Source organism: Mesoplodon bidens, assembly GCF_964165515.1.
Source record: "Mesoplodon bidens genome assembly, contig: HAP1_SCAFFOLD_452, whole genome shotgun sequence".
NCBI lineage: Eukaryota > Metazoa > Chordata > Mammalia > Artiodactyla > Ziphiidae > Mesoplodon > Mesoplodon bidens.
This window is the reverse complement of record NW_027672147.1, coordinates 146,840-218,205: the sequence shown is the minus strand read 5'-3', so window position 1 is coordinate 218,205 and position 71,366 is coordinate 146,840. Positions and strand designations below refer to the sequence as shown.

At 44.9% G+C, this 71,366-nt stretch overlaps 3 protein-coding genes and 1 pseudogene across 4 annotated transcripts in view; 3 read left to right on the top strand and 1 right to left on the bottom strand.

The window, feature by feature from the left end:
* Positions 1–17,801: 17,801 nt before the first annotated feature.
* LOC308610537 (BCL-6 corepressor-like) lies at positions 17,802–38,384 on the top strand (the record flags this gene model as incomplete). Its single annotated transcript, XM_081259631.1, has 5 exons — positions 17,802–17,805; positions 30,009–30,352; positions 31,750–31,936; positions 37,539–37,784; positions 38,239–38,384. The coding sequence occupies 5 exons, from the start codon at positions 17,802–17,804 to the stop codon at positions 38,328–38,330; spliced, it is 873 nt and encodes a 290-aa protein (XP_081115757.1). The 3' UTR covers positions 38,331–38,384.
* A 997-nt stretch (positions 38,385–39,381) lies between these two features.
* Positions 39,382–46,136, top strand: LOC308610536 (BCL-6 corepressor-like; the record flags this gene model as incomplete). Its single annotated transcript, XM_081259630.1, has 4 exons — positions 39,382–39,814; positions 44,708–44,874; positions 46,024–46,085; positions 46,120–46,136. Exons 1-4 carry the CDS (start codon positions 39,731–39,733, stop codon positions 46,134–46,136), a joined length of 330 nt encoding a protein of 109 aa, XP_081115756.1. The 5' UTR covers positions 39,382–39,730.
* A 12,104-nt stretch (positions 46,137–58,240) lies between these two features.
* Positions 58,241–59,984, bottom strand: LOC308610541 (transcription initiation factor TFIID subunit 7-like). The gene has a single exon (XM_081259635.1). It carries the CDS (start codon positions 59,811–59,813, stop codon positions 58,764–58,766), a length of 1,050 nt encoding a protein of 349 aa, XP_081115761.1. The 5' UTR covers positions 59,814–59,984; the 3' UTR covers positions 58,241–58,763.
* A 687-nt stretch (positions 59,985–60,671) lies between these two features.
* LOC308610535 (centrosomal protein of 78 kDa-like) overlaps positions 60,672–71,366 on the top strand; it is a 20,159-nt pseudogene continuing 9,464 nt past the window's right edge. Inside the window, exon 1 of the transcript in view lies at positions 60,672–60,693. The product of the transcript in view is annotated as a centrosomal protein of 78 kDa-like (transcript). The remainder of the gene's footprint in view (positions 60,694–71,366) is intronic.

Sequence of the window (71,366 nt, the reverse complement as noted above, 5' to 3'; positions counted from 1 at the left end):
TAACATTTAAGGCTGCCGGTGCATCTCAATTCATCCTCACAACAGTAAACAAATAGGCCTTGTTAATAAGCCTGATATTGGAGATGAGAAAGCTGATGCTTACTTACAAAAGCTTACACACACACTAGCAAGAGAGGAGATGGAAACCTAATTCTCTCTGATGCGACCACAGGCTTTTCCCACTAGGATCTGCCACGTGCGTGTGCTATGTGAAGAATGAGGACGCAAGGCTGAGATTCCCGCCCTTACCCTACCCCCTCATTTTCTGAAAGTATTGCAAGGGCCCTTGGTAACACATCTGTTCTGGCATTTTTCATGTTATAAAAGCAAAAACACATCCAGAGAGGTAAAGTGACTTTCCTAAATCACCCGGAGAGTCGATGTTAGAGAAAGCAGTAAAACTCAATAAAGTGTCTCAAAACTGAATTGGGGCAAATTGGGATGGAAAACTTTTAAAGGGTAAGTAACTTTTCTGTATCTGGGTCGTGGTGGTGGTTACACCTGGTATACAATTACCAAAATTAATCAAACTGTACCTTTGAAATTGGTACATTTTAATGCAAGTAAATAATAATCTCAATAAACAAAGAGGTAAAAACAGCGCAACTGGACTTAATACTCTAGAGACAGGCAGAGTGTGCAGGGATACTTAAAAACCACAGGATAGGGCTTCCCTGATGGCGCAGTGGTTGAGAGTCCACCTGCCGAAGCAGGGGACGCGGGTTCGTGCCCCAGTCCGGGAAGATCCCACATGCCGCGAAGCGGCTGGGCCCGTGAGCCATGGCCGCTGAGCCTGCGTGTCCGGAGCCTGGGCTCCGCAACGGGAGAGGCCACAACAGTGAGAGGCCCGCGTACCGAAAACAAACAAACAAACAAAACATGAAAAAGTCTCCAAAGTCTGTTGGAGGTGGGCAGCATCAGTAGCGAATCGGCTGCTCCAGGAAGGCGTCGGAAAGGAAGATTTAATGTCCTTGTCACCCATACAGACATCACCGTGATTTCGCTGAAGTCCAAATCGGTTCACATAACCCCCTTGCTTGAAATCCTTTAAGGGTTCCTCACCTTACATGGGATTGGGCCTCAATGCCCCAGCAAGGCATGCAAGGCCTTTAGTGGGCTGAATCCTCACCTGTCCGTCTCTCCAACCTCTCTACTCCCACCCACCCACCTCAGCAACAGGGTCCACAGACAGTTCTCCAAACACATCTTTCCACCTTGCTCATGCTATTCCCTCTCCCTGGAACCTTCTTTCCCAGGAAACCCTGACTCAGTGCATCCTCTGTGCAACTCCCCATGACCTTTCCTCTCTCCTCCACAGAAAGAGGAGCTTCTTTATCTTCTGGGTTCCTAAAACCCTTTGTAGACACCCTTCTAATCTAGCCCATGACAACATAATTATTTGTTAATTGCTTTGTCTCCCCCAACTAGACTATGAGGTCTTTCAAGGGGAAAGCCTGAGGTCTGAGCTTTTTAAATCATTAATGCCTAACATTATGACAGGAACATGGTAACTGTTTAGAAAATGTTTGATAAATGAATGAAGGTTTGCCTGCTAAGCCTCTGCCAGAAAAATGTGAAAAACAGAATGTAGTTACACCAACATTCCACTAGAGAGAGGGAGGTAAAACTTTATCCCCTCTAGTGTAGCATTTTAGCCTTGTTCTCAGTCAGGTGAATATAATCTGATAAAATATTTCAGTTTTAGGCTAGGCCTAATATAAAACAACCTCTGATAAGCTTGAGGAAACATAATTATTACAGGTCACTCTATGCCAGTCTCTGGGTTTCACAATGGATAGTTCTTCTGGGTACAGATGAATAGAAAGTGAATGAATAGGCACTATATATAATATGAATAGGCACTATATATAATAGTGTTTTACATTTTCAAGTTATGTAGAGTGCATTGAAATGCATTACAAAGCTTTTCTCTTTTCAGACATAATCTCGTTATCTAAAACATGCTCCACCTAGAAAGCTCATTGCTCCTTACACAATAAACGCTGTGGAATCCGATGACTACCCAGCTCTCTAATTTCCTGTTGCCCTATATCCCTCATACCCTGTCTTGAACACACACACATGCTGTTCATGAAGTCAGCTGAAACAACTCATACAGCCTAAAATCTAGAATCTAGATTAATCTCAAGTTCAATACCGATGTTCAATGAGCGTGACAGGCTGACAAACGCTCAAAGGCAGCAGATGACCCTCCCCCCTGGCCCCCAACCCCCATCAGCACCAAAACTCTGACTGAGCTGCTTCCTTAGCACCCAGCATCTGTCAGTTTAGCATTCATCACAGTGTAGCGTCAGAGTCTGCATCCTTATCCATACCTGGATGGGCTGAGAGCTCCTTGCAGAGGCTGGAATGGATCTTATTCTTCCCCAGCCTCAGCTACTAGCACAGCACCTGGCACATGGTGTTTAGTACATTTTTTTTAATGAATAAACAAGCTCATTTCATTATACAGGTAGCGAGAGACTGATTTCTGCCAGCCCTCTCAGGAAGAGGCTGGATGGCTTTGGGGTGTATACAGTCATGTATGCATACATGTGGTGGAGGAGACTGTCTGATTTGAGGCATCTAGGAGGAGACAGATGTGTGGGTGCACACACACCTTCCCCAGAATCTTCCCAAATCAGTAGCTGAGGTGTCAGAGCTTTCATAATTAGAGAGTCATACCTTTGGATTATTTATGGCTCCCTGTCAACATATCTTGAACACATGTGCCCTTGTTACCACTTATATTATCACATAAATTTCAAAACTCAAACTTCCCCAGCATCTGATCTGTATCCTCAAATTGTGCTCCTTCCCCACCTTCCCATTCCTGCTGTGTTGAGAATCTCAGATAGACTCCTGTTTACTTTCTGTGGTTTGTATTAGGACATAGTTTGTCTTTTCAAATACATCACTATATGTCAAATAAGCGCTTTCAAATCATGTACACCATAATACTTGCAAGGGATTGAAACACATCAATTTGTATAATTCCATGAGTTCATAATGATACTAAAAATTTTAAAAAAAACTTGATTGGTCAACATTAGAAGATCCAGTGAATTGACTCCTTGTGTTGAAAATTAGTAAATGAAGGGAGAGACTCAAGCATTTCTTCTGCTTTTCCTATACAAACAGTACCACTGGGTAAGCAAAATTTAGGGGAAGGAAAAGCTTGCTTTCATAGAAATAGTCCAGCAAGTAAGTGAAGAAGAAATGATAGAATTAGAATATCACCTCATGATAGAATTAGAATGTGACCTCTAATGAATTAACGAATTTAGACATTGACTACCAATGACTGGTAACATCACAAAATGAAAGACAACCAGACGGTATACGCCTCCTGATGGAAGTCTAAAATATCAGCTATAATGAAATCTGATCAAAGTTCTAAATCCCACAATGTATTCGCGAGAGACACAGAGAACAGCAGAACATGTTCAACTAACAGTGTAAAAAAAAAAAAAAAGACGACATTTATGAGACAATCAGAAATCTGAATACTGACTGGTTACATGATGATATTAAATAATTGTTATCATCTTTTTTTAGGTGAAATAGTGCCATTGTAGCTATGTTAAAGAAAGAACCCTTATCTTTTAGATATTTAGAAATAAATATTTACAGATAAAATAATACAATGTCTGGGATTTGCTTCAAAAATAATACAGGGGCGGGAGGTAGGGGTAGTGGGTGGGCATACCTTGCATTGAAGCCGAGGGATGGGAACATGGGAGTGTATTATACTGTTTTGTCTACTTTTGTATATACTTGAAATTTTCCAAAGAAAAAGTTTTTAATAAAGAAAAACTAACACTTTTCTGAATATTCGGACCATCTTGTCTTAAGGGACAGCCACCCCCCTCCCACCCCTTGAGATCGTTATCCTAGGGAGTCTCCCCGAATTGAAAGTACCCAAGTAACATTAATTCATCAGCCTCTCTTTACAAACTAGTATAAAAGATTATTTCCTGGATTGTTTTTACCCCAGAAAATACTGAGTCCCTGAGGGCAAAGGGCAAAGAAAACCCTGCAGGAGGGAAAAGGAAGGGCTGAGCGTGAGAAGAAGAAAGGGAAGAACAAATTTTGCCTTTATTACAATTTTCCCAGGGCCTTCACTAGTTGGCACATGCATCTTCTTTGTGTGGGTTTTACTAAGAGAACTTTCACTGGAGGCATGAAAAATATGTTTCAATTCCGAACTCTCAGGTTAAAATTTCACAAAGCATCCCCTTTTATGTTGTCAAAGGCTAATATAAATATTTTCAGAAGCGGGCTCAGTGAGCCAATGATGAGAGCACTTGGGTGAAGCTAGGGCACAGTTGTGTCTGAACCTGGGAACAGTCTAGAGCTGTCCATAGGACTACAATGACATGGAAAGCAGGAGAGAGTAAAGAGTCACATCAAGTGCTCAAGAGTATAGCTTTTTATAGCAGATCTCTGGAAGAACACCAAGAAACTGGTTTCCTCTGGGGAGGGAAGCTGGGGCACTTGGAATAGGGTGGGAGGAGAAAAAACATTGTATGACTTTATTGTCATAGCCAGGTTATACTGTGGTTAGTGCCTTAGTATGTATGATGACATTTGCAAGCAGCCTTTTGTTTACGTAAGTGACTGTACTTTTTATCTTGAAATGAGACAGAAGACACATGTCTGTTTGTTTCTGGGTTCCTTGGCTGGGCCATCTGCTGGCACTACCTGCTGTTTGCACATTTTCTTGATACTCCCTCCCCTTGCCTCCGTATGCCACCCTAAGCTCCCAGAATCTAATTAGGAGTAGATGGTCCCCAGGACGACAAAACTAGGATTTTAATAGTTGTAGTGCGACTTCTATAGGTGTGACATGGTATTGGACAAAGCTCCAATTCTCTCACAGACACTCCTCTAATAGCAGAGGCAGTGAACACTATCTTTGATGGCTCCTATTTTACCTTAAATATTCAGGTGAATTCTGTGGTTTATGATTGACATTGTAAGTTACTATTAGAAAAAAAGTGTCTCTGTGTTTATCGTTTGTTTCTTGTTTTGTTTTTTCGGTACGCGGGCCTCTCACTGTTGTGGCCTCTCCCGTTGCGGAGCACAGGCTCCGGACGCACAGGCTCAGCGGCCATGGCTCACGAGCTTAGCCGCTCCGCGGCACGGGGGACCTTCCCGGACTGGGGCACGAACCCGCGTCCCCTGCCTCGGCAGGCGGACTCTCAACCACTGCGCCATCAGGGAAGCCCTATCCTGTGGTTTTTAAGTATCCCTGCACACTCTGCCTGTCTCTAGAGTATTAAGTCCAGTTGCGCTGTTTTTACCTCTTGGTTTAGTGAGATTATTATTTACTTGCATTAAAATGTACCAATTTCAAAGGTACAGTTTGATTAATTTTGGTAATTGTATACCAGGTGTAACCACCACCACGACCCAGATATAGAAAAGTTACTTACCCTTTAAAAGTTTTCCATCCCAATTTGCCCCAATTCAGTTTTGAGACACTTTATTGAGTTTTACTGCTTTCTCTAACATCGACTCTCCGGGTGATTTAGGAAAGTCACTTTACCTCTCTGGATGTGTTTTTGCTTTTATAACATGAAAAATGCCAGAACAGATGTGTTACCAAGGGCCCTTGCAATACTTTCAGAAAATGAGGGGGTAGGGTAAGGGCGGGAATCTCAGCCTTGCGTCCTCATTCTTCACATAGCACACGCACGTGGCAGATCCTAGTGGGAAAAGCCTGTGGTCGCATCAGAGAGAATTAGGTTTCCATCTCCTCTCTTGCTAGTGTGTGTGTAAGCTTTTGTAAGCATCAGCTTTCTCATCTCCAATATCAGGCTTATTAACAAGGCCTATTTGTTTACTGTTGTGAGGATGAATTGAGATGCACCGGCAGCCTTAAATGTTAGTTGGTATTTGTATTATGGCATAATAGAAAGGCACTGCATTCAACCATCTCAGTTACTACACGTTTATGCAGGCTGATTCTCACAGCCACGCCTGTCGTACAAGCGCGACGTAAAGCGGGTCTGCTTTATGGCACCCTGCTTCCGCCGTAAAGCGCCGTTGGCAATCCCGCGTGAGTTGGTGGAGGAGACGACTGCCAGGTGAAAAACGCGATTCTTGGAGGTTGGCTGACTTGACGTCTTCCCCATGGGCAAACGCGGGAGCCGGAGCCGGAGCCGGAGCCAGAGCCAGCTGCTCAACTCCCTAACTAAAAGGCAGAAGAAGCATCTAAGGGATTTCGGCGAGGAGCATCCCTTCTATGACAGGTATGGAGAGGCGAGGCTGGGACCGGCGCTGCCGGCGTCCTTTCCCGGTGGGAGCCCGCGTGTCCCCGCGTTTGGTCCGCCGGTGCCCCGGGGGTAGTGACAGGGCAGCTCCCGCCGCGTGCCACGCTGCCCCGGCGCCGGCCTAGCTCGCCCGGGGATCCTGGCGGCTTCCCGCCTGAGATGGGGTTCTTCGCCGGTCTTCCTACCCTTTGTTGAGCCTGTAGTTTTATGCTAGACGGCACGCCTCCTGTGTGGCGACTGGGCAGAGATTTTATAAGCTTGTGTTCGTTTTCTATGTTTTTAAAGAATTGCTTGGGGGCTTCCCTGGTGGCGCAGTGGTTAAGAATCCGCCTGCCAAGGGAGGGGACAGGGGTTCGAGCCCTGGTTCGGGGAGATCCCACATGCCGCGGTGCAAGTAAGCCCGTGCGCCACAACTATTGAGCCTGCACTCCAGAGCCCGCGAGCCACAACTACTGAGCCGGTGCTGAGCCGGTGTGGTGCAACTACTGATGCCCACGAGCCTAGAGCCCCTGCTCCGCAACAAGAGAAGCCACCTCTCGCCGCAACTAGAGAAAGCCCGGGCGCAGCAACGAAGACCCATAGCAGGCAAAAATAAATAAATAAGTTTAAAAAAATAAAAAAAGAATTGCTTGGGACCCTCGACATCGCCTATCTATTCAATGACCATGAGGAAACTAATGTTTGGGTAGTTGTGGGTTCCTCTCTAAGTGTCCAGACTCTCAGTTATGATCTTAGTGCTCATCCCCCCCCTTTGGGCTGCTTTATCAACAATTAGAGGGATAGTCTACTTAAGAAATTTGCTAGAAAAGGTGAACCCCGAGGGCTTTTATTTGCCAAAATTTCCCGTCTTTTGGATGAGAGCCTGTTACTGTGTGACTGTAGTATTTGTCATGTGGTCTTGTTAGACTTTTTCATTCGTCTCTTATTATCTATTTGGCATATCCTTCCAAGACCTGTCCAAATGCATATGGAGTTTTTACTTGACAATAGATATAATGTATTTATAACGGTATAGTCTGCCATGTTCATTTAAAGTTGTATCATTAGACTTTTCCTAATTGCTACCTACCAGTAGTTAAAGTTTAACATTGCCTGTTTCTTCTCAGGGTTTCCAGAAAGGAAGCAAAACCACAGACTTGTCAACTGGTAATGCTTTATACCTTCTTTATGATAGTAGATTCTGGACTGTTACTTTTAAGATTATATATGGTACTAAAGTTTGGCTACATTTCCACTCTCTTTCATTTTAGATGTAAGCTATACTTTAGTAATATTGCTTAGTTTTAAGTGCAGATGTCTGTTAAAATGCCATTGTGATAACTAATATAGTATAGAGTATGAAACTGTCCTGAGAGATTAGCCTGTTAGAACCTGTTAAGGAGGCTTACCAGAGGGCTCTTGGTGAATCCTAAGAGGGAATGTCATGTTTGCTTAACATAAAGTAGAGTGCAAAATCATCAAAGGTCTTATTTCATTACCACAGACTCAGAAATAAAGTACACTTTTTTGTTGTAAGTTTTCCTGTTGCTCCTTTAAAGGTGCCAAATGTCTGACACATAGGTTAGATCACCTTATAACCTAAAGCTCCATGTGTTTAGTTTGCTGTCTTCCCATGTGGAACATGAGCAGTTCAAAGAAGAGGAAGCGCTTCTAGAATCATAGCTAGATTAGCTGTTTGAAACAAATTTGGTGCTCGGTCTGGTTGAATAGATAGGACTGCATATTTGCAGAAAAGCTAGTTTTTATCTAGAAAAGTCTGAACTTGGTTCCACTGTGGACCTGATGATAGTCGTGGGGTAGCAACAAGAACAGTATAATTTTTGTTTTTAAAATCCCCATTTTCCTTTTAGTCAGAGAGTTTATAGATACTTCAAGTTCTGAAAGTGAAGCATAGAGTGAACCAGAACAAGTTTCTGGTTACAACAGACTACTTGCCACATTAAAGGATGTCTCCAAGGAAGATGAGGAGGAGGAAGAGGAAGAAGACAGTGTTCTAGATGAGACAGAAATGAATCTTGAAGATGGCGAGAGTGACGTCATTGTGGAGGAAGAGCTGGCAGTGGAGTCCACTGACATGCAGAAGAGTGAGTGTCTCTGATGTGGGTTTATCATCTTTGCAGGGACCACAGACAGATTGCCCCAGGGGCAGGGTGCCTTGTACCACAGAGCTGGGTGAAAGCACATGGATTCAAAGCAGAGATTCTTAACATTGTTGGGCTCTGTGATATCTTCAAGAATCTGATGAAAACAGGACCCTGTGGCCATAAAAATGCAGAAATGACATTTTTGCTTATGATTTCCAGGATTTCATCAATCCTACTTCAAATTCTCCTGATTGAGAGGAAAGGGAACATAATTCTGTTTTTGTAATGGTCTCAATTTATGAAAGAGATGATTGTTCCTGCCTTAGAGGAACCAAGTTGAATGGAAGATAGACATAAAATATACAAAACTTTTCAAGCATCAAATCTGAATGGAACCGATAAATATAAGGTGTTAAAGAGATGCAAAGTGGTCACATGCTGCCAGGGTAGATGAGGGGAGGCTTCAGAGAAGAGCTGGGACTGAAAGCTTAAAGGAACTCTGTCTCACTCAGACGTCTAGGTGACTATTTTTTAAAAAATTATTATTAATTAATTTATTTTTGGCTGCATTGTGTCTTTGTTGCAGTGCGCCGGCTTCTCACTGTGGTGGCTTCTCTTGTTGTGGAGCATGGGCTCTAGGCACGTGGGCTTCGGTAGTTGTGGCACACGGGCTCAGTAGTTGTGGCTCACGGGCTCTAGAGCACAGGCTCTGTAGTTGTGGTGCACGGGCATAGTTGCTCGGCGGCATGTGGGATCTTCCCAGACTAGGGCTTGAAACCACGTCCCCTGCATTAGCAGGCGAATTCTTAACCACTGTGCCACCAGGGAAGTCCCCATAGGTGACTTTTTAATTTAACTTTAAAATCAACTTTATTGAAGTATGAATTACATTCAACGAGGTGTACCCGTTTTAAGCATGTAATTTGATAAGTCTTGACAAATGTGTATATCTCTATTGTCGTCGCCAAAGTCAAGATACACTTCCAATACCTGCAAAAAGTTCCTTCTTGTCCTTTTGCAGTCAGTTTCCCAGGCCTGGCATCAGGCAACCACTGACATGCTTTCTTTCACTATGTATTAGTGTTTCCTATTCTAGAAATTCATATGAATGGAAGCATACAACAAGTACCCTTTTGCACGTGGCTTCTTTGGCTCCTCATGTTGTTGTGACTCATCCGTGTAGCTCATATTAGTAATTCATTTCTTTTTATTACTGGAATAGTAGTCCATTGTCTGAATATATCTGGGTAACTTTTTATATTCTATTATCTTAATGCCTACTTGCCTTACTGTATTTTTTTCTATACTTTGAGGTGTCACACACCATTCTTAGTATTTTCATTCATCACTTGGACTCGGATAAAAAAATCGTCGCCTCAGACTTAGGGATTGTTTTAATTTTGTTGGTTTTCCAGTTTTCTTTCATGTTTTAGGTTTTTAAAAATGAAAAGTTTGGCTTTTTAAATTATAAAAGTAATATATATTTACTGTAAAAATTTAAGAGGGTAATATAGTTAACGTATATCTCCTCCACCGTGGGATGAACACCTTTAACATTTTATAGAACCTTCCAGACTACTTTTTTATGGATATATGAGTGAATATATGTTTGTGTGTATGTGCATAATGGCCTCATACATTTCTGTAAGTTACTTTTTTCTTTAATAATATAACGTGTGTAGCTGTGGGTTACTGCCGCTAGAACCCTGGTGTCCAAACTCCCAGGCCAAATCTCCTTCTACTACATTACACTACCATGGGGAGGTTTAAAAAAGAAAGGGCAAGTATGAAGGGTGATTTTTCCATAAATTAAATCAACTTGAAAAGGCGCATTTGGAGAGTCAGAGAGTACTGATATTGTTAGAAAGAAGAAAGGTTTAAAAGCTGGTTAAATCTCATTCAAAAAAAAATCCATATGTACCACATTGTAAAAAAGAGAAGGAAGACGGCGTTCATGATTACTGGGCTGGCAGGGTAGGGGACAGTTGCATGCTGGGGGTGGCTCTCGTACTGGCTCTTCCACTCTTCACACTTGTGCTCGGCCAGGGCCAGGGACCGCTGAGGGAGATCAGAGGAGAGGGTGGTGCCTTGGGGGTTCCAGGGGGTTGTGCAGCTGGCTCCCTTGCCACCCAGACTGCCCCAGGGTTCCCAGCCCCAAGGATTATGGAGCATCCCCACACCTGTTTGCTCTGCAGTTGCTGTTGTGCACGCATTTTCTCCTCCAGCACTTTCTGCAGTGTCTCCTTGGCCTTCTGCTCATAGCTGTTTTTCTGGTCTTCCATCCGTAATAGCAACTTATTCATTCCCCAAGAAGTGTATATCTGTAAATTTGAGGCAATTCAACAAATACACATTGACCAACTGTGTGCTAAAGCCTGAGCAGGGATACAGAAATGAAAAGAAATTGGTCCTTGCCCACAGGGCAGAGATGTCAGTAATCTGGTGGACCTTCTTCCAGGCTGGAGGCAGGCAGGGAGAGTCCCTCAGGTGATGTGAGAGGTGAGTGGGGATAAAAAACTGCCCTGGGCATGCTGGGCCTTCTCCCCTAGGCCTTCCACAGGCATTTGAAATCCGACATTTCCAAAGGGAAATCATCTTTCTAAACCTGCTCCTATCTCAGTGGCCAGCATCACCCCCCACCCAGTCTCCCAAACCCTAAACCAGGGAATCATCCTTGATTTCTCTCTCACCTTCTTCAAGGACTCAGTTCCTCATCAAGCTCTGTCAAGTCAGCGTCTTTAACGGCTCGTTCGTTACCTGTATCCTCTATCCCTACCGCCACCTCCTTAGTTCAGACCCTAGTGACACTATTATATGGATTATATAGAGACTATGTATTATCTTCATGCCTTGCCTCCCTTCAAACCCTTTTCAGTCCTGCAGCTAGAGGGTTCTTTCTAAAACTTAAATCTGATCACATCACAACCTGCTTAAATCTCTCAGTGGTTCTCGGTGTTCTAAGAATCAGGTCCAAACTCCTTGGCATGGTTCCTACTTACAAGCCCAGACTTGCATCTCATGCTGCCTCCACGCAAGCTGAACTGCTTGTAGGTCCCCTAAGCACTGTGCTTTTCAGCCTCTGCCTTTGCCCATAAAGCTTCTTCTGCTTAGAGTATCTTGACCCACGCTTCTCACCTGGTTAATTTCTACCCATGTTCAAGATTCAGCCCTAGAATCATAAATTCTGATAAACTTGGCCAACCATACCTACCCCCCGACTCTTTATGGATTAGGCAGTTTTACTGGTGTTCACATAGTATCTATATTTCTGATCTATTGACTCATCTGTCTCCTTTAAGGGATTGTAAACTCCTTTGAGGCAGGGAGCATTTTTATTTTTGTATTTTTTTTGTATTTTATTTATTTATTTATTTATTTATTTATTTTTTATTAGTTTCTGCTTTATAACAAAGTGAATCAGTTATATATATACATCTGTTCCCACATCCCTTCCCTCATGCATCTCCCTCCCTCCCACCCTCCCCATCCCACCCCTCCAGGCGGTCACAAAGCACCGAGCTGATCTCCCTGTGCTCTGTGGCTTCTTCCCACTATCTATCTACCTTACGTTTGGTAGTGTATATATGTCCATGCCTCTCTTTCGCTTTGTCACAGCTTACCCTTCCCCCTCCCCATATCCTCAAGTCCATTCTCAAGTAGGTCTGTGTCTTTATTCCCGTTTTACCCCTAGGTTCTTCATGACATTTTTATTTTTTTTTAATTCCGTATATATGTGTTAGCATACGGTATTTGTCTTTGTCTTTCTGACTTACTTCACACTGTATGACAGACTCTAGGTCTATCCACCTCATTAAAAATAGCTCAGTTTCGTTTCTTTTTATGGCTGAGTAATATTCTGTTGTATATATGTGCCACATCTTCTTTATCCATTCATCCGATGATGGACACTTAGGTTGTTTCCATCTGCGGGCTATTGTGAATAGAGCTGCAATGAACATTTTGGTACATGTCTCTTTTTGAATTATGGTTTTCTCAGGGTATATGCCTAGTAGTGGGATTGCTGGGTCATATGGTAGTTCTATTTTTAGTTTTTTAAGGAACCTCCATACTGTTCTCCATAGTGGCTGTACCAATTCACATTCCCACCAGCAGTGCAAGAGTGTTCCCTTTTCTCCACACCCTCTCCAGCATTTATTGTTTCTAGATTTCTTGATGATGGCCATTCTGACTGGTGTGAGATGATATCTCATTGTAGTTTTGATTTGCATTTCTCTAATGATTAATGATGTTGAGCATTCTTTCATGTGTTCGTTGGCAGTCTGTATATCTTCTTTGGAGAAATGCCTATTTAAGTCTTCTGCCCATTTTTGGATTGGGTTGTTTGTTTTTTTGCTATTGAGCTGCATGAGCTGTTTATAAATTTTGGAGATTAATCCTTTGTCAGTTGCTTCATTTGCAAATATTTTCTCCCATTCTGAGGGTTGTCTTTTGGTCTTGTTTATGGTTTCCTTTGCTGTGCAAAAGATTTGAAGTTTCATTAGGTCCCTTTTGTTTATCTTTGTTTTTATTTCCATTTCTCTAGGAGGTGGGTCCAAAAGGATCTTGCTCTGATTTATGTCATAGAGTGTTCTGCCTATGTTTTCCTCTAAGAGTTTGATAGTTTCTGGCCTTATATTTAGGTCTTTAATCCATTTTGAGCTTATTTTTGTGTATGGTGTTAGGGAATGATCTAATCTCATACTTCTACATGTCCCTGTCCAGTTTTCCCAGCACCACTTATTGAAGAGGCTTTCCTTTCTCCACTGTACATTCCTGCCTCCTTTATCAAAAATAAGTTGAGCATATGTGCGTGGGTTTACCTCTGGGCTTTCTATCCTGTTCCATTGATCTATCTTTCTGTTTTTGTGCCAGTACCACACTGTCTTGATTACTGTAGCTTTGTAGTATAGTCTGAAGAGGGAGCATTTTTAAAAAAATAAAATTATTTTTGTAGGCTTGGGGATCTGAACAATATTCAGTAAAGTCAAGTTTTAAAAATTAATACATTTGTATTTTTAGAATTTCTCCTGGCTTCAAGGTCAAAAAGAAAAAGACACAAAAGCAGCTTTGCAAATTCACTGGGGGTCTTGCCTTTCCAGTGCTTTTCATTTTTACGCCGTGTGATTTTTGGGAAAGCAGGAGCCTTTTACTGTCGCTTCTGGGTTACCCAACCGTGTAAGAGATAGTCTAGATAATGCAGATTTAGAGTTCAATATCAAATCATTTCCATTTAGCTTTGGAGTCATCTGAAAATTTGGATTTAAATGTTGAGTGGGTCTTATGTTCTTGGAATTGTCATTAGAAACCAGATACAGGAGTTACTGGTTGAGATCATACATGGTTATGTCCAGGTTATTGGACTTAACCATGCTGGTCACTGACCAGCTTTATCCCCCTTTGAAAACGAGTAGACTGGCATTCTGGATTATATGTCAGTCTCTTACGAGCTTGGTTGGCATTACTGAAAAAATAAAAGTTGTGGATCCACAAACACATAGACTCTATAGGCTATGTTCCGCTGCAGAATTCTAACTACATGGCCACCTTATCTTCCTAACATCAAGTGGGAGCAGTCTGGCCGGTCCATCTCGTTCTCTTGATCTTGAGTCCTCTGCAAAAGACATCCCCCTTTTCTGCACCAGCACATACGTCACAGCCCTGAAGAAAGTGTAGACATCTGAGATACGTTAACAGTGGGGGAGGGCTGATATCCCGTGAACAGACACATAGATGCCTGTTAGACCTGGAAATTGAAAACCAGAGAGGCGGGGCCACACTGGTTTTGGCCCAGGCCACCAGCCACTGGTGTTCCCAGCAAAATATTCCCAATGTGGGAGTTTGAGGAAGCAGGGAAAGGCAGGTGGTGTGAGTTTATTAGGACTTGAGGCCCTCAGCCTCGCACTGAGCCCAGCTGAACCCCCAGAGCGTGCTTCCTGCCCTCCTATGGGCTGCTACTCCTAAAGGTACTTGGTTTCAACAGTTATTTGTGCATCAGGTTAAAGACTGAAGGGAGAGGGAACTGCAAGCCTAAATTCTTCATATCATACGCCACCTCCCTTTCTCTTCTTATTATATAAGCAATTCATGTGAAAAACAAATAAGGCAAGCAAAACAAAACAAAATTACCTGAAATCTTGCTATCCAAAAGTTGCCATTAGTATTTTGGTGTATACGTGTTCCAGATTTTTCTTTATTTTCAACCCTTCATTAAGGCCATTGTAGTCTTGACAGATGATGCTGGCACAAGCACTTGAAATGAGGCTCCTCTTTTTAAAATACTGTATTTGCATTTGGCTGAATTTGTCTCAGGCCCTGCCTTGCCTGGTCCCCAGCGTGGTGTTTTCTGCTGCAGTCTCTGTAAATTGGAGTTGGGGTGATGGGGCGGTCAGGCAGGGCTGTGTGTATCTGTGTCTGTACGAGGGAGGAGGGGCACACTTTCCAGTGTTTCTGGGCAACAAGCAGGCACTCACTGCAGTTTCCTATCCCTCAGGCCTGGGCTGTGGAGACAGGGGAAGTACCAGGAAGGGGTGGACGACCCCGACCCAGCTAAATGGAAGGCCCAGCTCCACTGTGCGCTCAACAAGAGCAGGGAATTCAACCTGATGTACAACGGCACCAAGGAGGTGCCCATGAACCCAGTGAAGATATATCAAGTGTGTGACATCCCCCAGCCCCAGGGCTCTATCATTAACCCAGGTGAGGCCCCAGCTGCTGGGGAGAAGGTGGACAGTGTGCCAGGTTCCCGGCTGGACCCTTAAAGCGATAGTCGACTTGAAAGTCGCCTCGCTTACAAAGTTGAAGACTGGTAAACAAAGCAAGAAATGCTGTCCCTAGAAAGAACCCAGAGAACAAAAGATATAAACTCAGCACAGTCTTCCTGCCCACCCAGTGGAACAGTAAAGCATTAGAAAGAAGAGGGGGTATTGAGTTCTATAAAAAATAACTTCTCTTGGGACTCAACACTGAGAAGAGAGGCCAGGTAGTTTAGAAGACGGAGGGCTTAAAACTTAGAAGGTCTGAGTTATAAACCTCGGTCTTTCCATTTCACTACTTGCGGGACATTGAATCAAGTCATTCAACGTTTTGAGCCTCAGCTTCTTCCACTATAAAATCTGGGTTCTCATCTTTCCTGCGTATTTCAAAGGCTGTTCTAAGAATCAATTGCCATGATATTATGAAGGCTATTAAGTTCTCTTTATAAATGATGGGTAAGTGATCATTTAATTTGTATGGTATTTTTCCTAGGAGAATACCACCTGATCCCTATATTTACTCAATGTTTAGCCAGTTCCGACTAAGAGCCAGATAATTTAGACTTGACCTCCAGTGAATCTAGTGAGGCTCTGCCATGAGGGAAGGGTCTGTCTTCACAGTAACCTTACAAAGGAGAGAAGCTGTGCTCCTTGGGTCCTTAGAAGGGATGCGAATGTGTAGAAAGGGGTTTAGAGTAGGAATTAAAAGATTTCTAGGAGAGGGGAGTAGGGTCTGCAGCTCCTGGATAGGGGAGGGGATGAGAGCTTGCACTGGGGCTCCGTAGGAGGAGCTGGGAGTGGGGTGAACACCCTTGGTTCCCACTCTTTGGCATTGAGGGTGCACACTGAACCCAAGGAACCTCTGTGCTGGCAGTGCCTAGCTTGAACAGTGGGTCAGCTGCAGGGATGACAGTGCAACGTGAGCGCCTCACTTTTGACCTTTGTGTGTGTGTGTGTGTGTGTGTGTGTGTGTGTTTCTCGGGTAGGATCCACTGGATCTGCTCCTTGGGATGAGAAGGATAATGGTGTGGATGAAGAAGATGAGGAAGGTGAGCTGGACCAGTCACAGCACCACGTTCCCATCCAGGATACCTTCCCCTTCCTGAACATCAGTGGTGAGTGGGTTGGGGGGTGGGACCGAGGCATGGAGAGGATGTACGGGGCTTTGATTTTGCAACCGTTGACACCATATCCACCATTGCACTGGGAGCAGCGACCAGGCCCTGGGGCCAGGCTGCCAGTCGGTTAGCAAGTAGGAGTCATAGGCAAAGGCACTCCGTAGGCATAGTTATCCCAGTGGGGTGGCTTCTAGGCAGAGAGAGCATCTTCTGAATCTTACGTGATAATTCAGAGAAATTAAAAAATGAAATTCATTCTCAATCCCGCATACAAATACACAAGCTGTTACAAATTTTGCTGATTTCCTTCAGGCCAAGTGCAGGGATCCTTTTCGTGAGTTGTAGGCAAACTCTTCTGCTATTTCCCTCGGTACAAATTTTCTGTCACTGCCTTAACAGCCTCTGCTAAGGCCGTATCGTGGGAAACTTCTGGCTCTACAGCTCTTAATACTAGGCTCTGATACAATTTCTCTACTAGAGACTTTTATCTTTTTAAAATTTATTTATTTATTTATTTATTTATTGTGGTACGCGGGCCTCTCACTGTTGTGGCCTCTCCCATTGCGGAGCACAGGCTCCGGACGCGCAGGCTCGGTGGCCATGGCTCACGGGCCCAGCCGCTCCGCGGCACGTGGGATCCTCCCGGACCGGGGCACGAACCCATGTCCCCTGCCTCGGCAGGCGGACTCTCAACCACTGCGCCACCAGGGAAGCCCTATCCTGTGGTTTTTAAGTATCCCTGCACACTCTGCCTGTCTCTAGAGTATTAAGTCCAGTTGCGCTGTTCTCACCTCTTTGTTTATTGAGATTATTATTTACTTGCATTAAAATGTACCAATTTCAAAGGTTCAGTTTGATTAATTTTGGTAATTGTATACCAGGTGTAACCACCACCACGACCCAGATATAGCAAAGTTACTTAACTTTTAAAAGTTTTCCATCCCAATTTGCCCCAATTCAGTTTTGAGACACTTTATTGAGTTTTACTGCTTTCTCTAACATCGACTCTCCGGGTGATTTAGGAAAGTCACTTTACCTCTCTGGATGTGTTTTTGCTTTTATAACATGAAAAATGCCAGAACAGATATGTTACCAAGGGTCCTTGCAATACTTTCAGAAAATGAGGGGGTAGGGTAAGGGCGGGAATCTCAGCCTTGCGTCCTCATTCTTCACACAGCACACGCATGTGGCAGATCCTAGTGGGAAAAGCCTGTGGTCGCATCAGAGAGAATTAGGTTTCCATCTCCTCTCTTGCTAGTGTGTATGTAACCTTTTGTAAGCATCAGCTTTCTCATCTCCAATATCAGGCTTATTAACAAGGCCTATTTGTTTACTGTTGTGAGGATGAATTGAGATGCACCGGCAGCCTTAAATGTTAGTTGGTATTTGTATTATGGCATAATAGAAAGGCACTGCATTCAACCATCTCAGTTACTACACGTTTATGCAGGCTGATTCTCACAGCCAAAACAGACGCACAAAGTACACCCACCCATTTACCCACCTGGGGAAGCCCGAAGCCTCCCTTGCCTGCCTGCCTGCCTTACGGGGCTCAGAGAAAAGCTGCGCATGCGTGCGCGTGCTTCCAAAGCGCCTCGCTAGGGGGCGGAATGGGAAACAGGAGGTTCTAACGCCTGTCGTACAAGCGCGACGTAAAGCGGGTCTGCTTTATGGCACCCTGCTTCCGCCGTAAAGCGCCGTTGGCAATCCCGCGTGAGTTGGTGGAGGAGACGACTGCCAGGTGAAAAACGCGATTCTTGGAGGTTGGCTGACTTGACGTCTTCCCCATGGGCAAACGCGGGAGCCGGAACCGGAGCCGGAGCCGGAGCCAGAGCCAGAGCCAGCTGCTCAACTCCCTAACTAAAAGGCAGAAGAAGCATCTAAGGGATTTCGGCGAGGAGCATCCCTTCTATGACAGGTATGGAGAGGCGAGGCTGGGACCGGCGCTGCCGGCGTCCTTTCCCGGTGGGAGCCCGCGTGTCCCCGCGTTTGGTCCGCCGGTGCCCCGGGGGTAGTGACAGGGCAGCTCCCGCCGCGTGCCACGCTGCCCCGGCGCCGGCCTAGCTCGCCCGGGGATCCTGGCGGCTTCCCGCCTGAGGTGGGGTTCTTCGCCGGTCTTCCTACCCTTTGTTGAGCCTGTAGTTTTATGCTAGACGGCACGCCTCCTGTGTGGCGACTGGGCAGAGGTTTTATAAGCTTGTGTTCGTTTTCTATGTTTTTAAAGAATTGCTTGGGGGCTTCCCTGGTGGCGCAGTGGTTAAGAATCCGCCTGCCAAGGGAGGGGACAGGGGTTCGAGCCCTGGTCCGGGAAGATCCCACATGCCGCGGTGCAAGTAAGCCCGTGCGCCAGAACTATTGAGCCTGCACTCCAGAGCCCGCGAGCCACAACTACTGAGCCAGGGTGGTGCAACTACTGATGCCCGCGAGCCTAGAGCCCCTGCTCCGCAACAAGAGAAGCCACCTGTCGCCGCAACTAGAGAAAGCCCGGGCGCAGCAACGAAGACCCATAGCAGGCCAAAATAAATAAATTAAAGAAGTTAAAAAAAATAAAAAAGAATTGCTTGGGACCCTCGACATCACCTATCTATTCAATGACCATGAGGAAACTAATGTTTGGGTAGTTGTGGGTTCCTCTCTAAGTGTCCAGACTCTCAGTTATGATCTTAGTGCTCATCCCACCCCTTTGGGCTGCTTTATCAACAGTTAGAGGGATAGTCTACTTAAGAAATTTGCTAGAAAAGGTGAACCCCGAGGGCTTTTATTTGCCAAAATTTCCCATCTTTTGGATGAGAGCCTGTTACTGTGTGACTGTAGTATTTGTCATGTGGTCTTGTTAGACTTTTTCATTCGTCTCTTATTTATTTGGCATATCCTTCCAAAACCTGTCCAAATGCATATGGAGTTTTTACTTGACAATAGATATAATGTATTTATAACGGTATAGTCTGCCATGTTCATTTAAAGTTGTATCATTAGACTTTTCCTAATTGCTACCTACTGTAGTTAAAGTTTAACATTGCCTGTTTCTTCTCAGGGTTTCCAGAAAGGAAGCAAAACCACAGACTTGTCAACTGGTAATGCTTTATACCTTCTTTATGATAGTAGATTCTGGACTGTTACTTTTAAGATTATATATGGTAATAAAGTTTGGCTACATTTCCACTCTCTTTGATTTTAGATGTAAGCTATACTTTAGTAATATTGCTTAGTTTTAAGTGCAGATGTCTGTTAAAATGCCATTGTGATAACTAATATAGTATAGAGTATGAAACTGTCCTGAGAGATTAGCCTGTTAGAACCTGTTAAGGAGGCTTACCAGAGGGCTCTTGGTGAATCCTAAGAGGGAATGTCATGTTTGCTTAACATAAAATAGAGTGCAAAATCATCAAAGGTCTTATTTCATTACCACAGACTCAGAAATAAAGTACACTTTTTTGTTGTAAGTTTTCCTGTTGCTCCTTTAAAGGTGCCAAATGTCTGACACATAGGTTAGATCGCCTTATAACCTAAAGCTCCGTGTGTTTAGTTTGCTGTATTCCCATGTGGAACATGAGCAGTTCAAAGAAGAGGAAGCGCTTCTAGAATCATAGCTAGATTAGCTGTTTGAAACAAATTTGGTGCTAGGTCTGGTTGAATAGATAGGACTGCATATTTGCAGAAAAGCTAGTTTTTATCTAGAAAAGTCTGAACTTGGTTCCACTGTGGACCTGATGATAGTCGTGGGGTAGCAACAAGAACAGTATAATTTTTGTTTTTAAAATCCCCATTTTCCTTTTAGTCAGAGAGTTTATAGATACTTCAAGTTCTGAAAGTGAAGCATAGAGTGAACCAGAACAAGTTTCTGGTTACAACAGACTACTTGCCACATTAAAGGATGTCTCCAAGGAAGATGAGGAGGAGGAAGAGGAAGAAGACAGTGTTCTAGATGAGACAGAAATGAATCTTGAAGATGGCGAGAGTGACGTCATTGTGGAGGAAGAGCTGGCAGTGGAGTCCACTGACATGCAGAAGAGTGAGTGTCTCTGATGTGGGTTTATCATCTTTGCAGGGACCACAGACAGATTGCCCCAGGGGCAGGGTGCCTTGTACCACAGAGCTGGGTGAAAGCACATGGATTCAAAGCAGAGATTCTTAACATTGTTGGGCTCTGTGATATCTTCAAGAATCTGATGAAAACACAGGACCCTGTGGCCATAAAAATGCAGAAATGACATTTTTGCTTATGATTTCCAGGATTTCATCAATCCTACTTCAAATTCCCCTGATTGAGAGGAAAGGGAACATAATTCTGTTTTTGTAATGGTCTCAATTTATGAAAGAGATGATTGTTCCTGCCTTAGAGGAACCAAGTTGAATGGAAGATAGACATAAAATACACAAAACTTTTCAAGCATCCAATCTGAATGGAACCGATAAATATAAGGTGTTAAAGAGATGCAAAGTGGTCACATGCTGCCAGGGTGAATGAGGGGAGGCTTCAGAGAAGAGCTGGGACGGAAAGCTGAAAGGAACTCTGTCTCACTCAGACATCTAGGTGACTATTTTTTTTTTAATTATTATTAATTTATTTATTTCTGGCTGCATTGTGTCTTTGTTGCAGTGCGCCGGCTTCTCACTGTGGTGGCTTCTCTTGTTGTGGAGCATGGGCTCTAGGCACGTGGGCTTCGGTAGTTGTGGCACACGGGCTCAGTAGTTGTGGCTCACGGGCTCTAGAGCACAGGCTCTGTAGTTGTGGCGCATGGGCTTAGTTGCTCGGCGACATGTGGGATCTCCCCAGACTAGGGCTTGAAACCACGTCCCCTGCATTAGCAGGCGAATTCTTAACCACTGTGCCACCAGGGAAGTCCCCATAGGTGACTTTTTAATTTAACTTTAAAATCAACTTTATTGAAGTATGAATTACATTCAACAAGGTGTACCCATTTTAAGCGTGTAATTTGGTAAGTTTTGACAAATGTGTATATCTATATTGTCATCGCCAAAGTCAAGATACAGAACACTTCCAATACCTGCAACAAGTTCCTTCTTATCCTTTTACAGTCAGTTTCCCAGGCCTGGCATCAGGCAACCACTGACATGCTTTCTTTCACTATGTATTAGTGTTTCCTTTTCTAGAAATTCATATGAATGGAAGCATACAATAAGTACCCTTTTGCACGTGGCTTCTTTGGCTCCTCATGTTGTGACTCATCCGTGTAGCTCATATTAGTAATTCATTTCTTTTTATTACTGGAATAATAGTCCATTGTCTGAATATATCTGGGTAACTTTTTATATTCTATTATCTTAATGCCTACTTGCCTTACTGTATTTTTTTCTATACTTTAAGGTGTCACACACCATTCTTAGTATTTTCATTCATCACTTGTACTCGGATAAAAAAATCGTTGCCTCAGACTTAGGGATTGTTTTAATTTTGTTGGTTTTCCAGTTTTCTTTCATGTTTTAGGTTTTTAAAAATGAAAAGTTTGGCTTTTTAAATTATAAAAGTAATATATATTTACTGTAAAAATTTAAGAGGGTAATACAGTTAACGTATATCTCCTCCACCGTGGGATGAACACCTTTAACATTTTATAGAACCTTCCAGACTACTTTTTTATGGATATATGAGTGAATATATATTTGTGTGTATGTGCATAATGGCCTCATACATTTCTGTAAGTTACTTTTTTCTTTAATAATATAACGTGTGTAACTGTGGGTTACTGCCGCTAGAACCCTGGTGTCCAAACTCCCAGGCCAAATCTCCTTCTACTACATTACACTACCATGGGGAGGTTTAAAAAAGAAAGGGCAAGTATGAAGGGTGATTTTTCCATAAATTAAATCAACTTGAAAAGGCGCATTTGGAGAGTCAGAGAGTACTGATATTGTTAGAAAGAAGAAAGGTTTAAAAGCTGGTTAAATCTCATTCAAAAAAAAATCCATATGTACCACATTGTAAAAAAGAGAAGGAAGACGGCGTTCATGATTACTGGGCTGGCAGGGTAGGGGACAGTTGCATGCTGGGGGTGGCTCTCGTACTGGCTCTTCCACTCTTCACACTTGTGCTCGGCCAGGGCCAGGGACCGCTGAGGGAGATCAGAGGAGAGGGTGGTGCCTTGGGGGTTCCAGGGAGTTGTGCAGCTGGCTCCCTTGCCACCCAGACTGCCCCAGGGTTCCCAGCCCCAAGGATTATGGAGCATCCCCACACCTGTTTGCTCTGCAGTTGCTGTTGTGCACGCATTTTCTCCTCCAGCACTTTCTGCAGTGTCTCCTTGGCCTTCTGCTCATAGCTGTTTTCCTGGTCTTCCATCCGTAATAGCAACTTATTCATTCCCCAAGAAGTGTATTTCTGTAAATTTGAGGCAATTCAACAAATACACATTGACCTACTGTGTGCTAAAGCCTGAGCAGGGATACAGAAATGAAAAGAAATTGGTCCTTGCCCACAGGGCAGAGATGTCAGTAATCTGGTGGACCTTCTTCCAGGCTGGAGGCAGGCAGGGAGAGTCCCTCAGGTGATGTGAGAGGTGAGTGGGGATAAAAAACTGCCCTGGGCATGCTGGGCCTCCTCCCCTAGGCCTTCCACAGGCATTTGAACTCCGACATTTCCAAAGGGAAATCATCTTTCTAAACCTGCTCCTATCTCAGTGGCCAGCATCACCCCCCACCCAGTCTCCCAAACCCTAAACCAGGGAATCATCCTTGATTTCTCTCTCACCTTCTTCAAGGACTCAGTTCCTCATCAAGCTCTGTCAAGTCAGCGTCTTTAACGGCTCGTTCATTACCTGTATCCTCTATCCCTACCGCCACCTCCTTAGTTCAGACCCTAGTGACACTATTATATGGTTTATATAGAGACTATGTGTTATCTTCATGCCTTGCCTCCCTCTAAACCCTTTTCAGTCCTGCAGCTAGAGGGTTCTTTCTAAAGCTTAAATCTGATCCCATCACAACCTGCTTAACTCTCTCAGTGGTTCTCAGTGTTCTAAGAATCAGGTCCAAACTCCTTGGCATGGTTCCTACTTACAAGCCCAGACTTTCATCTCATGCTGCCTCCACGCAAGCTGAACTGCTTGTAGGTCCCCTAAGCACTGTGCTTTTCAGCCTCTGCCTTTGCCCATAAAGCTTCTTCTGCTTAGAGTATCGTGACCCACGCTTCTCACCTGGTTAACTTCTACCCATGTTCAAGATTCAGCCCTAGAATCATAAATTCTGATAAACTTAGCCAACCATACCTACCCCCCGACTCTTTATGGATTAGGCAGTTTTACTGGTGTTACATAGTATCTATATTTCTGATCTATTGACTCATCTGTCTACTTTAAGGGATTGTAAACTCCTTTGAGGCAGGGAGCATTTTTATTTTTGTATTTTTTGTATTTTATTTATTTATTTATTTATTTATTTATTTTTATTAGTTTCTGCTTTATAACAAAGTGAATCAGTTACACATATACATCTGTTCCCACATCCCTTCCTCATGCATCTCCCTCCCTCCCACCCTCCCCATCCCACCCCTCCAGGCGGTCACAAAGCACCGAGCTGATCTCCCTGTGCTCTGCGGCTGCTTCCCACTATCTATCTACCTTACATTTGGTAGTGTATATATGTCCATGCCTCTCTTTCGCTTTGTCACAGCTTACCCTTCCCCCTCCCCATATCCTCAAGTCCATTCTCAAGTAGGTTTGTGTCTTTATTCCCGTTTTACCCCTAGGTTCTTCATGACATTTTTTAAAAATTCCATATATATGTATTAGCATACGGTATTTGTCTTTCTTTTTCTGACTTACTTCACACTGTATGACAGACTCTAGGTCTATCCACCTCATTACAAATAGCTCAGTTTCGTTTCTTTTTATGGCTGAGTAATATTCTGTTGTATATATGTGCCACATCTTCTTTATCCATTCATCCGATGATGGACACTTAGGTTATTTCCATCTCCGGGCTATTGTGAATAGAGCTGCAATGAACATTTTGGTACATGTCTCTTTTTGAATTATGGTTTTCTCAGGGTATATGCCTAGTAGTGGGATTGCTGGGTCATATGGTAGTTCTATTTTTAGTTTTTTAAGGAACCTCCATACTGTTCTCCATAGTGGCTGTACCAATTCACATTCCCACCAGCAGTGCAAGAGTGTTCCCTTTTCTCCACACCCTCTCCAGCATTTATTGTTTCTAGATTTCTTGATGATGGCCACTCTGACTGGTGTGAGATGATATCTCATTGTAGTTTTGATTTGCATTTCTCTAATGATTAATGATGTTGAGCATTCTTTCATGTGTTTGTTGGCAGTCTGTATATCTTCTTTGGAGAAATGCCTATTTAAGTCTTCTGCCCATTTTTGGATTGGGTTGTTTGTTTTTTTGCTATTGAGCTGCATGAGCTGTTTATAAATTTTGGAGATTAATCCTTTGTCAGTTGCTTCATTTGCAAATATTTTCTCCCATTCTGAGGGTTGTCTTTTGGTCTTGTTTATGGTTTCCTTTGCTGTGCAAAAGCTTTGAAGTTTCATTCGGTCCCATTTGTTTATCTTTGTTTTTATTTCCATTTCTCTAGGAGGTGGGTCCAAAAGGATCTTGCTGTGATTTATGTCATAGAGTGTTCTGCCTATGTTTTCCTCTAAGAGTTTGATAGTTTCTGGCCTTATATTTAGGTCTTTAATCCATTTTGAGCTTATTTTTGTGTATTGTATTAGGGAATGATCTAGTCTCATACTTCTACATGTCCCTGTCCAGTTTTCCCAGCACCACTTATTGAAGAGGCTTTCCTTTCTCCACTGTACATTCCTGCCTCCTTTATCAAAGATAAGTTGAGCATATGTGTGTGGGTTTATCTCTGGGCTTTCTATCCTGTTCCATTGATCTATCTTTCTGTTTTTGTGCCAGTACCACACTGTCTTGATTACTGTAGCTTTGTAGTATAGTCTGAAGAGGGAGCATTTTTTTTTTTTTTTTTTTTTTAATAAATTTATTTATTTATTTTTGGCTGTGTTGGGTCTTCGTTTCCGTGCGAGGGCTTTCTCTAGTTGTGGCAAGTGGGGGCCACTCTTCATCGCGATGCGCGGGCCTCTCACTGTCGCGGCCTCTCTTGTTGCGGAGCACAGGCTCTGGACGCACAGGCTCCGGACGCGCAGGCTCAGTAGTTGTGGCTCACGGGCCCAGTTGCTCCGTGGCATGTGGGATCTTCCCAGACCAGGGCTCGAACCCGTGTCCCCTGCATCGGCAGGCAGATTCTCAACCACTGCGCCACCAGGGAAGCCCGAGGGAGCATTTTTAAAAAAATAAAATAATTTTTGTAGGCTTGGGGATCTGAACAATATTCAGTAAAGTCAAGTTTTAAAAATTAATACATTTGTATTTTTAGAATTTCTCCTGGCTTCAAGGTCAAAAAGACAAAGACACAAGAGCAGCTTTGCAAATTCACTGGGGGTCTTGCCTTTCCAGTGCTTTTCATCTTTACACCCTGTGATTTTTGGGAAAGCAGGAGCCTTTTACTGTCGCTTCTGGGTTACCCAACTGGGTAAGAGATAGTCTAGATAATGCAGATTTAGAGTTCAATATCAAATCATTTCCATTTAGCTTTGGAGTCATCTGAAAATTTGGATTTAAATGTTGAGTGGGTCTTATGTTCTTGGAATTGTCATTAGAAACCAGATACAGGAGTTACTGGTTGAGATCATACATGGTTATGTCCAGGTTATTGGACTTAACCATGCTGGTCACTGACCAGCTTTATCCCCCTTTGAAAACGAGTAGACTGGCATTCTGGATTATATGTCAGTCTCTTACGAGCTTGGTTGGCATTACTGAAAAAATAAAAGTTGTGGATCCGCAAACCCATAGACTCTATAGGCTATGTTCCCCTGCAGAATTCTAACTACATGGCCACCTTATCTTCCTAACATCAAGTGGGAGCAGTCTGGCCGGTCCATCTCGTTCTCTTGATCTTGAGTCCTCTGCAAAAGACATCCCCCTTTTCTGCACCAGCACATACGTCACAGCCCTGAAGAAAGTGTAGACATCTGAGATACGTTAACAGTGGGGGAGGGCTGATATCCCGTGAACAGACACATAGATGCCTGTTAGACCTGGAAATTGAAAACCAGAGAGGCGGGGCCACACTGGTTTTGGCCCAGGCCACCAGCCACTGGTGTTCCCAGCAAAATGTTCCCAATGTGGGAGTTTGAGGAAGCAGGGAAAGGCAGGTGGTGTGAGTTTATTAGGACTTGAGGCCCTCAGCCTCGCACTGAGGCCAGCTGAACCCCCAGAGCGTGCTTCCTGCCCTCCTATGGGCTGCTACTCCTAAAGGTACTTGGTTTCAACAGTTATTTGTGCATCAGGTTAAAGACTGAAGGGAGAGGGAACTGCAAGCCTAAATTCTTCATATCATACGCCACCTCCCTTTCTCTTCTTATTATATAAGCAATTCATGTGAAAAACAAATAAGGCAAGCCAAACAAAACAAAATTACCTGAAATCTTGCTATCCAAAAGTTGCCATTAGTATTTTGGTGTATACTTGTTCCAGATTTTTCTTTAGTTTTAACCCTTCATTAAGGCCATTGTAGTCCTGACAGATGATGCTGGCACAAGCACTTGAGATGAGACTCCTCTTTTTAAAATACTGTATTTGCATTTGGCTGAATTTGTCTCAGGCCCTGCCTTGCCTGGTCCCCAGCGTGGTGTTTTCTGCTGCAGTCTCTGTAAATTGGAGTTGGGGTGATGGGGCGGTCAGGCAGGGCTGTGTGTATCTGTGTCTGTACGAGGGAGGAGGGGCACACTTTCCAGTGTTTCTGGGCAACAAGCAGGCACTCACTGCAGTTTCCTATCCCTCAGGCCTGGGCTGTGGAGACAGGGGAAGTACCAGGAAGGGGTGGACGACCCCGACCCAGCTAAATGGAAGGCCCAGCTCCGCTGTGCGCTCAACAAGAGCAGGGAATTCAACCTGATGTACGACGGCACCAAGGAGGTGCCCATGAACCCAGTGAAGATATATCAAGTGTGTGACATCCCCCAGCCCCAGGGCTCTATCATTAACCCAGGTGAGGCCCCAGCTGCTGGGGAGAAGGTGGACAGTGTGCCAGGTTCCGGGCTGGACCCTTAAAGCGATAGTCGACTTGAAAGTCGCCTCGCTTACAAAGTTGAAGACTGGTAAATAAAGCAAGAAATGCTGTCCCTAGAAAGAACCCAGAGAACAAAAGATATAAACTCAGCACAGTCTTCCTGCCCACCCAGTGGAACAGTAAAGCATTAGAAAGAAGAGGGGGTATTGAGTTCTATAAAAAATAACTTCTCTTGGGACTCAACACTGAGAACAGAGGCCAGGTAGTTTAGAAGAAGGAGGGCTTAAAACTTAGAAGGTCTGAGTTATAAACCTCGGTCTTTCTATTTCACTACTTGTGGGACATTGAATCAAGTCATTCAACATTTTGAGCCTCAGCTTCTTCCACTATAAAATCTGGGTTCTCATCTTTCCTGCGTATTTCAAAGGCTGTTCTAAGAATCAATTGCCATGACATTATGAAGGCTATTAAGTTCTCTTTATAAATGATGGGTAAGTGATCATTTAATTTGTATGGTATTTTTCCTAGGAGAATACCACCTGATCCCTATATTTACTCAATGTTGAGCCAGTTCCGACTAAGAGCCAGATAATTTAGACTTGACCTCCAGTGAATCTAGTGAGGCTCTGCCATGAGGGAAGGGTCTGTCTTCACAGTAAGCTTATAAAGGAGAGAAGCTGTGCTCCTTGGGTCCTTAGAAGGGATGCGAATGTGTAGAAAGGGGTTTAGAGTAGGAATTAAAAGGTTTCTAGGAGAAGGGAGTAGGGTCTGCAGCTCCTGGATAGGGGAGGGGATGAGAGCTTGCACTGGGGCTCCGTAGGAGGAGCTGGGAGTGGGGTGAACACCCTTGGTTCCCACTCTTTGGCATTGAGGGTGCACACTGAACCCAAGGAACCTCTGTGCTGGCAGTGCCTAGCTTGAACAGTGGGTCAGCTGCAGGGATGACAGTGCAACGTGAGCGCCTCACTTTTGACCTTTGTGTGTGTGTGTGTGTGTTTCTCGGGTAGGATCCACTGGATCTGCTCCTTGGGATGAGAAAGATAATGGTGTGGATGAAGAAGATGAGGAAGGTGAGCTGGACCAGTCACAGCACCACGTTCCCATCCAGGACACCTTCCCCTTCCTGAACATCAATGGTGAGTGGGGTGGGGGGTGGGACCGAGGCATGGAGAGGATGTACGGGGCTTTGATTTTGCAACCGTTGACACCATATCCACCTTTGCACTGGGAGCAGCGACCAGGCCCTGGGGCCAGGCTGCCAGTCTGTTAGCAAGTAGGAGTCATAGGCAAAGGCACTCCGTAGGCATAGTTATCCCAGTGGGGTGGCTTCTAGGCAGAGAGAGCATCTTCTGAATCTTACGTGATAATTCAGAGAAATTAAAAAATTAAACTCGTTCTCCATCCCGCATACAAATACACAAGCTGTTACAAATTTTGCTGATTTCCTTCAGGCCAAGTGCAGGGAGCATTTTCGTGAATTGTAGGCAAACTCTTCTGCTATTTCCCTCGGTACAAATTTTCTGTCACTGCCTTAACAGCCTCTGCTAAGGCCGTATCATGGGAAACTTGTGGTTCTACAGCTCTTAATACTAGGCTCTGATACAATTTCTCTACTAGAGACTTTTATCTTTTTAAAATTTATTTATTTATTTATTTATTTTTTGCGGTACGCGGGCCTCTCACTGTTGTGGCCTCTCGCATTGCGGAGCACAGGCTCCGGACGCGCAGGCTCGGCGGCCGTGGCTCACGGGCCCAGCCGCTCCGCGGCATGTGGGATCTTCCCGGACCGGGGCACGAACCCGTGTCCCCTGCATCGGCAGGCGGACTCTCAACCACTGCGCCACCAGGGAAGCCCTATCTTTTTTTAAAATTGACTTTTTGAATTCAGCTTCCCAGGAAAGATGCGTTTAGAGGTTGGAGGGTCCCTGTGAGACAGAGCAGGTACTGCACCTCCCATTGCACGTTCTGAGGACGCTCAACCACAAGGTGAACTGCTCTTCCACAGCATCTTCCCTTGAACTTTTCACTGACATGCTCCTAGTCATATGACTTGCATTCAGTTGAGTAGCTTTTCACTACTTTTCTCAGTTCCATCTGGCTGCTAGGGTCAAAGGAGATACTTTTGCCACCTAGAAAATTTAGTATATGAAGAGGATTCCTGTAGGATTTTGCAGTCCCCTTCCCTAGGTGATGCCCCTTCTTTTGAGAATCAGGAAATGACTCTTATCTGTCTACTTGCCCTCCTTCACTTACCCTGTCATTTATAACCTTGCAACCAAGTGATGAGTAAAGACAGCGATCATAGAGCTCTCTCAGGTTAATACTGCCACAGCTACATTCCCACTTGGTGCAATTTTAAGATTTGGTCGTTTGGAAATGTGAGATCCTTTCCCAAATCTTTGGCTCACTCATTCTGTTATTCTCACCCCTTAAAAGGATGCAACCCATTTCCAGGATCATGATTTCCCTTTTTTTTTTTTTTTTCCATGTTTTTTTAAAGCTAATATTGTGTGTCCTTACGTTATGGGCCACCTTGGATCCTTTATGGAAACATGTGAACATATATTAAAAAATAAAAAAGTAAAATATGGCCCTACAGCCACACCGGGATTTCATTGCCCTGAGAGAGGAGTTGGGGTGCATCAGTGACTTCCACGAAGCCTATACTTTCAAACAGGCTCCGGGCCAGCCAGTTTCCGGCTTAAGCAAGGAGAATGTTCCAGCGGTAACCAACAAGGAGAACCTGGTGACGCCGGTCTCGACTGCATTCCTGGAGCCGACCCTAGGGAGCGACGGCTCTGCGGTCACGTTCGGGAAAACCCAAGAGGATCCCAAACCATTTTGCGTGGGCAGTGCCCCACCGAGTGTGGACGTCACCCCCACCTACACCAAAGACGGAGCTGACGAGGCAGGATCAACCGATGGCAAAGTTCTGAAACCGAAGCCATCTAAGCTGGCAAAGAGAATCGCAAACTCCGCTGGTTACGTGGGTGACCGGTTCAAGTGTGTCGCTACCGGACTGTACGCAGACTCCCGTCAGCTCAGTCGGGAGGAGCGGGCATTGCAGGTGAGCCCCCACCACCCGAATTTCAGGAGCCTGACCAGTTGTCAGGTTTTTTTAATGTGTGAAGAGGAGGGGGCCGGGGGTATGATAGGGCAGGACACTGGGCTGATTTGGTTAATGAAGCTTAGGATAATTTAAATGTTTGAAATGTGTCCAGTAAGGGGACGTAAGTGGATACTTTAAGTTATTCTGTAGATTTTAAGCGAACTCCACTCGAATGCTGATAACGGAAGTTTTTTTTTTTTTTTTCTTTTTGCGGTATGCGGGCCTCTCACTCTTGTGGCCTCTCCCGTTGCAGAGCACAGGCTCCGGACGCGCAGGCCCAGCGGCCATGGCTCACGGGCCCAGCCGCTCCGCGGCATATGGGATCCTCCCAGACCGGGGCACGAACCCGTATCCCCTGCACCGGCAGGCGGACTCTCAACCACTGCGCCACCAGGGAGGCCCGGAAGTTTTAATTATTGCGAAGGATGTCTAAAAGACTGCATGACATTTACCTATCAATCGCTTTGATTTCTCTGCCGTTACTGTACGTTAACAAATATACCTAAAAGCGCTGCTTAGAATGCCTTACGTGATACTTGGTGGAGGTGTGTAGCGGCCGCATGTCTGTGAGATTCATGCAATTTTTTTTTCCACCCAAAAAACAAACAAACAAACAAAACAAAAACACAAACCTTGCTTAATGGGATAGAGTATGTATTTAACTTGCTAGTGAATGATAGATGTTGTATAGGAATTTCCTTAAGATATTTTACTTTTAATTAAAAGACAAATAAAGCCAAATTGTTTTGCAATGTTAAGAAAAAAATTGGTTTATGCTTATAAAAATGGCTGAAGTTATCTAAATGATCCATTGAGTGCCCATTTTAATTACATAGATGGAAGGATTACAAGAGGACAGTATTTTATGTCTACCCGCTGCTTACTGTGAGGTCAATTCTTCAAATTTTTATTACTAGAATCTTCCATAAACCTTTTGAGTTAAATTTCATTTCCAAATATACAAAGGGAAGTTTGTGGGCCATGGTCGTCTTTATTCACTGTGCATTTGTTTTCTGTTGTGTTTTTGTTTCGCTTTCTTTGCGTTGTGTTTTTGTTTTGTTTTATTTACCTTCGAAAGAGAATGTCTGTCTGTATGCCACAGTGTATGTATGGCTATATATACACACCACATATATCTCTACATACGTATGGCTTTACGAATAAAGAGTGTGTGACTAGTTACACATAGACACTCTTACGTTTTATCGTTCAATTTTAAAATATCTCAGTTGTATCATAAATTGTGGTTGGTTTTGGGCAAACTTTTCTTTGAAGATACTTTCCTTTAAGGTAAGGGCAGTGAAATAGCTTTGGTGGTAAGGTGTGTCTTTTTTCCATCTCCGTTCTCTTTGTAGCGTGCAGTGATGCGCTTCTCAGAGTTGGAGATGAAAGAGCGAGAAGGTGGCCACCCCACGACCAAAGACTCCGAGGTGCGCAAATTCAGCCCCGCTGACTGGGAAAGGCTGAAAGGAAGTCAGGACAAAAAGCCAAAGTCGGTCACCCCGGAGGAGGCCATTGCCGACCAGAACGACAGTGAGAGATGTAAGTGAACCCAGGCGGCTCGCGTGTGGTACCACGTCGGTGGGAACGGGGCGGTTCCGCTCCCAGTGCCGAGGGAGGTGAGAGGAAGCAGTACGCTTCCGACGGCCCAGCGTCTGGGTGCTGGCTGTTCGGAGAACGGGCTGCTCTGGCCACCCTTCCCAGCTGTGGATTGCAAGGCTGGTTGTCCTTTTGAGCGTTGCGGCATCCAGGAGTGAAGCACCTATGAAATGCTGTTTCCTGGCACGCATCTCCTTTTTCCGGAGCAATGCTAGTCCTGTAGTTAGTCATAGTCTGATACAGTAGAGCAGAGGAATGGCAGTGCAGGACCTCCGGCGTAGCAGGTATGTGTTCTGTTGTGTAGCAGGTACGGACACGGGTTTTTGGTAGCAGTGGGATGACACTTGCAGCCAGAGCCAGACCCTCCAGAGTGACAGTCTCCTGTGGGAGGGTGTGGAGAGTACTCGGACTCTCCCTCCAGAGGCAGAGGTTTCGTTCACGTGCGATGAGGGCTGATGAAGGCCCCAGAGAGATGAGCATCATTGTGTTCTGTGGAGGCTCGTTTGCAGTCATGAGGAGCTGACACCACGCTCCCAGGCCGTGGGATCAGCGAGGCCGTTCTTCCCACCAGACGGGTGTGTTCTGTTCTGGAGGCCGAACTGGAGAGAAAGCTCGTGTTGGCCTCGAGTCACACTCTGCGGTCCCCTCGGCTGCTCCCCCACTGGGGTTGACTTCGGGCTTTGCCCTCGAGACTTCCTGGGCTAATGAGATGCGTTGGCAGCAAGTGGAGGTCTTTCTCCCGCTTTCTTCAGTGTGCGTGCTTGTGGCCTGTGGCCTGCAGCCTGCTCCGGACCCCAGAAACCTCACCGGTGATGGTGAGTGAGGGCACCTAGGTGAACGTCGAGGACAGGGTGGGCGTGCAATCCTCCTGAGACGGGACAGTCGGGGGTGGTGGGCACGTTTGGGAGGCCCAGGCCCTTGGACCCAGTCGTAGGGTCGGCGTTGGCCCACACGCTTAGGTCGTGGGTGCCTGATGCAGTTCGGGAAAATTGTGGTCAGCAGCAGCGTGTGCTTCTCTCTGCTGCTTGGAGCACTGCCCTCCCCCAGCTCATCTTTGGGGTCAGACAAAGGCCTGTGGCCAGGGTTCTGGGTAAGCCACACCGGGACCGGTGTGTCCCACGTGGCTCCCGTAGAAGGGGATTTCTGGGGCTAGTCAGTGGCGGCCTTACCCGAGGGATGGGGCTCTTGATGTGCCTGGAGTAGACGATTCCGAGCTCCTCCCCCTCGGGATTGGAATGAAAAACGGAGGGTCCAGGCCACCCTGGAGTGAAGCAGCAAGAAGGCCTCCCTCCTTGCCTGTGCTCACAGCTGACACGCAGCCCTTACCCTCCTGAGTGGCCTCATAACTCAGCTCCTAGGGAAGTTTCTCAGAGAGATGTGGTAAAAGTGGTCACGGCCAAGTTCACGGGGATGCACTTTTCTGAGGAGGGAATCTGCCTGTTGCGGGTGGATGGTGAGGGAGGCTGGAGGAAGGGAGCGGGCAGTTAACCGGCCTCGAGTCTTCTCGCCCTTTTCTCCAGCAACGTGGCCAAACCCAGGGTGGCCGCTGCCCTTCATGTCTCAGTGGCCTCACCCACCCTTCTTCCCAGAGACGTTAGTGTGCGTCCTTCCCAGTCTTTCCTGCTGAGCGTGGAGACGAGAACTCGGTGTGGCTGATGGGGAGCAGGGCCTGAGCCCCAGATGATTCCGAAAGCCCCCTCCCCCCACCGCCTGCCTCCAATCTCAGACCGACCGACGGGTCTCTTCCTGGAGCACCCGGGACGTGGCCCAGTGAGCCATGAATCGCCACCATGGGAGGGCAGGAGAAGGGTTGGGGAAGGTGAGGGGCTCCGTTTGAAAGGTTGGGGCAATGGAGGTGGGTTCCCCACCCACCCTCTGTCTTGTAGAGACGTGGGGTTTGTAAATAGCTGGTCAGGAAAGGTCACCTGAAGGGGCCACTGTTCTTACTGCAGCCTCCACGTCCAAGGCCCAGCAGGTGTTCATTCCATTCAGCTGGATATGAACGGGCCTTCTTGTTCTTGGGCCATCACGTCTTCAGCTGATATGGGCTCAGGTCCTTCTCATGGGTGTCGGTGTGGCCGAGAGCCGAGCTGTGAGCACATGGGAGCTGGGGCGGGGATTTGGGGCGGGCAGGGGTCCCAGAGAGGGTCCAGGACGCCTTCAAGATGCCTTCCCCCTTCTGAGGCAGCCCCTACCCATGGAGGGCCCAGGAGCTTCTAAGGTGGTGGGTGCTGTTTGCACGGCCCTGGTTGTCCTGGCGCGGGTGCATCTTGCTGCTGGGGGTTGTTTAAAAAAAGGAATTAACTTGAAAACACAGTGGCCGAGATACTCATTTATTCTTTATGATCACATGGGTGGCTGAGTGAAATTTTTATTTTGGAAGTTCACCAAATGAGTTTGGAGGTTCCTCAGACTTGGAAGTTCATCACTAGGAACCCTCAGTGGCATTTGAAGATGGGGCGGGGCAAGGAGGCATTGGTCCCTTCCTTCTCAAACTTGGAGTAACCATCTCCCTTGCGAACCACTTGGCTGGGACAGGCCTAGGTCCTGCTCAGTGGCAGTGCCTGGCCAGGAGCTGGAGGAAGGCTCAGTCAAGGGGCTTCATGAAACTTCTTTGCTCAGGGAACTTCTCTTCCAGCTGAGCACCTGCACGTTTGTAAACTACTTTGGAACAGAGATCCCCTGCACTCCTTCTGTAGCGGGTGTAACTTTGAACAAGGTTAGCCCTGACTGGAGGTGCTATTACAGTTAAGCTACAGAGAAGGGGATTTTAATCCTGGGGAGCCTTGCAGCGACTCAGAACCCTCTCACCTTGTTTAGGCCTCACTGGGCATGGCTCAACAGTGGTGAGGGTGCTTTGTTGCCACAGTGACTTGTAAATGTTGCTGTGGTGATGCTTCTGTGAGGTGATGCTATGGTACAACCATAATGAATTTGGGATATATGTGCTGTGAGTCATAAGACCATGCTGCAGGGACCACGTTCACATCTTGCTTAGACTGGGTGACCAAGGGCACATGGCTTCCCACTTTTAGAAGGGCCAAAAGTAGCAATGATGGCAAAGCCTGATGGTTAGGATCCCCGTGCATCTATTTATCTCCCCATCTCTTTTGCCCTCAAGGGTCATCCTCGTGTGGGTCGTGGTTAGAACAGTCTTTGAGAAGCTCCAAGTGACACGGAGCCTCTACCCCATAGCTGGTGGCCATGGGCATCTTGGGCAGTCGGGGTGGGTGTCCTTCAGGGTTATTACTGGCCTGGGTAAGGTCACACTAGCGTAAGGTCTTGGGGGGCCTTAGCTGAGGGGAATTGAGATCTTTGCCCTAAAAGGCTCTGGGGTTGGGGGAAGGGTGGATGGACCTAGTTTGGAAAAAGAAACTTTCAAATTGGACATGGGGGTTCTTAAGGTAGCCCTTCCATTCCTCCATGGATCCCCTCCCACGGAGCTTTTAGCGAAGGCTGATTGGACCAGAGAAGTCCAATGGTGTAACCAGCAGGGCTCACCTCTTAAAATTTCCTACATTTCAGGCCTGAGATTCAGGCTGGTCTGAAAGTCTTGGCATCTTTTGGTTAAAGGGATTTTTCCAGCCTTTCTCTGTGCTGAGCCCGGCCCGTGATTATGAAGCCCACCCTGGAGGGAGGCTAGCAGTAACATTCCCACTTTTTTTTTTTTTTGCGGTATGCGGGCCTCTCACTGTTGTGGCCTCTCCCGTTGCGGAGCACAGGCTCCGGACGCGCAGGCCCAGCGGCCATGGCTCACGGGCCCAGCCGCTCCGCGGCATGTGGGATCTTCCCAGACCGGGGCACGAACCCGTGTCCCCTGCATCGGCAGGCGGACTCTCAACCACTGCGCCACCAAGGAAACCCAACATTCCCACTTTACAAGTGAAGGGGGCCGAGTTGTAAAGCAGCGCCATTCCTGCCCGAGTGTTTAAGAGGGTCACAGAGCAGCCCGAGTGAGAGTTGCAGCACGCCGTCTTCACCGGGCCTGCGGTAGCCTGTGCTGCATCACCCGTAAGCACAGGCCAGGAGTTTGGGGTTTCTCCTGCTGCCATGGCAGGAGACCCTCGCGGTTGGGGTGATTCCACCATTCCGGCAAGAGTAGATGGGGATCTCTCCCACCTTGGGATACCCTTGGAGAAAAGCTAAGTGTGTTCCACCCTTGAGAACACAGGTCAGGCTAGCCCAGGCCAGGGTGAGGTTCATCCCCACAACTGGCTGCCATTAAATGCTGGGAATGCTCCCAAGAGAGGCTGATCAGGGGACCAGCCTGCTGAGCAGAAGTGGGAGTGATACTTGAAGTGGTCTAGGGAGAGGAGGAGGAATGCGAGCAGCATGTGAGGGGTGTGTCCATGATTTCATCTAGAAAAACGGGCTGTGGGAGCTTAGCTCAGGTGTTAACGAAATACCAAACTCATACACCCACCCCCACCCCCGGCCGGTGATGGACACAGGGTCATCTTCGGGGAACTCTTTAACAGCACAGTGATCATTATGGAATTATTTGTGTGTTAGAAACAATGTGACTAGCAAAGCAGTTGAACTGTTTCTTTGGCTAGAGCAAAAGTGAGGAGTGATGTTAGGCTGGGGTGATTGGAGGAAAAGCCCTAAGTGGATGCTAGATTGAGCAGAGGGGCAGGAGCAACACAGGCGGAGCTGAGGTGTGAGTACTTCAGCCCTGCCCGCCGCACCCCCCCACCCCACCCCCTCGAAGGGGGTTGGAGTCTTGTCTTTGAAATGTCCTTAGATGCTTGTTGCCTGGGAAGGAAGGCGTGGAGACGTGCCAGGTGGGTGACTGGTGTCACTGTGGGCCTTCTTCCTAGACAGGAAATAGGAGCAGCCCCTCGATGGCAGTGAAATGCTTTCCCCCCACGGGTGTGGAAAGAGGACAGACGGACTTGTAGCAATCTGGTTGAGTTCTTTGAAATTGCCCTTGACCCTTGTGTGTGCACCAGGAAGCCTTTCCTTTCCCTTTGCCAGGCTCCTCTTGCCTTGGTCTCCCCAGCTTCCCAGCCTCCCACCATTCTTTCCCTACCCTTTTTCTTCACCCTCGCCCCTGCTGACCCAAGTGAACATTGGTGCTATGTCTGTGTACATGGCAGTTGGGGGCTATTTGGTCTCTTGATGACATCAGCCTTTTTTGTTGACTAGCAGCTGTTTCCATAGTCATTTGTAGCTCTGCCCTGATTGGTTGGATCTTACTGTGAGGTCACTCACCCCCCCTTTAAAAGTAAGCCACCTTGGAGAGTTAAGCAGTTAGGGAGTTATCTCACATGCCTATAGACGGATGGTGTAGATGCCTCACCTTGACCCTTGAAGGATGGATTGTGAGTGGGCTACGCGCCTCATTTTCTGCTTTCTTTGCTGGTTGTGTTCAGCTGTCCTTCCTTTGGGACGTCTTTCTGAGGGTTTTGTGCTTCTGGCGTGTGAGGCCCCTGGTCTCCAAAGGGGGGTGGTCTGTTGGTAGCAGATTGCCTTGGGCGTGGGGGTCCTGCCTGCTCCTGGTGACCTTTGTTCCCTCCTTTCCGGGTTGTCTCCCCTCCCCTAGGGGAGTGTTATGATGGAAGCAAACCTGACCGCTTTGAAGCCCCAGAAGACAGTGATCTTCCTGAGGATATGGACACGGAGCCCCCCAGAGAGTCCCCCGCCGACCAGGCGGCCCCGGACGCGTCACGCAGCCCCACCCTCCGGCTGAACAGAAAGCGCAAGGTGTCTGGCAACAGGAACCACACTGAGACCACTGTGCTCCCGGAGGACTCTCTGCTGAAAGCCAAGCGGAGACGGGTCTCCAAAGGTGAGCTCGGTTTGGCTTCGGGCCCGCAGGGCACCCTACGGAAGTCCTGGAGCGGAGCAGTGGAAAGTTCCAGTCCCACCCTGGATCCCTGGGGGGAGCCACTCACACCTCCCCACCCCCCACCCCCATCCCACCCCCACCCCCCCAAAGCCAGGTGGCGGGGCTGGAGCCCAAAGGTGGCCAAAGGCAAATAGACCCCCTCCCGAGACTTGGTGACAAGTTCCAGCCAACACAGTGACCACACCCCTCCCCTCCCCCACCCCTGTTAGTGATGTGTAAGACAGTTTGTTCCCCGCACCACCACCCCCGCCCCGGGGGGCTTCTTCATTAATTTGTAGTTATTTCTCCATTAGCTGACTAGCCTGAGAGGGAAATGACAAACAGTTCCTCTAACCACTTAGAAGAGCCACATTATAGTGAGCTGACCAACCTGAGGTGTGCATTGAATTAACAGGGCTCCATCCCAGAAAGCAGCGCCGCTTGCTGCACCTTAGAGAACGGCGGGAGCAGAGAGCAAACCTGGCCGGCAGGGCAGGAAGGAAGTGACCCAGGCGGTTCAGCCTGCGGTCACCCCCCAGGGCAATAGCATCTCCGAAGAGAAACCTGGCAGGAAAAGGGCAGAGGCCAAAAGCAACAGCAGCTGGTTGGAGGAGTCCCTTAAATGCAGTGACAATGAACAAGGATACGCACGGGGCGGGGGGCGCTCCTGGAGGGTGGATCACCCGCCCTCTGTGGGAAACGGCCCTGGAGGGGACCTGAGCGCCATCCAAGTTGACAAGAGTAGCGTGTGGCGAGCGGGGAGTTTTCTTCCTGAGGTCCTTTCAGCCTGCACACTTCCTTATGGAATGGACAGTGAGGCGGGAGCTCGACTTCCTGGGCTGCTCCTCATCACCCAGCCCGCGGCTGGGCAGGAAGGGAAGTCTTGGGTGACCCCGGGCGCTTGTCAGTGCCCTCATTCCAGCCTCAGGCTGTCCCCAGTCGCCCTGTCCCGAGCACCCAGGCCCCCCACGGGTGGGGACGGGAGCGCACGAAGGGCTGGCTTCTGCCCTCTCTTGCGGCCCTTTGAAGCGACTTGACATTTGGCGTTTCGTGGGTTAGCCTATTTGCCGGTTGAATGTGGGATAATTAAAATATTAGTGCTTTGAAAACATAATTGGTATATCTTTAAAAACTGAAGCTGCTCCAACGATCAGTGCTAACAATGGGCTTTTCTTTCCTCACCGGCTACAACTGTGTAACGCCCGCTGCTTCTCCCCCTGACAGATGTGCTGTGCATGGACGAAGAAATGGATTGGCAGCCTTCGCCCCTGCCGCAGAAATACACCGACAACAGCGAGAAACCATCCGGGAAGCGACCGTGCAAAACCAAGCATTTGATCCCTCAGGAGCCCAGGCGGGGCTTGCCGCTGCCAGGGGACTCCTAGGTGGACAATGCGGATGGCAAGGTACCTCTTGCCCCTGGCTCTCCCCCGCCCCCCGGGCCCGTGCAGGCACATCCCGCCTGCCTGCTTCTCTGCTTCTGGGGACAAAGCTTTCCTTTTCCTGAACCCCTCCCCCCAAAACGTCCCTGCCCCTTCCTAGGGGACGTGTCTCCTGGGTGGTGGTGAAGTTTCCAGCTAGTAAAAATGCAACCCCTTCCTCGCGCCCCGCCTCCCCCAGACTGAGAGGAGGAAAAGTGCTTTCCTCCACTCAGGTTTGTAACTCAGGGAGGAGGCGAACCAGGCGGGTGGAGGAAGGACAGCCTGAAATGTGTGCGCTGCCTGGTTTCGTGATAGGTGACCGTCCGGAGATTTTGAAAGCGGCCTGAGCCCAGTTCCAGCTATGATCTTTCGCCGGCCAAGCAGGACCAGAGGCCCTTGGACTGTTTGCAGCAATTGTTACCAGCTTCCCAGGCCTCGCAGCTGACATGGTCAAGCTCCCCTCCAGAGACCACCCAGTCCCGCCCGATGCCACCGGAAGCGCGGAGACTTATTGTCAATAAGAACGCGGGTGAGACCCTCCTACAGCAGGCCTCCCGGCTTGGCTACGAGGTGAGCATCCTTGTGGGTGCCCCGGATCAGGATCCACCGGCTGCTGCTCCTTGGGTGGGGGACACACTGGCTGGGGATGGGGTGCGGGTCTCAGAGCCCAGCCCCCTCCACGTGGCGGGCTGGGCTGGGTGTTCCAGCAGGGTGTTTGCGTTGGCTCCCGCTCACACTGCGGGCTCTTTGGTGGCTTGTTCAGTCGTGGTGTGAAAAGAAAGGCAGGCCTCTCTGATGTTCCGTTCCCGTTCAGGCAGGCAGGCTGCTTCGGCCAGTCTGGCTCACTTATCTCTGATATAAAATCTGACCTAACCCAGGGCTTGGCGACCAGGGGAATTTTAATAAGCCCTTTTGGATTCTGAATAGCAAGAAGGAGAGTAGGAGAGTAGTTATTAGCTCTACTAACTTGTGCTGTTTGGAGCAGAGTGATGCCCCTGTGGGGTAGCGGGTGGGAAGTGTCTGTGCAGAGTAGGGGTGGGAGTGGGGCAGACCTGAGCAGTCTCTTTCTGAGAGGGCACGGGAGCCGAGGGCTGATGGGCGGGGAGCAGGGCTTGAGCCTTGCACAAAACTCCCTGTCCACACTGCTGTATCCCAACCCAGCACGGCTGATGACAGTGATGGCCTCTATTGCTAGAGCAACATAGAAAGATAGCTGATATCTGCCTAAGCCCGTGTGATCTGTAGTAACTCCTTTCACCCTTTTAACATGTTCACTTGGGAGTAACGCGTACTAGCCCACTCTCGGATGAGGAAACTGAGCCTCAGAGGGGTTAGCTGATACCCGTACAGGTAGCAATCCAGCAGTGCTCCACAGCCCACCACGCTCCTCAGCAAGACTGGCTCACACTGGAATTGCCCTTTTTACAGTTCAAAACCTCTGTAAGACAGATGACTCTCTCTGCCCTGTGCAGTTCCCCCACCATACTTGTCAGTAGCAATTGTGATGTAATAGCCCACAGGGCAAAGGCATTTTTCTGTGCTGGCATCAGCCCTCTGGGAGTTGAATGGTGACAGTAAAACGCGGTTCAGCAGGCTGAGCGTGGAGGTGTGGATGAGCACTGGGGTGGCAGGACCCAGGCTGGCCCGGAGCCCTGGCGCCCACACCCTCAGCCAGCTCTGTGCCCCTGTCCCCCGTCTCCCGTCGTGTCCCCCCACCCCGGTCCATAGTGCCGTGAGCCCTTGGAAGTGTGCCTGCCTTCGCCTTAAGGCATGACTGTGGGTGGGAAGTTGGAAGCACTAGGGCTATGCTTAGTTTGGGGTGTTTTGTTGTTGTTGTTGTGGGTTGAATGTGCTGTTGTTTATATCTACACGTCTCTTGGAGACCTCTCCATTAGCTAGAGAGCACTTTCTGGTAGTTAGCGCAGTTACTTGCAGGTGAAGTCCAAGGAGCACCCAGTTGGTTTCCCAAGAGCTGAGAGCGGGCGCCTAGGAGGACAGAGCAGATGTTGCACATAGTGTTGAGCTAGACCCCCCCGTGGTTGAGAAGATAGTCTCCTTGCTTCCAGCAAACGCTGGAGGTGGGGGGGAGACCCCTAACCCCAACTTTTGGGTTAGGGTTGAGAAAGTAGACTCCCGCTTCCAGCAAATGCTGGAGATGGGGGGGCGGGGTGCTGCTGCACCCGCCGTGGAGGGCGGGGCTCCGAGCCTCACCTGTGAACTTGGCATCATTTCCAGCAGCCTCCCTTTGGGACCAGAGAGGTCAAAAGACCCTCGTTGGTCCTCTAAGACAGTTTCCATTTTGGTTTGGTGGCTCTGAGGCCTGGACCAAGGGGCACTTGATCCATCCTTTTTTAGGCTACCTGGCCTTTGATTGCACAGGAAGCCTTGGGAATGTTTACGGTGGGATTTGTTTTTTTCTTCAAATGTAAATTTCAATATGTAGATTCCACAGATCACCAGTGTTGATGCTGAACATTGTGACAAGTAGATGAACGCTTTCAACTTTGAATCCAACTTTCTGGGATTTCTCTGGGCAGAATTTTAAATGTTGGGATGATGGCCCAGTTGGGAGATGTGGCAGCTTCAACCTTTTCAAATTGAAGGACAGTTTGCTTAAGCAGATAAGGGTGTGGTTTGGGAGGGTTTTCCTGAAGTTTTGTCTTCAGCATTCTTGGTTATTTTCTTCTGCTTAGCCAAAGATACCATGTGCAGTATAAAGGCTGTCTGAGCTTTATGTCATGATAATGTGGTTCTGGAAGTTTAGAAACACACTCTGGCTTCAGATCCGCGTTAAATAGATCACTTGCGTGGCCAAAGACCTCAAACCTTTCCCTCCTGGGAAAAAGGCTTCTATTTCTTAGGCTAAAACGCTAGTGTGCAACCACATGCTTGTGCCTTTAGCGGTGATGGTTAAATTTTCTATGAATTGAATAAGTCATGTTTTTTAAAAAGTTAATGAGGCATTTAATTAACTCACAACGTCGGGCTTATGGCCTTTATGGTTACATTTTGCGGGTAATAGCATTCGGTTTATAGCCGCTGAACAGAGAGCTGTCCGACAAAAGCAGTTTGACTTTGCTCTGGAATGGCTGGGCTGCCCTTCAGACACTCCCGTTTATTTCTAGTGGAGAAAATAAACCAAGGAATGTGTTGCGTCGACAGACTCGCCCCGCCTCTTCACCTTTCAGTTAGAGAAAGTGCTGGTGGCGACGGTTGCCATCCATTTAGAGGCCATCACCCTCTTAGCTAGGAGAGTGTAGTTAGCCCACTTGACCCCCAACAGAGAAGGCCTGTGGGATGCTCGTCACAGCTGGATTGCATCCCTCTAACTGGGGCCCTCTTGGGCCTTTTGAATCTTCCCAGCTGACCAGGTACCAAAGACCTGAGTTTTAGGTCTAGTACTTCATGTTAATTGAACTTGGGGTTTAATATCTCTGGGCCTCAGTTTCCAAGTGTTGAATGAGGATAGTACTACCTTCCTTTCCTGGTAGCTCCTGGGTTCCTGTGGGTGACAGAAGACGTCCTCATCTGGGGAATGAGAAGCACTGTGTAAACAGTGGGATCAACGTGGTTGAGTTAGGACAGCACGTGGCAAAAAGTCTGACCTGGCCGTGGGGCTACTGCTGCCTTTGCTGCCATCTTCCAGGAGAAGAGAGTTGACTTACCCACCAGCTTGGACGGCCTTTCATTTCTAGGTACCCTTGAATCTGCCCTAGTAGTGATGAAGGTTTCCAGGTGAAGGCCATGATTGTCACAGCAAATAAACCCTGGGTTGAGTAAATTGATGTGTGCACAGCAGTTGGTGGCGTTCAGACCTGATCCCAGAGCCACGTGACAGGGCCTCTCCGTGGCTGGGGCACACAACTCATTAGCTTGCAGCCGTCCACTCAAGTCTGGCTAGTGAGGGCCTGCTAAAAGAGCAGCAGCTTCATGCGGTATCCTGGATACCAGGGCTCGGGGCAGGTGGCCTGGGAGCCCAGAGGATTGTGGGCTTTCTGGCAGGTTGGGATGTAAACGGAGAAACGCATTCGTGGGCGTGCCTTTTCTCTTCCTCCTCTTGTTTTGGAAGGGAGCTGCTGCAGTGACCTGAAGTAACAGGGCACCAATGGCCAGGTTTACCAGCATGCCCCATTAGGTTCACGTGGTAAGCAAATGGAACATTCTAGTTCGCTCCCAAGTGAGTGGTCACCTTTGATTGGCGTGTCCTCCAAAGGGCATAAAAGGTTTTACAGAACCCATCTCGCACTTATGGGCGGCTAGAATGACCCCCGTTTTAGGTTTAACAGATGAGTTACCTGAGAGATGTCACAAGGAGGCCTGTTCTGACCCCATCCCATCCCCCCTTACCCAGCAGACCATGTGTTGGGCCACATGCACGTTCTGCCTACTCCCAGCTCTCAGAACCTGACGGCTCTCTGCTGGGCACGACTTACCCAGTATAAACAGTATAATGTGTTTTCTGGTGGCAAATGCTTTCGATGTGTCTGAAAACTTTCTTAAGGTAATAAAACATTGAATAAGTTCCTGCTCTGCTTACTGGGAGTGGTTCATATTAATATTTTAACAAGCCAAAGAAAGAAGGTTAATAACAGTGATTCTAATGCACAGTGTTGACACAGAACATCTCCGGGGGCGGGGGTGAATGTTTTATTTGATTCTTGAAATGTGGAGGTTGCAGCCTGTGGTGTATCAGGTTCCTGTCATTAACTTGAGTAAATATGAGAATATTAGACTGATTCTGCCCCAAGAGGGTGGAGTGAGGCAAAATAGAGGGTGGGGTTATTGGAGGCATTTTGTGTCATTCCTCGAGGATGGAGGGAGAGAGCTTCTCTTTAACTCCACTTAACATACAGACAAGAGCATCTGAGGCCCAGGTTCTTATTTGGGGTCTTAACAGGGGGCGCAAGGATGTAGCTGACCTGGGTGTCCCTGCTTCTCTAAGCTGGGGAATGTTCTCCGGCTGATTTAAGCTCTCTTTAAGTGTTGGTCATCCATACTTTTATCTAAACTTGTGTTATCGTCCACTGCCACTAACTGAACAGACCCATCAAGTGAGAATGGTCTGTGCTTGGCAATGTGTCATCTAAGATGTTAGCAGCCGTGACACCTCTGTACTGGTCACGTCGGCCCCTGGGCTGAGGGCTTTCATCGCTATCCGAATGCGTCCTCTCAGCAGCCCTGTGGAAGCTTGGAGAAGTTCAAGGGTAACTTGCCCATGGCCAGGCCACTGGTGCAGCAGAGCCTTAGACAACACTGTCTGCATCTCCAAGCCCTTCTCACACACTCTCACCCCCGACCAGGATGCCTGCCGCCTGCCCGCGCTATGGTGGGCTTTTGGCCCCAAGGATGTATGCCTTTGAAAGTGGGCACCGCCAAGCTATGGGGAGGTCACCCTTACAAGGTTCACTGTATGGTTGTCTGATGGTATCTCCTCTCCTCTCCTCTCCTCTCCTCTCCCCGTAGGAAGTGGTCTTGTACTGCCTGGAGAACAAGATTTGTGATGTGAACCACCGCGACAATGCGGGTTACTGTGCCCTGCACGAGGCTTGTGCAAGAGGTTGGCTCAACATCGTACGACACCTCCTTGAATATGGCGCCGATGTCAACTGCAGTGCCCAGGATGGAACCGGGTCAGTGGCGGTCTTGCTCTTGGCCTGGCCCTGCTGGGGCATAGGCAGTGGTTCTCAGGGTGTGCGGGGAACCCCAGAAGGAAAGATGGAGAGTGAGTGCCATGTAAGCACACTGGTGGTGGAGTCCTCTAGAATGGAATCGGACAGATCTTTCTGGCAAATTTACATAGAACTTTAAAACTCTGTGACACTCTTATGGACAGAGGTCCCTGAAAATGTTGAGCCTGCATGAATAATCAGGGGTGTTCTCTTTTAAGACCCTGGACTCTTCACCAGCGTCTGTTGAATCTCACTCTTGAACATATATGTGAGTTGAAAGTTGCAGGAGTACAGACAGGTCCAGTGGCAACTGGCTTGATAGGACCTGCCGTGTCCACCCACATCCCCGGGCCTGACCCCACTCTGTCCTTGACCTCGGTTTATTGGCCAGAGGCCCAGGTCTGAGTCAGCCCAAGCATCTTCCTGGTTGTACCTGGGATGCCACCACGAGGCAGGGCACTGGGGCTTTCCTGACGGTCATAACATTAGCAAAACTGTAAGGTATTTGGTGGTTCGTGGTTTCCAAATCGCATCCTTTCTGGATGGGACTGCGGACAGTGTTCCTGACCCCAGCGGACACGGGCAGGAGGACTCTGTATCCTCCTGAGAACTCGCCCTGCCTGTCGACTGCTTCTGGGCGAGAGGGTTGATCACTCATCTCCAAGTTGGTTTCAGGAGAGGTTCCACTTTGCCCCCAGTTTCTTTGACAAACTGCACTTTTTGGGTTTTGTTTGTAATGGTATAACAATGGCTTGTCGTATCTGCTTCCGTGATGCTGGGATTCTTCCCCCCACCCCTCCGTACGTTACCTTCTTACAGTCTGTCACTATTTAAGTTCATTGGAAACGTTTTCATCTAGGCCTGAGTTCCTCCTTGGGCCATGCATTAAGAGAGATTTGCATTGAAGAATTAGGCCTGAGATGGTCCCTTCACCTGTCCCGTAAAGGGTTATGTGTTGAAATAACAGAGTAATTTGTCGCAGCGACCGTACACTCACCTCCTCGGTGAAATAGCGCGCCTACGAGGCTTGGCCGCACACGCTCGATTTTGCCCCGTGTCCTTAGAAGCAAGCGTCGCGTGCACGGGTGTAATCCCCCGCACCTCTCCTAGGCCTCTCCACGATGCTGTCAAGAATGATCATCTCGAAATTGTCCGCTTGCTCCTCTCCTACGGTGCTGTTCCTACCTTGGCTACATACTCAGGTAGAACCATCAAGAAAGTGAACCACAGCGAACTTCTGGAGAAGTTCTTAACAGGTACGGCAGAGGTCAAGACACGGTCTTGTTCAAGCATCTAGACGGTGACTTCACAGCCTTTCACCTGGGTTCCCCCTACCCCCACCCCCCCGTTTACTCTAAGTGACCCTTTACTGGGAAAAGCGGCCCAACGTTAGTCTGTCAAAGAAGAGATACATACTTTGAGTTTTGCGAGGTGGGGGGCTGGAAAACTCTTAGCTAGCCAGGCTAGCTTTTGTTTGGCAGGCTGGGGCGGTGAGGCGGGCAGTCCCTCAGGAAGGCGGGTGGACGCGTGGGGAGGTTTCAGTCAGATACCTGGAGGCGTGTGCAGTGGGACTTGTCAGGAGGTGACACCAGCCCCAGCGTGAGATGTTCCCGAACTCCAGCAGCATTTGCCTCTTACCAGCAGGCGTTATCTTGTTTCTCTCTCTCTCTCTCTCTCTCCCCCTCTCTCTCCACACTGTTGAAATAACCTGCAGGCTCCTGACGACGGTAACCCCGGTTGCTCTTCGGAGTTCTCTGGCAGCTGTGTGTGTGGTGAGCAGCCTTGTTCGTTTCAGTTGGGCTTGTGGGGGTGGGGGTGGGGGTGGGGGTGGTGCTGTGAGCAGGGCTTGCTTGGGAAAGAATTTTTCCAGGGTCCTTTTTGGAGAACAGCTGGAATCTTGCTCCAGCTTACTGACCTCTCTCTTGTTTGCCCCCCCGGTTAGAACCAGATGATGAAAGTGGTTACGATGTTTTAGCAAATCCCCCAGGACCGGAGGACCAGGATGACAGCAACGAGGCCTATGGTGACCTATTGGAATCTGAATTTTCCGAAGACCCCGTTTTGCCGTGTTATAACGTCCAGGTGTCCGTCGCTCAGGGGTGAGCGTGGCCAGCGTGTGGTCGAGAGCCAGCCCAGCTGCTCTGTGGGGTGGCAGGAGTTAGAAATCCCCTTCAGCAGATGAGGGTGGATGGGTTGGGGGGTGAGTGAATTCCTCACCAAGTGTCCACCGACCTCACATAATGCAGTGGAACTTTTCCAGAAAAGTTTGGGGGATGGGAGGGCTCCCCAGCCAACTGCCCTCATTGGAACACACCCCTAGAGCCCAAAGGACACGGGAGTCAGCGACTGCAATTGCACAGTTTCAGTCACTAAACTCTTGGGGAAGGGATCCTCCCCAAATGGCTACCATAGGGGCCTTCCAAGGCGCGTGAGGTCCACGGGACAATACTGATGTGTACCCTCTTCTCGTATAAGATTAGAGAAAGCTGTATGTGGCACCTGGGATCTTATGTGTCTTCAGATTTGCTTAGATCGAGTCTTGTCCCCACAGTCGGGCCACTGTGCCCCATGACCAACCCTTCGGAGTGAACACATCAGGAAACCTTGCTCTGCTGTGTGTTGACCCCAGTGCTTAAGGAGTAGCATCCTCCTTGGACTCTGAGGCTGGGACCGTGTCTGCCTTTGTGGTGACATTGTATTCGGGATAGAGATGATAAAGCGTGGCAGGGTATCAGGAAGGATTGTACCACCTCCCTTCTCGAAAGAGCCTCACTCCCGGCAGCATTGAGGGGCGGGTTGGAGGTGTGGGAAAGGAAAGGAAAGCCAGGTGACCTCGAGTGTTTCTCATGCTCTCTCCGTGAGGGCCGGAGGAGAGGAGAGGTCAAAGAGGTGTTTGCCATCTCCCTTGGGTTGGCATACAGACTGGTTTTCCCCAGTGACTAGAACGGGGTGCATTTACTTGGAGAGGGGTGACCTGAGTTGTGGCCAGAGCCAAGGCAGCACTGGGGTAGCCTGCAACGAGGCTGGTTCAGGGGCGCTGCTCCTGCTTTTGTCTAAGTTGGCTGATCTGCCCTAGGTGGTCTCTTAACACATGCACATGAGTCCAGAGTTCCCCCGCTAGAAGTAGATCTTCCGGGCTTCCCTGGTGGCACAGTGGTTAAGAATCCGCCTGCCATTTCAGGGGACACAGGTTCGAGCCCTGGTCCGGGAAGATCCCACATGCCACGGAGCAACTAAGCCCGTGCGCCACAGCTAATGAGCCTGCACTCTAGAGCCCGCGAGCCACAACTAGAGAAAGCCCGTGCACAGCAACAGGCCCAATGCAGCCAAAAATAAATAAATAAATTAAATTAAAAAAAAAAAAAGTAGTAGATCTTCTAAGGACAGTGAGAAGTGGGGTGGGGGTGGGGTAATCAAAGTGGAAGTAGCAGGCCCTTTCACCGCCAGGAGACGGGTAGTTTATAGTTGGGAGCGCCTCTCATTTTGCCGGAAACTCAAACCACTGTCCTTTCTCTGGTGTAGGCCTCGTAACTGGCTGTTGCTCTCAGACCTGCTCAAGAAACTGCAAATGTCCTCCTGCATATTCCGCTGCAATTTTCCAAATGTGGAAATTGTCACCATCGCGGAGGCCGAGTTCTACCGGCAAGTGTCAGCAAGTCTCTTATTCTCTTGCCCCAAAGACCTGGAGTCCTTTAATCCGGAAAGTAAGGAGCTCTTAGATGTGGTGGAGTTCACGAACGAGCTTCAGACTCTGCTGGGCTCATCCGTGGAGTGGATCCTCCCCAGAGACCTGGACTCAGACGACGCCTGGTGAGCTCGCCGGGGCCCGCCGTGTACAGTGTGTCATGGTGTTAATCCTTGTGCATATGTGTCCTAATACGACTATTTCTGTAAAGAAAGGACACGATGAGACACGACTCCAGTCGGAAGGACTTTGAAACATGTTTTTTTCTTTTTAAAATTTTAAGTCAGTTTTTATGAAGTTGTTAATAAAGTTTCTTTACTTTTCAATGTACACATGCTTCGGAATATGTTTGTTTTTACTCGGAACAATTGTTTCTTTTCTTTTTTAAGGAGAAAAAAAAAAAGGCAGAGGAGCTCCACACTTTGACTTAATTTCATACAAAGCTCCGACGACAGAGGCCATAACTGTTGAGAGTTGCTTTGGGGGCAAATTAAACCAGTAAAATTTTAAACTCTTCCTCCATATTAAAGGGATTGAATAAATTGGCCACTTTGGTGCACCTGTGTCCTGCGAATTGTCCAGTTGGAGATGGAGGTTTAGGAAGTGAGTTTCAGTCTTGTTTAAGTCTCTTCCCATCAGACTGGTCTCGTGATTTCCTACACACCATGTTACTTCCTGTCTACCTTTCCTTGGTGTTGTTCATGCCTGGATTGTCTCCTGTACCTGCTCAAACCTTGGTCCACTCTCATTTGTACCATGGAAGTTTGTCATGCTGGATACTGTCAGAACTAATTTTACTTAAGTTTGTGTTAAGGTGCAAAGCACACGTTTTGTATATTTTCTGTTTTTTGTGTTTGTCTATATTTTATGGTTTTGCTTCAAGAAATATTATGGGAAGGGAAATAGCAAGATGTAAAGAGCAAAAAAGTCATCATTCTCTTTCAATTGTTAGAACATCTATCTGCAATCATAATTATGATGCACTGTGGTATGTGTTAAAATAGTAAATACATGTAACGTCCCGTAGGAGCAGCAAACTCAGTGGTGTTGGTGAGGGTGTGTCATGGAACTAATCACAAAGCAGGTGACTGTTGGTTGGGGTCCTGAAACATTAGTGTGCCTTCCCTGTGTCCAGTAGTGGTCTGGAGGGGTCAGGAAGCCTGCCTTTGAATTTGAGGGAACAGAGGGTTTGAGGTCCTCTCTCTTCTATTGCTCTAGTACACTGCATAGCAGCAGTATACTGGGTTTACAGTTGACGTTTAAATCGCTAATTGATCATTAAGATTGGGATGTATCTTTGGAAATGAAAATAGGAAGAATCGTATGCTTTTTTTTTTTTTTTCTTTTTTTTCCTATATCTGAAAAGGTATGTAGTACTTTGCTGAGTGGTTGGGAATAAAGTTTGCAGTATTCAGTGTATTCAGTTTTAGTATCTAAATAGAATTAAACTGTTGCTGTAAAGTGGAATAGCACTTTGTTACTGACAAGTTTTAGAATGCATCTGTTCGTCAATTACCTGTTTGGGAAGATTGTAGTTAATGATTTTGAGAATGTGGCTATAAACCTCCAACTGACTCAAGAAAAGCAAATAAGTCAAGATTGACAAATGTATAGGCTCTTCATCTTTTGTGTGTGTGGGTTTTTTTTTTTCCTTTTAGTTATTTGTCAAGGTATAAAGAATTCTATCACACTTAAGACAAGTTAAGTAAACGTCACGGGGTGTATTCTGACATGGCATGGAGCAGATCACATGGCCTAGATCTTAAAGGTGATTTTATGTTTAAACTTTCATGAAAACATATGTGATTGAAACACATTAATATATTGATACAGAGGGCAGTTAATTTTTGTCTTTTTGTGTGTGTGTGTGTGGTACTGTTGTGGCCTCTCCCGTTGCGGAGCACAGGCTCTGGACGCGCAGGCTCAGCGGCCATAGCTCACGGACCTAGCCGCTCCGTGGCATGTGGGATCTTCCCGGATCGGGGCACGAACCCATGTCCCCTGCATTGGCAGGCGGACTCTCAACCACTGCGCCACCAGGGAAGCCCTAATTTTTGCCTTTTGATACATGTGAGCACAGCTTTCATTTTGCTGAAAGAATATGACCAGTTTTCAGTTTGGGATTCTACCATTTAGGAAAGATAGTCCACTTAATTTTAGAAATAAGAGATTTAATATATAATACGTAATAATACTTTTATGTATTTTTTTACTGAAAACATTTATTGTAATACTGTGAAGAAACTATGCCATTCTAGTCTTCAAGACTTAAATGAATCAAGTGTTTATTAGCTGTTGTAGTTTTTAAACTAATAAAAGTCAGTACATCAGCAATTTGTAAATACAGTTTTTGAAATAATGCCTTAACAACTTTACAGTGGTTATAATGACTGTATTTAGGCCTAAAGTTAGTTAATAATTTGACATGAAGGCTTTTTAATAGTTTGATGGTGCAGATCAGGGATAGGTAAACTCTGGCTGGTAGGCCAGATCCAGCCCGTCGCCTGGCTTTGTAAAGGAAGTTTTTCTGGAACATAGTCGCACCCATTGTTTACGTGGTAGTTATGGCTCCTTTCACCCTACACCAGTGGGGCCGAGTAGTTGCAACAGAAACTGTATAGCCCACAAATCTGGAAATGTTTAAATTTAGATTTTAAAAATTGAAAACTTCTTTGAGCCTATACAGGGCAAGTCCATTGACCCCTGAGGTAGAAAACACGAACTTGGGTGCGGAAGCCAAATGGCCTAGGTTCAAATTCCCTTTCTCCCATTTCATAGCTAGTGACCATGGGCAAATCACTTAACCTCTATGCCTCATTATGAGGTTTAAATGCACTTATTTGTATAAATAGTGCCTGGCACATACTAAGCTCTGTGTAAGTGATTGCTGTTGTTTCTGCTTGGAGCTTTAATAAGTTATTGTTAATAGAAAAATGACACTAATGATTTTCCTTATAGAGTAACAAAGGCACTTTGAGTCTTTTACATTTTCAGGAATGTAATAAGACTTTTTTCATTGACAGTCAGTGTTCCCTGTTACCAAAATTTACTTTATGAATATAAAGAATTGAATATCTTCAAGACAGTACTTTTGCTTAAATGTCAAACCATTATTTTCCCAAGGCACATCAAACTGGCTCTGCATAGTCCAGGCCTCTAAAGCTTGTGTGCACACCCTAGGTAGCATGTGAGATACATTTTGTAAATATAGTTTTTTAAATAATGCTTGAGACTTCCCTGGCGGTCCAGCAGTTAACACTATGTGCTCCCAATGTAGGGGGCTTGGGTTCGATCCCTGCTCAAGGAACTAGATCCCACGTGCCTGCCATAACTAAGAGCCCACATGCCACAACTAAAAGATCCGGCATGCTGCAACTAAAGACCCGGCACAGCCAAACAAACAAACAAGCAAATAAATAAATAAATCTTTATAAAAAAATAAGTAAAATAAAATAATGCCTTAGGAGTTAGGAAAAGAAAATATTAGAACATTTTTACCTTTGTATTATTTTTTAAAATCTGTGTAGTTTATCATGTACATAAATTATATGTATGGAACTTTGTGTATATAATTTGTTAATAAATAAGATGCATATTAAAAAGTTTTCTTATGATTTGCCCAGCCAGGTGTTTGGAGGCCATTGGAGGACAGGCTGATGAAATATAGGGCCTCAGCAAAGATAGAATTTAGAACCAATTCCCTGACTTAGAAGATAAGGAAAATAATTCATAGACTGTAATTGAGTTGTCCAACTTTACATAAGTGTTCAGAAACAGGAAATGCAGTGGCTAGAATCTAATCACTGACCGAGCAGAATCTGGGTCACTCACTGGACTCGTAAACCAGAAGTGACTGTTGAAGTTCTCAGGTTGATGCTCCTGGCATATATGCTTGATCTGTGTGTGTGTGTGTAAATCTCTGACATAAGAAGCCATACTCAGGCACACCCTGTTTCCTTATTCAAGCATCTTAATTTCATCCCATTAAATCTTTGAAGTATCAGACTACCAGAAGGCATGAAGAAACCTGGGCTGAGAGTCTTCATTCCAGGAGACGTGATCTTGACTGCATGGCTGGTTTGAGGCGCATCACTCTGAACTGCAACACGCTCATTGGTGACCTGGGTGCAAGTGCTTTGGCAGAATCTCTTAGTGAGGATTTATGGCTTAGAGGGAAATTCTAAAATTGAAAATATTGAATTTTTAATATGCTTAGCTTTTGGCATGATACTATTGTGATAGGATGTTTTAAAGCCTCATTTTACTGATAGCTTTTATTTTGCTTTTAAACTTTCTCTAAGAGTTGCATATATCCTTTACAGAAAATACAGAGTTACAAGAGAACCTATAATTTTAATACCCAGATATAATCACTGTTCATTTTGGCGTATATACTTTCAGTCTTTTTTTCTTCTACAAATATATATGTACACTTAGGGATTACAAAAATAGAACTGTAGTATACTTGCTATTTCACATTCCTGCTTTTTTCACTTAAAGATGTATCATGTAGTATTGCGTCGTATTGATGTCCCATAGTTTAATCAATTCTTTGCAATTCTATTTAGACAGTTTGCTTTTCCCTGTCAGAAACAATGTGAATACGTTGTATATACATCTCTGTGTCCATCGGGATTACTTCTGTAGAATAAGGTACTACAAGTGGAATGACTAAGTGTGACCTATTTTTAAGACATTTGATACACATGGCCAAATTACCACCCAGAAAGGCTATGCCAATTTGTAGTCCACCCCAACAGTAGATGGGAAGCCTGCCTCTCACAAACACTGGCCTGTAGCACTTGTAAAAAAATGTGAAACTACAAAAATGAGTACCTCTCCATTTTCTATGCAAGTGGGATTACTCCAAATTTTATAACTTTTTTCAATTAATTTAGTATGAGCATTTTAGCAAGTCAGTAAATTTGCATCTCCTACATCATTTTTTGTGATTGTTCAGTATTCCATTATATGAATATGCCACAGTGCACATAGCTTATCCATTCTTGTATATAAGCTTTGTCCAGTGTTTCAGTTACAAAGAGTACTCTGATATATATCCTTACCTATATCTCTGACTATTTCTTTTGGTTAAATTCTTAGAGAGTTGTTGGATCCAAAGGGTATAGAGATTATTTAAAGGCTTTTCTTACAGAATCTTGGCTTCATCTGATAGGACAATAACCACATTTTGTTTTATTTTGTATTCATTTGATTGACTGGTGAGGTTTACTGGCTGTTTGTATTAATTTGGCTATTTGGTTAATTATACCCTGTGTCCATTCTTCTGTAGTGAGAGTTTGTAAGGGTTGTATCATATCCTGTCAGATCCGTATGTCTGACTTGCTATTTCTATGTGTCATGGGGGTGTTGAAAGACTCCAGTTATTTTAATGTGATGGTCCACACAACACTTAAACAAAAGACTCATGATAGTTTCCTTTCATGTAATATTTTTTAATACCTGTGCTTTAGTGATGATCCCTTTGGTTTAAATGAGTAGGTTGTTCAGCCCCAGAACTACTAGAATTCATGATCAGTTTTTCTGGGTTTTTTTTTTTTTTTTTTTTTTTTTTCGCGGTACGCGGGCCTCTCACTGTTGTGGCCTCTCCCGTTGCGGAACACAGGCTCTGGACGCGCAGGCTCAGTGGCCATGGCTCACGGGCCCAGCCTCTCCGCGGCATGTGGGATCTTCCCGGACCGGGGCACGAACCCGTGTCCCCTGCATCGGCAGGCGGACTCTCAACCACTGCGCCACCAGGGAAGCCCGTTTTTTCTGGGTTTTGTCTGACCTTTTACTGCGAGGGTTCTTGACCATCCTACTTTCATGATAGGTTTTTAGTATGTATTCTCTATTCACACATTGTTGAAAGTTTTTATTATTTGTATCCTCTTAGACTTGTCTTTTTTTCCTCTAAAACTAACAGTTATTACATTTCTTCTATTTTGTTTTCCCCTTTGAACTAGTTTCAAGTGTGATTTGGAGCTGAAGATCATGATCAAAAGAATGCAGTGCATTTCTGAGCTCCACCAGGTTTTGCTTGTGAGGTTTACATGCCCCTGCCGCCCTTGCTAATTATGAACTGAGATTCATTTTGTGATGCTTTTTGCTCATAGGTTATATACAGTTATTCTTCAGTTCTGTAATTGTAAAATACGTTGTATGATTTATTGGTACTAAAGCCAGGGTTATCACTGCACATCCAAGAAGAGGTTTTTAAATTGGATTATGCATTATGTGTGTGCATATATGTTTCTGTTTTTTTCCATACCCAAAATTACAAACCTGCCATGACTTGTCTTGTGCAGGACTCTTCCACACGTGAGAAAATGAGAGTTGTCTATATGTTAAATCTGTAGAGTTAGCAAGTGACGTTTGTCTTTCATCGAAAGCACTTGACCTGCAGCAGTGCGGCCTCACCAGTGAAGGAGCAAAGGCTTTACTAAAGGCCCCTGAAACCAACAGAACTCTGCTCGTTCTGGATATAAGAAAAAATCTGCTTGTTGGTATGTGGTCACTTTTTTTAAATTGATGAACACATAGCAAAACAAAAAGAATTTGTTCAGGTATTGACAGTTTTTTAAAACAATGTGTTTAACTTTCCTCATCATATCCAGTTGGCCCGTGAACAACGTGGGGTTAGGGGTGTCGACCCCTACACAGTTCAAGATCTGGGTATAAGTTTATAGTCAGTGGTTCCACATCTGTGGATTCAACCAACCTTGGATCATGTAGGACGATAATACATATGTATTGAAAACTATGCGTGTGTCAGTGGACCCGCGAGGTTCAAACCCATGTTGTTCAAGCTTCAACTGTACTTTTCTAGTGTTGCACTTCCCTTATGTTTTTAGCAGCTACTGTACTAACTAAAGTGAATTATACTTGTCAATTTTTCTTATCTCTACTCTGAATAGAGGTGAACCTAGATACTAAGCCTGCTTCCACCAAGAGCATTCTTTCTTTCCTGTGCAGCCTCTGAATTCTTGCCAGGAGTACTTTATTCATTTGTCAGATTCACAAGTAATTTTGTAATCATCTTCTGTGTGCCAGATACGGGTTTAGGGACTAGGGATAAAGCAGTGAACCAGACAGACAAAAGTCTTGCCCTCATGGAACTTACATTCTAGTGAAGGACATCAGATAGAAATGAGTAAACAGATAAGTCATATAATTTTAGAGAGTAGGAAGTGCAAAACTATCTTAATGTAAGGAGAGTGAGGGAGAGCAGGTAGGACTCCATTGGATAGGTTTGTTAGGGGACAGCTTCACTGGAGAAGTGGCATTTGAACGGAGACCTGAATGAAGAGAGGAGCAAGCCATGGAAGATGTGGAGTAAGCACATTCCAGGACAAGGAGGCAATGAGTATGTAGGCATGTAGGTGGGTGGAGTATTTAAGGAAAAGCAAGGAGGCCAATCTGGGCAGAGTACTGAGTGAAGAAGAGTGTGGTATGACATGAGGTCAAGGAGCTAGCCAGGGGTCTGCTCTTGTAAAGTCTTGAAGGCCAGAGTAAAGATGTGGATTATTCTAAATGAGTAGAGGGGTTTGAACTGGAAAAAGGCATGATCCAAATCGTATCTGAATAAGGTGACCTGGTATAGAGAAGGGACTTGGGAGGATAAAGAAGAGGAACAGGGGGCTTCCCTGGTGCCGCAGTGGTTGAGAATCCACCTGCCGATGCAGGGGACGCGGTTCGTGCCCCGGTCCAGGAAGATCCCACATGCCGCGGAGCGACTGGGCCCATGAGCCATGGCCGCTGAGCCTGCGCGTCCGGAGCCTGTGCTCCGCAACGAGAGAGGCCACAACAGTGAGAGGCCCGTGTACAGCAAAAAAAAAAAAAAAAAAGAAGAGGAACAGGGAGACCAGTTAGGAGACTATCACAGTGCTCCAAATAAGAGATGTTTATGGCCTAGGTTAGGTTGGAAGTTTGCAGCAAATGAAAAGTGGTTGAATTCAGGTTGTGTTTTGAGGGTGTAGCTCTCAAGACCTGCAGATAGATGTGAGGTATGAAGGAAATAGTAACAAGGAGACAAGTCGTTGATGATTATGTGTGCAACTGGGTAGTATCACTTAGAAGAAGGGAGCTGATGGGAGGAGCAGCTTTTGAGGGAATATCAGGACTTGGTTTGTTATCTTGGATGCCCTGGTTTGATATCTTAGATGCTCTTTAGGTATCTAAGCGTCTGGACGGTGCTCAGACTGTACTTTGTATCCAAAGGTATCCAAAGCCACTTCAGATGCAAAATGTTTCAAGTTGACCTTTGCTGCTGCCAAAATAGTAGCCACTGTGGGCAGTCTGCAAGATGGCATCTTAGGTTTCTGAGGAAGAAATTAGAATACACAAAGGGGGAAATAAGTGTATAATTATATAATGTAGATTTCATATTTAAATGTCTGGGAAAAGCAATAATTAGTTGGCTTTTGGTTTTAAATGGAAATAGCCACTCATTGGAAAATAATTACTCTAATTTCAATTCATTTTACTTTAGGTCATTCTGTGATGAAAACAGTTACCAAACAAGTTCTCCAGATAGAAGGAGTGCCAAGTCAGAGGTATATAGCATGTTTCAGTTCTCTTGGAAGAATTTCTCTTTAATGGCTTGGTTTTCTTTCTTTCTTAAAAGAAAATTATCAAGGTACTTTCTGCCATCTTAAAACTAAGATTTTAGTCAAATCAAATGGCTTTTCTGTTTTTGAAAATGTTGTGTGATGCTTTAATTTAGGTTCCCAGATATGCAGATTGAAAACCTTTTAACTTTTTATTTTCTGTAACATATTATCGTTAGTCACAAATAGTCTTTTTTTTTTTTTGGTGATAAGAATGAATAGCAGGAGCAGCATTTGTGAAACCAAATCTAATATGAAACTGACTCTTTCTTGTGAGTAAATTTGAATATTGAAACAGCAAAACAATAAGGTTTAATAAAAAGCAAAATAAATTTTTTATGTTTATGATCTGCCAATTTCCCAGAAAGGGTTTTGTGGTGACTTTAGTTATATACCAGATACATTAAAATCACCAGTGGACAACACATCTTTTATTCAGGTGCCCTCTGAAAGTTTTAAAAATTTGTTGACTTCATATCAATGAACGGTCCACTTTAAAATGGTTAAAATTATAAATTTTCTGTTTTGTGTCGTTTACCACAATTTTTAAAAAATGTGTTGTTTGAAGATTTTTGGGTTTTATAAAGGTATTAGCATAAAAATGAAAAATTTAAAAGACCACCTCTAATCCCATTATCCTATCAAGCAATATTTACATTTTCTCTTCCTGCTGTCTATAAACATAATTCCACATAGCTTCAATATAATTTGCCATTCTTATCTTTTCATACTAAATTTAAATTCTGTGATTCATAGTTATACTTTTTAACATTGCATTCACATGGTTTCATTGAGTAGGTCAATTTTTTAAATTGGTGAAAAATTGGAAATAACCTCAAATAAACTATTGTAAACATCTTCATAAATACAGCTTTTTTTTTTTCTACTTCAAGTTGTATGTTTTTGATTCTCTATTAATCAACTTGCTTGGACAATAGTGTATTAAATAAGTTGTTAAGAGTGTTTATGAAGTCAAAAAAAAGCTTATGATCGTCTGCCAATTGTTATTTCAAGAGTGATTTTTATTTTTTTTAAGGTGAAAATTACTTGCTTTTATTTATTGTTAAAACAACTTTATGAAATGATTTGCAATGCAAAATGTGGAAAACTGCTTTGAATAACTGGGAAAATAGCTACAGCATGGGAAAACGTATGTAAACAAACTTCACTGCCACCAAACTAGAATCTACTAATTTATCTCAGATGGCATCACAGAGTAGCAATGGCAGCTTCTGGTAAACGGAGAAACAGCAGCAAAGTCCTGCAGTGAAGCTGTGATTAATTACCAAACTGAACTGTTCACTCCACTAATCCTACAACTTCCCTACATTTATCTGTCTATACATTCCTACTTACTACAGGACAAACACCCACCGAAGTGGTTCCAAAAAACAAATGAGATAGAAATTCACAATTATAAAACAAATCCAATAGAAGGCAGTGGAGGAAACTGGGAACTACTGCAAAGTTTTACTGTCTAGTCCAGGTGATGAAAACAAAGTTTTTCTTTCAAGGCTGACCACTGTCAGGAATGAAATTAAGTATCAAAACTCTCCTCACTTCTCTAGGAGTGATTCTAGCTCTTCTTGCAAAGAGCTGAGCTGCTCCTTTTCTCGGTCTTCCTTTTGTTTCAGTTCATCCAGCACAGCCTGAAATCTGTTCTTGAGAGCCAGGTTCTCCACTTTCATGATGAGATCCTCCTGTCGCTTTGCCCTGTCCTGGGTCTCTTGGAGCTTGCCTTTCATGTTATCAATCTGTTTCTGAATTCCCATAACCAGCTGATTAGTTCCCTCGTTTTCTTGGTGGTGTTCATCTGACTCATTTAGCTTGTGCTGTAGCTGCCTTTCCAGATCTTCCTCAGTGTCAATGATGTTTATATCTTCTTCATCTTGATGCTGTGTCTCATCTTCATCTTCACTGCTGCTGCTGAGGTCATTGAATATCTCCCGAAGCTCATCATGTTCTAATGAGTCATGGCCCTGCCTGTGGCCAGACATTCCTGGGGAAGAGATATCAAGGCCTTGACTTTCTGCTTCTTTTGTTTCATCTTCAGCAATTATTTCCCAACGGGTACTGACAGCTTCAGCATCTGTGCTCAGCAACCGCTTTACTTCTTTTTCCACATCTGGAGACTCAATATATTTCTTCTTTGCTGTCTTACGGAACCTTCTCTTTCTGACATTTTTTAGAGGCAGAGTAATTCCATGGTTCCATATAAACTTTTTCTCTTTGTCCTTATCCTTTTTCTTGCTTGCTTTGGGATCAGCAGTGGCAACTGGTTCCTCAACAGGAGGATAGAGATCACCATCAGCTGTACAGACAAGCATCTGAGAGATATCAGCTGTCTTGTAAAAGGTTTTTTTATCAATAGTTTTCAAACTTTCCATAACACATGGCAGATCTACCAATTTTGACGCCAATGGGACCTGGTCCACTCTGACAATTCCATGACGCCCATCAGGGTGTAACTCAATTGTCAGTCTGTCCTTCAGGTTGACATGACCAGACTGTATCGCCCGCCTCACAGTAGAGGCATACTCCGGAGGTAGGCGTAAGATAAACTGGCTCTCTACTTCGTGAGGAGCATCATCTTTGCTCTTACTCATCTTTACTTCTTTGTGACTCAGTTTTTCTCTAATAACCACTTGTTGCACTAAAAAATTTCAGCTATTTCAACAGAAAGACCAGTTCTTTATAAATTGACGTCTTTAATTACAAAGAGTTCTAGGTAGAAGAGCAACTAAGCGTCTATTCGGAATTAAGTTCCAAGTCTTTCTAAATATGCTGTGACAATACCAGTCGTTAATGACGCATTGCCTTACTCAGGTCCATTTAAATCTGTTAGCTGCAATGCCAAGTTCCAACCTCTAGATAGAGGTTGTCCTGCCGCTGCAGGACAACGCAGGGAAAGCAAATGGCGGCTCCTACGGAATGATTTTCGGCACAGAAAGTAAGGCTCAGCAGATACTCCCAATCCACAAACTCTCCCGGAACAAAGATACGCAAAAAGCGGGGCGTAGTGAGCTCTCTTCGCCTCGGGTACTTACAATCCAGTGACGGTTATAAGTCCAGTTTCTCCGGACAGGCGCGAGCGGGAAACGAAGCCACTCAGAGAAAGGCGGCCGGGAGCCGAGAGTCTCCTTCCGAATTCCTTTGTTCTTCCCGGCACTTGGCAAAGCGATCCGCTGATTATCGGTGAAACGGCTGAGGACGGGCAACGCGAAATCTCGCCAAGAACCGCAGCTCCGAACGCCAGATTCTGCAACTCCGCAGCTCAGGCGGCCTCCGTCCGTTACAGCAGACCTAGCCGAGAAAAAACAGCTGCGTCACCACGCGAGACCGGCAGCTGCTGTGAGTCGCAACACGCCTCGGGCGGAAGTGCGAGCTGCCCCAGCGCGCGCAGGCACAACGTGCGATTAAGCTATCCGGCGTCTTGTCGTCTCGCGAGAACTTAGCCTAAAGGGATGAAGACTTTCGCCAAGAGCTGTTGGTTTAAAAGTATTTAGAGGAAACGGTTCTAAGAAGGACATGGATTCTCCCGCGCGCCTCCGCTACCCCCTCCGCTAAAGAGAGTGATATTTTAATAATCAAATAGTACATTCAAAGAAGTTAAGATTTGTGATATCACACTAATTAGATATTATTATTAAAAATTTATATCCTATGTAAAGCATTCTTAAAATAGCTACATTGACTTTTGCTATGATATTAGAAATGGAAGGATATATAAATAAAACATGTATATGTACAACATATTTGGAATTCTGTAAAATTAGTACAGAATAATAGGGCATCATGGAATGAGAACAGTTAAACATTTTTTTTTAGTTAGCATGATTAAACAAAGTGGAAATGTAACTGCAGTATACAAGCTCATTGAGCTCTTTTAAGAGTAATTTTATTTCTTGGGCTTTTTTTTTGTATTTGCCTCAGTTATTTGGAGACATAGAGGTAAGCCAAATCAGTATCTGGGTATATACCTAGATCCAGGGGAGTATAGGGGTGAAATAATGGTGTGAATTGTGTCACATTTATATTGTACTTATGTATGCCTAATAAAAGATGGGAACTTTTATTAGAAATTTTTTAATCTCCTAACAAGAAAAGTGTAATTTTAAAAAATTTTAATACATATATATATATATATATATTTGTGTGTGTGTGTGCGTGTGTGGTACGCGGGCCTCTCACTTTTGTGGCCTCTCCCGTTGCGGAGCACAGGCTCAGCGGCCATGGCTCACGGGCCCAGTCGCTCCGCAGCATGTGGGATCTTCCCGGACCGGGGCACGAACCCGTGTCCCCTGCATCGGCAGGTGGACTCTCAACCACTGCGCCACCAGGGAAGCCCTCCTATATATTTTTAAGAGGCATGTAAATCACAGAGGATCGTGTGGTGATTATCAATAAGCTACACTCTATGAAATATTTGTCCTATATTACCGAATACACTCCATTTTACCCTGCATCCTAATGCTGCTAAAATATAGTAGAAAGCAGCAGCATAGCACAGGGAGATCAGCTTGGTGCTTTGCGATGACCTAGAGGGGTGGGATAGGGAGGGTGGGAGGGAGGCTCAAGAGGGTGGGATATGGGGACATGTGTATGCATATGGCTGATTCGCTTTGTTGTGTAACAGAAACTAACACAGAATTGTGAAGCAATTATACTCCAATCAAGATCTATTAAAATAAATAAATAAAATAACATAAAATATAGTAGCTTTGAAGGATAAATATAACCATTTTAACCTATGATGTTTGTTTTCAGTAAATTCAAATTAAATATTTAAATGTGAATTTTAATATATGGCTTGTTCTAAGTAAAATATTAACACGTAGGTCTAGTTTTTGCAACCAAATGTTTCCTATAAAGATACTTGCCTCTTTACTACTGAAATATAGGGTAAGTCTCCACATTTCACTCTTTCATCCAGTGGGTTTCATTTGTTTTTTTGTGCGTTTTCTATATGAAATCAAAGGAGCAGTGAAGGTTGACAGGCTTATAGGAGGGTAAAATTGACTCACCTACCCCCCAGCAACTTGCAGCCTTATAACTTGTATTGTTTTTACATAGAAAAATTCATCTTAAATTTAACTTTTGGTCTACTTCTGAAGATTCTGTTTGGCAGAAGTCATGGGTGTATCTGTGTTTCTGTGTCCTTGAGATTCAGAAATGCCAAAGGTGTCCTAAGATTCAGGAAACTTGAGTGTTTCTGCATGATACATAAAATGTATCATACTTTGGGATTTTTTTTAAACTTTTATTTTTGCATTTCTGCACATCTCAATACTTTTGTTTTAGTTAAAATAACTTGTTACTGTAGAGAACTTATGTTTTTTAAAAATGCTGGCTTATGGAAAACCTTTGTACAAAACCGATCCTCTTTTTAATGGGCTTGGCATCGTTGTCAAGTGCCTTTTTGATTCCTTTCGACGTGTGCACGTGTGACATTTGCTCTGTAGACCTTTGGTGCATCTTGATTCCTTCTTTTCATGCTTTGTCAAACGTAGTCTTGGCCGCAAAGAAGCCTGTAAGTAATGGAAGGAAACACTCTGCTGGTAAAGAATGTTACCCTCCTGAAGCGCTACCACCTGGAGTGTCTGGTTTCCGGCCATTGTGTCCTGCAGAAAGTGCAAAAAGCAACAGGTAACCTGTTTGCATTCCCTGTCTTTTTCAGTCATTTAGAGTTCTTTATTTTGGAACTTGTATTATGTGGGTGGTCTCTGGTATTTTGTGTAGAGGAAAAAAGGTAACTCACACATGGCTTCTGCCTAATGAGCCCTCTAAGGAAGAAAAATTAAAAGTAATTGGGAGTTTCAAGTTGTTTCTCAAGTGTCACAACAGAGGTAACTCCGTGGGAGTCTTGAGGAGACTAAAATGATCACCAATTGTGCATGTGAGAGAAGTTTGATTAAAGGCAGGTGTAGTTGAGCGAAGCCCTACAGCACAGAAGTAGGAATTTGGATACGTATGAATGGGAAAAAAGACATTTTAGGCATGGGAAATAGTTTAATGCAGAATGGATGAAAAATGTGCATTAGACCTATTCTAAATCAACTGGCTTATTAACTCAGTAAATCAGATTTAGTGAGTCAAACTAGCATTAGCTGATTTCTTATCCAGGGGATAGCTGTTCATAGTAATTTTTGTCACAGAACAGTAAATAAAATGGTTGAATTATAGCTTTAGGCTTGTAAGTGAAATAGATGGCTCTAGATGATCTTCAGGTGACTTACTTGGTAGTAATCAGGAAATTGGGGATTAACAATTGCTTAAGAAAACAAAGAGAATTGATTTTAAATAGTACTTGAAGTAGTTACTGTGTAAAATATCTGTTCAGTTGCTCATGTTAAATGGATGTTTCTAATCCCCACTGGACAACCGACTACTTTTTTGCAAATGGTAATGTGAATTGCTGTTGCATAAACTATAGTGTTGAATCCCCAGTGTTTGCACTTGAGTTTCACAGCTCTGTGGTCTCCTGTCTTCTTCCTGAGACACTTAATCGCAGGTCCATCCTCCTCACACAGGGGGGTAAATTAGAGAACGATTAATATCACCATTTAAAGAAGTGAGACTGAAATCTCAACCATCCTGAACACAGGAGCTGAAGGGGCCTCTCAGCAGTTCAGAGAGTTATTACCAAGCCAGTAGGCTGAATTCTGTTGTGTTTTCTCCGTAGCAGAGCCCTCCAGGTCCTTGTTTTGAGCTTATTTATTTTTATACACAATTCTGTATGGATACTGTTCATACTACTAAATAGTTGTATTAACTGGGTTTAACTGGTGATGTATTTACATGAAGATCTAACTTCGTTTTGTTGCTATCTTTTTAGGGGCTTTCTATTCATCAAAGCTCGTGATGTATGTAATCAGTTGGTGGTGTGTAGCTATCATATTTATGATATATAGGGCTTGAATTGGGAAAGGTGGATGGTCATTCTTCTTGCTTTTTAAACTGACAGAGCCTTACATGAAGCATTTCCCTCTCTGAAATAAATCTATGTAAAACATGTTTGGTCGCTCTCCCAATGCAACTGTGTATTTGTGTGGATTTAGTGCACACCTGGCAGCCTTGTGGTTATGTCTGTAAACAAGGAAGCCTGTTTTCCAGTCCGCAAATCAGCTGTTACCCAGTGAAACGAACTTGACTGCCATTTCTGACCCCTCACATGGAGCTGTCATACTCAAGAATGTTCACGTTTTCAAGAAACGTTGTTTGCGGGCTATATGTACAAATTCCTGATCTGAAAGCCAATATAAAGCAACATCTCCCAAACCTCTGCTCTCTCACCAAGACCACACACATTCCCTCGCTTATGGCCTCGTGGCAAGCTAATACTGTCAGTATCAGACTCTCCTTCCCAGTGGTCTTGGGAGACTGCATAGTTGCTCTGTGAAAGGCACCACTGCTGAGGTTGAGAGAAGAGCATCTTGGGTGTCAGTCCTGGCCTTGCATTCCCAGAGAGAGGGGTGTGCACCTCGTTCTCCTGTTAGGGTTTTCCTATGCTGCAGGGTTTGCTGCTTGTTGTCAAAATGATGTCCTAGTGACTTGTCTTCTGCGTGGTTTATAATCCCAGCACAGTTCTTTATGATCTGTAGACTTTTATGGGGTTGTGGCCAGGTCAGTTTTTAAATGTTTGGAAATGTCCTATTGAACAACATTGCAGTGGCAGTGAAGCTTGCTGGGAGAATTGTTGCCCTAGTTTTGGCTTAAGGGTGGTGAGAAGATGAAATTTTTGATGGGTCAGTTTTAGTTGTGTATGTGTATGTGATTTATTTTTTTAAATTCTAATGTCTATTATTCACAGCTTAGATATGTTGACTTCCTGATTATTCATCAGTCCCTTTACTGATGTATTTTCCTCTGAAAAACTACATTTTCTTCCAGACTGTTTTTGTCTGATGGTGAAGAATAAATTTTTCATTTGCAGTATAAAGTTGATCTGAGAAAAAATGTTTACCTTGGATCTTCACTTGGCTTCTGTGAAAGAAACTTAATAAAATAATATGGGCAATTCCCATTACTAATCCTAACCACGTACAACAGAGGTCTGTACAGTAACATAGCAAAAATAAGTTCCTGTACTTTTACTTAGTCATTGCCTGTTTTACACTAAAGAGCAGTGAGAGACATTTATAAAGAATGATACCTCAGATCACTTTTGTTAAATGTCCTCTAATATTTGGATATTTGGTATCTGGCTTGTGTTGTCTTTTATACAATCTTGTCTTCTTTCTTTGCACTTTAGTGTAACAACTCTGTGGTTTCCTATCTTCTTCTTGTGACACTCAGGTCCATCAGAATTTCCTGTGACGGTGATAGTAGAGAGTCCTTCCTCCTCAGAAATCGAAGAGGTCGATGATTCCTCAGAACGTGTTCAGGAGGAGCCAGAGAAAATCCATTTGAAACAAGAAGCATTGCAGGTACAAAGTTATCACTTTAAAGCTATAGAGAAGATTATTTTTCAAACGGAAGGCTGATTGCAACACAGCACAGCTTGTGTGAGGTTTCTGTTTTCTCCTCCCATCTGCGTTGTATCCTCTTGAATGGTTCCTTAAGCTTAGACCAAGGTGAATGGTGGACATTTGAACTCTAAGAAACTAAAATCAAAACATGTCGTTAGTAATATATTTTCCTTTGCTTAGAAGCTTAGTATTTTAGATTTAGGGAGAAGCTTAGTGATCATAAGATAAGGAAATTGAGTTCTGAATGAATACAGTCAGCTGATTCAGTGCTCTTGTTTTACAGATGAGAAAATAGACGGTTCTAGTTGAACTCTCTTTTTATAAGAGGAAAATATGGCCTCATTTTAAATAAAAGTAAAGTTGAAAAAAGTTTTGATGTTGATATTCTCCTTTCCTAAAATCAAAAATATCAAGAAGCTACATTCTATTACCAAATAAACCTGACCTCTAATGTCATTCCATACTTTTGTTTGTATGGACAGAAAAGAAAAATTGATTTTTATAAGAAATTTTTGCACCTCAAAATTAATATATTTATTTTATTTCAACTTTAATGCAGAGCTGAACATTTCTAGTAAATAAAGGAACACCATTTGGGGGGGACCTTGTCTTTGTGCTACAAAGTCCATGTTTAATTTTTTCAAATTATTTAATATGATTTTCTCTTCGTATGAGACATGACACTTGACAGGTTTCAGAACTAATTATCCCATTATTGTAGGACTACGGGAACTACTCTTTGATTTTCAAAAGAGAAAGTTAGATTTTTATTTTTTAATTAAAATTAATGATAATATAGAGAAATTTTAAGAAAAGAACTTAGAAAATTATGAAATGTTAGAGTAGGAGAAATCTATAGTTCATGTAGAGTTACTCCCTTTCGTTTTATAAATGCGCACCTACAATTTGTAGAACGTAAGTGGTTTATTAGTAAATGGCAGAGTATGACTAGACCCTAGAGCATCTAACCCGCATTCCTTGTTATTTTAGATGTGGTGTATTCATTTCCTTCACGAATAGACCATGAGATTGTATTTGTAAAAGCAGTAATAGACAGTGGGGAAGTCCAAGAAGTTTAAACACTGGGACCACAGAATAGCAGATTCAGAATGCACTGAGAACCCTTTTAGCTCTTCTCTGTTTTGACAAGACACTACAATGATGGTATCAAAGTGTTTAAGTATATATGCACACAACTATCAAGAGATTTCAACATAGTTTTGAAAGAAGACAGGTGGAAGAGTGTGAAACTGAAGCAGTAGAACAGAGGAAAAGCATCACCTAGAATATGCACAGGGACCACGTGCAACTGAGGAGGATTCTGACCCCACCTGAAAAAGTAGCCCCATGCTCAGGTGCGCATGTAGGAGAGAGGGTGGAGTTAGTTAAAAGTGTGACCAATAGGGGAGCTCATTGAAGGGATGTGTTTGGAGGAGTGGACTCCCTGCCCCGCCCTAACCCTCCTGAAATGAGATGATTTCATTTTGAAGACAGTGAAACTGGCGAGAACTGGGGCAGCTACTGTGAGTTTTTACACCCTAGAAAACTGTTTTTGGGGGAGATCCTGTTACAGTTACTCCCCGCTTCTTCCTGCATAAGAAGCCAATCAATCGTTGACTTCAGGGAGCTTTCTGCGCTCATTCTTAAATAGAAAATAACTGTCATTTGCCTGTTAGTTGAGTAAAGCTTACAACATGAGAGAGGGGGAAAGAGTGCAAACATATCCTAGTAGGACCAGGGACAATTTAGGGCACAGAATAATTTAAGAAAAAACCCTAATTAGCATCCTGAGAGAGGTTTAAAAAGAGCTAGCAACTATAAAATAAGACTAGGGTATTAATGAAAAGGAGAATGGTCAGAAAGCAAGAGAGGTCTCCTGGAAATGAAAATATGGTTGCTGAAATAAATTCAGTAGGAATTTAAAAAATTTCTCAGTATATAAAAAAGAAAGACACAATGGAAAATGTGATAGAAATATGTTAGAGAGGCTGCATCTGGGAGATCCCACATGTTACTATTAGAAAGTCCAGACCCAGAAAAAAAAATGGAGGGAAGCTGTCAAAGGGCAACAAAATTCCCCACAGCTGAAAGTAGACATCAGGCCTCAGATTGAAAATAGTTATGCAAGATGAGTAAGAATAGACTCATACCTAGGCACCCTTCATTGTGAAACTTTCAAATACTTAAAAAATAAATTAAAATAGAATAAAATACTGAGAGGATACATCCATTCCAGAGAGAAAAATACTGGTCACCTAAAAAAAAAGGTTACAATCTGACTTTATCATACTTGTCATGAGCACCATGGATCCTGGAAGGCATTAGAAAGATACCTCCAAAGTTTTTCAGGCACATAATTTTCACCCTAGGGGTTTGTATCCAGCCAAACTATCAGTCATAAGTGGAGGCTGAAGAAGATATTTTGTACCCAAAGAAATTTGAAAAATTGACCTCCTGTGCTACACCTTAAGCTATTTATAGACATAATCCAGCAAAATGAGGCAATAAACCAAGAAGGAAGGTAATAGGGGATTCAGTGCAGATTGCAGCTAGTCTATAGTGGAGAGGCTTCTATTGATTGTGTGATTGAGAGCTTAGAAACACCTTGAGGCATATCGTACTTACTAGGTGTTAGGCACTGTTGGAAGGGAGGATGGAGAGGAAGAGGAGAAGGAACTTGAACTCCAGAGGAGAAAAGGCTATACGGACATAAAGCTGAAGCACACTGAACTATGGTTGATTTTTAACCTACTATTGGTGAGGAAGGGAAGAATCCACTTCAACTTGACACTATAGATGTCCCCCTTTTCAGTGACACACAGGGGTAATGACCACCTATCTAATTTGTTGTCCAAACCGGAACTTGTCCAAACTCCTTACACTTCAATAGTGTAAGGAGGCATTCTAATGCTGTAACATCAGGACAACAGGTATAAACTGGAACAGCCCAAGGCGGCTTGGGGTATGTGGTCACCCTGCACAAGGGCAGTGACACTGGCACAGTATGGAACGAGGTATAGTCTATACACAGAGACACAGTACATCTGCAGTGGGCAATATTAATTTCATTGTAATAATGGCAATACTGTCTTGGTTTGCAGCTTTTATTGCCAACTTGCATGTAATCACAAATAACTAAAGTAAACTATACTTAGTATGTATTAGTATTAACTTGGTATGTACTGAAATGTATTGTGTACTAGTATGTACTTAGCATATATTAGGCTCTAAGTGTTTTTGCATATATTAACTCATTTAATCCTCTGAATAGCCTTATGAGGTTGGTGCTAATATCATTCCCACTTTTGAGAGCAGGAAGCTAAGTCAGGGAAGGAACTTGCCCAGGCTGTACCTAATTTAAGGTTGGATCGAGGCTTTGAGTTTAGGCTCTCTGCCTGTTCTCTTAAACCTTACTCCGTACTGACTCTCAAGTAACAGAAGACTTAACTGCACATAGAACAGAATATAAATTTCAACTTTGACAACGTAACAGCTGGGTTTGGAAGGTAGACAGGAGGTAGAAAAAAGGGAAGATGGTAAGAATGTCCTCATTTTACAAAGCGTGACGTTGAGAGAGCTTCTAGTTGATCAACAATGTAGGTTTTTAAGTATATGACTACAAGTCAAAGAGATCATGAGCAGTGGAATAACTCATGATGACATAACTTTACTGAGCAGTGTGGACATAGGAAAGAGTGTAGAGGAACTAAACCCTTACTTATTAGTAAGTTAGAAAGTGAACTGATAACGCCTCCAATTTAGTGAGAAAATAGTCATGTAAGAGTATTACTTGGACATGGAGAAGAATTCAAAATAACAATAGTTGGACCTCCCTGATGGCGCAGTGGTTAAGAAACTGCCTGCCAAGGCAGGGGACACGGGTTCGAGCCCTGGTCCGGGAAGATCCCACATGCCACGGAGCAGCGAAGCCCGTGCACCAGAACTACGGAGCCTGTGCTCTAGAGCCCGTGAGCCACAACTACTGAGCCCACGTGCCACAACTACTGAAGCCTGCGCGCCTAGATCCTGTGCTTTATAACGAGAAGCCACCGCAATGAAGAGTAGCCCCCGCTCGCCGCAACTAGAGAAAACCTGCACGCAGCAACGAAGACCCAATACAGCCAAAAGTAAATAATAATAATAAAATAATAAAAAATAACAATATTTGATGTAAACCTCATAAAAAAGGAAATCCATACAGACAGTAAACACAGAAAAGTGTACGACTTCATGAAGTAATAAGTGAAAAGTGAGTCAAAACCAAGGAAACTACATGTCAATCAGATTGACAAATACATAAATAAAAAGTCTGGTAGTATCAGGTATTGTAGACCTGAAGTACTATGGGAATCTTCTACCCTGTTTATACTGGAGTATAAATCGACACAACTACTTTGGAAAGCATTTAGCACTCTCCATCAACTGAAGGTATATAAATAGCCTGTGAGCCAGCAGCCCTCACCCCCGCCCTGTGTAAATGCACCAGAATAACGGGTACAGCAGGATTCCTGTCCATGATTTGCATTAGCACAAACTGAAAACAAACCAAATGTCCATTAAGAGTCAAAAATTAAATAAATGATGTGTATTTGTACAGTGGGAAAACTATCCAGCAATAAAATTGAATGAACTAGAGCTACAGGCAGCAATGTGGATGAATTTTTTAAACCAATGTTGAGAGAAAGAAATAAGATAGAAAAGACTTCATATACTATGATCCTGTACATAAAGTTAGATGTTGACACAACTAAACTCTTTTGTTAGGGATGCATGCAGGTTAAAGGAAATGACTGTCAAGAAGTGAGGTTGGTGTTTAACCGGGAAGAAGGAAGGAGCTTGTGATGAGAAAAGGATATGGGGGGTTTTTGCGATGCTGACAAGTATCAATACTTTCAGCTTCGAGTAGTGCTTATGTAAGTATTCTCTTTTTCTTTGTCACATTGACAGTTTTGTTCTGTGCACTTCTCAGTACACATATCGTATTTTACAATTAAAAACTGCATAAAGAATCGGTCGCTTCTTGAGTGCTGGATGTGGGAGTGGGATGAGACCGTTTCATTTGAAGCCCTTCACTACTGTTTGCATTCGCATGTTCATTCATTCAGCATTAATTGCACATATTCTATGTACCAAGCACTCTTCTAATTTTATATGTGTTTTAACTCATGTAATTCTCACAAGAGCTCTGTAATATGGGAGCTTATCTCCATTTTATAGATGAGGAAGTTGAGGCCTAGAGTTATACAACTTGTCCAAGGTTATGTAGCTAATGGGTAGTGCCAGGCCCATTTGCCTCAGAGAATCTGAATATTTACAATATAATCTAAAAGAGAAATTTAATGACTAATTATAAGCAAAAAAATTGCACATTAAAGAAGATGACAAGTTTTCATCTATCCAGTTAGAGAAAAACACACAGTCTGTCTTTCACACACGTACATCTTATATGTACGTGCGTGGCAGGGATTTTCCTTATTAAGCAATTATTTATTGACCGTCTACGTTGTGCTAGGCACAGGTGCTGGGGATAAACACTTAATAAAACACACCCCCTATCTTCAAATAACTTGCACTCTAAGTGAGGAAGTAAGCCAACAGTTACAGTAGAGGTTATATACCAAGTGATACATCGCTGATGGCAGTGTAAAATCTCAGAAATCTTTTGGAAAGAAGTCTGGAGATAGGTACCTC

What these genes read in the sequence shown, in the direction of transcription:
- LOC308610541 (XM_081259635.1), bottom strand. Translation starts at nt 59,813, where the DNA reads ATGAGTAAGAGCAAAGATGATGCTCCTCACGAAGTAGAGAGCCAGTTT.